General features: G+C 38.7%; 4 protein-coding genes, 3 long non-coding RNA genes and 1 pseudogene across 7 annotated transcripts in view; 4 read left to right on the top strand and 4 right to left on the bottom strand.

Moving 5' to 3' along the window:
• The window catches only part of LOC110055862 (CD151 antigen-like), a 9297-nt gene extending 2035 nt beyond the window's left edge, over positions 1 to 7262 (bottom strand). The window contains exons 1-6 of the mRNA XM_020762282.2: positions 6934 to 7262; positions 3695 to 3886; positions 3401 to 3475; positions 2688 to 2783; positions 2342 to 2497; positions 562 to 645 (exon numbers count right to left, since the gene is read on the bottom strand). Coding sequence (XP_020617941.1) covers positions 562 to 645; positions 2342 to 2497; positions 2688 to 2783; positions 3401 to 3475; positions 3695 to 3886; positions 6934 to 7053 — 723 coding nt within the window. The 5' untranslated portion in view covers positions 7054 to 7262. The remainder of the gene's footprint in view (positions 1 to 561; positions 646 to 2341; positions 2498 to 2687; positions 2784 to 3400; positions 3476 to 3694; positions 3887 to 6933) is intronic.
• A 3162-nt stretch (positions 7263 to 10424) lies between these two features.
• LOC110055861 (beta-1,4-N-acetylgalactosaminyltransferase 3-like) lies at positions 10425 to 20339 on the bottom strand. Its single transcript, XM_020762280.2, has 4 exons — positions 18951 to 20339; positions 14121 to 14640; positions 12852 to 12996; positions 10425 to 12159 (listed from the first exon to the last, which is right to left on the bottom strand). Exons 1-4 carry the CDS (start codon positions 20072 to 20074, stop codon positions 12011 to 12013), a joined length of 1938 nt encoding a protein of 645 aa, XP_020617939.1. The 5' UTR covers positions 20075 to 20339; the 3' UTR covers positions 10425 to 12010.
• A 9294-nt stretch (positions 20340 to 29633) lies between these two features.
• LOC149111949 (uncharacterized) lies at positions 29634 to 33865 on the bottom strand. The gene is made up of 3 exons (XR_016207211.1): positions 33385 to 33865; positions 30837 to 32403; positions 29634 to 30071 (listed from the first exon to the last, which is right to left on the bottom strand). It is a non-coding gene; the product is annotated as an uncharacterized LOC149111949 (long non-coding RNA).
• LOC149111950 (uncharacterized) lies at positions 31384 to 32808 on the top strand. Its single transcript, XR_016207214.1, has 2 exons — positions 31384 to 31477; positions 31680 to 32808. It is a non-coding gene; the product is annotated as an uncharacterized LOC149111950 (long non-coding RNA).
• Positions 33866 to 33880: 15 nt separating the features above from the next.
• Positions 33881 to 39589, top strand: LOC149111948 (uncharacterized). The gene is made up of 3 exons (XR_016207213.1): positions 33881 to 34473; positions 35510 to 37120; positions 39424 to 39589. It is a non-coding gene; the product is annotated as an uncharacterized LOC149111948 (long non-coding RNA).
• A 12315-nt stretch (positions 39590 to 51904) lies between these two features.
• On the bottom strand, positions 51905 to 54771 carry LOC149111947 (uncharacterized). Its single transcript, XM_089289641.1, has one exon. The coding sequence runs from the start codon at positions 53765 to 53767 to the stop codon at positions 52001 to 52003; it is 1767 nt and encodes a 588-aa protein (XP_089145767.1). The 5' UTR covers positions 53768 to 54771; the 3' UTR covers positions 51905 to 52000.
• A 1676-nt stretch (positions 54772 to 56447) lies between these two features.
• Positions 56448 to 70333, top strand: part of LOC110044350 (beta-1,4-N-acetylgalactosaminyltransferase 3-like) — a 21374-nt gene continuing 7488 nt past the window's right edge. The window contains exon 1 of the mRNA XM_089289589.1: positions 56448 to 58258. Within this exon, the coding sequence (XP_089145715.1) occupies positions 57081 to 58258 (1178 nt within the window). The 5' untranslated portion in view covers positions 56448 to 57080. The remainder of the gene's footprint in view (positions 58259 to 70333) is intronic.
• LOC149111946 (uncharacterized) lies at positions 63589 to 66119 on the top strand (annotated as a pseudogene).

Genomic DNA, 70333 nt, shown 5'->3' with positions numbered 1-70333 from the left:
GGATGCTAGTCCATCGCAGGGTTACCCCCCAGCATTATGTTCGCTGGTACCCATTTATACACCTGGGTGGAGAGGCATGGTGAGAGTAAAGTGTTCTTGCCCAAGAACACAACACAATGTCCCAGGCCAGGGCTCGACCCCGGACCGTTTGATCCGGAGACGAGCGCAACCTCGTTCCCAGGGTCTCTCATCTTACCTCCTGGGGCGAGCGAGGAGAGAGTAAATGTGAACAAACTGCCTGTCTGTGTGTACAAGATTAGGTCAAACTCCGGTTATTTAAGAGTTATTTTACGAGCGAAAATAATTTCACCGTGAGCACGTAAGGTAAGAGATGGTAGATAACTTATTAACTCGCTTATTTTGTTTTTGAAGTAATACACTCAGCTATATCATCTCCTGCTGATACAAACCTCTGGGGCTAAGATGTGCAGTGAATAATTTTAATAATAATAATAATAATAATAATAATAATAATAAATAAAAATAATTTTTGAATAATTTTACAAGCCAAGTTGTACTTCTACAAGCTTTAAGTTTCATTTATTTTGCGCAGGTTCTTACCTGGACAGCACTTAGAAGTAATGTTACCAGTCCCAGAATAAGCACATGCTCCCGAAAATACTCGCTTAACTTTGAGATACAACCCTGCAGCAAATAAGAGAACAGACTGTGAAGTGAGAAGAGATCTCTATCGGAGCTGCCGTGTTGTGACAACATAATAGGCAAGGGAAAGCTCTGGCTAAAAGATAGGACTTGATAGGAAAGTTAAGTCAAAGTGATGGTTTATTCAGCCGTGTTCCGTTGATTGCGCTGAGATCAAAATCAATTACAGTCGAAACTCTTTAGCAATACGGCCATCAAACAGCCACAACTAAGTGTCTGCATAATGAAAGTGTCTGTATTGCAGAGGAAGAGATCATATGTCCTTAAACTAGGGATGTCCGTTTTATGGCGGTGTCCGAGGTTCGACTGTTCATAATGTTGGACCAAAAGCCCACACAAGCGCGGGCAGATTACTTGTTTTTATTACACGTTGTAGTCACCATCTGTCTTCTCATTGGCTAAAAGCCTCCAGTTAATTCTGGAAAACAGCGCTACCTACAGATTGTTCACCAATCTGTATTAGTGAATAATCCGTAGGTTGCTCGCGCAATGCATGATTTCCAAGAGCAATGTCAAGCTCACGTAAGAACATGGCTTGTCGAAAATAAACTGTGTTCGGTGCGATAATGTGTTTGTCGTTATTTTCTTTAAAACAATGTATAATAAAACAATTATGAGATTCGGTTTTGTGATATCCGAAATAATCAAGGTCTCGGTTAGTGTTATCAGGCTTAGCCTTCGGCTTCGGCTGGTAACACTTACCTCGACCTTGATTACTCCGGATATCACAAAAACCTCATCCAATAAATGTTTATAATTTTGCAAACTTTCCAAGTCAGTTCTTCTGGATAGTCTGAAATGAATCATTCATGTTAACTTTCAGTAACAGATTTTAAGAGAAAAAAGAAGTCCGTGCGGTTTTCCCGATTTAGACGTTCGGTGGCCCCGAATTTTCTTTAGATAGATCACTTTGTCTCTAGTTTTCTCCCTTTTGCGAAACAAATCGTATATTAGAACTCTGACTTAATTAACCTGAACTTTTACAACAATAATTATAGAGCTTGTCGTTCTCAAAAATCCTATGTTTTCAGTTTTTGGGATTTTGGCATTTTTTTACGAGAAAATGACGTCACAAAATAAGCGCAAAATTTAGCTCTTCGTAGCAGGAGATATTTGACATTTGAGGGTCTGAAAAAACTTGCCGCAAGGATCTCAAACTGAAAAAAAAATTAAATATGTCTATGGACTAAAAAGATATCATTTTTTTGAAATTTTCTACCATTTTTTTTACTAAAAATAGTATGATATTCAAATTTTTAAAAGTTAAATGTTTCGTGTGGAGAGTGATATTTCAAAGTCTTTTTCAGTTTTATAATGTTACAAAGTTTTAGATTCAAAAACTCAAAAACTTGCTAGTGTAGTGCACCTTTTGAGTCATTTGTGCCCACCGTGGGTTTACCCAAAAATTGCGACCCTAACAAATTATAACGCTGCTAGATCCTGAAGTACACTGTAAAGAGATTCGTTACTTTCAAAACTTTGCGGCATCATGATGCTCATTGGAAATGACTGCATAAAAACTATATGGGTATCAATAAAAACTTTGAAACTGTACACTGTTAAATATAAAATTACCCGATAAGATCTCACTGATAATTAATCACCCTGCGAGCCCTCACTTAAAGCACGGTTCTTGACTGTTTAACAATAGCCTTTCAATGATATCAGTCTCTCATACCTGATGGTAGATATTTGAGGGGTGGTCCCTCTTGCCACATGCAGGGGTAATTGTCTTGCAGCACGAGTTTGGAACTGATAAGTTCTGGTTTTCAGGCATCTGTTTCCAAGCTGTGACATTCCAAGACGAATAACTTAGACTCCCACAACACTTGTGCTAGCCGAGAATAAACACACGTTCACAGATCAGTGTTGGCTCATAGCTAGTCGTCCTGCTGACACTAAAGTTAGTTAGTAACATAATTGGACAGAGTGGTGTGCAATTCAGGAAGTTATTGAATAATTAATTCAGGAGCTATTAGTTTGCGATTGGTTTTAATTTATACAAGGAAATATTTTTTCTTTACCCTTTGTTGAAGAGTGTCAAATGATTCTTTAATATCATCTGATGTTCCGTACTCATTCATTCTGGCGACACTGGCTTTATCTAAATCCTCCTCAATCTAGCAAAAAAACATAATAACAAGAAAGCAATCGAAATCACTGGCTAGGTGTTTAACCCATTAATTACACGTTAACTTTTGCTTTCGAGACGTAAAAACAAAAATATATTTATTTGTTCTTCCCTCAGTTAGATTACATTACAGTTGCTTTTATGATTCTAAACGACTAAAACTTCGAATTAAAAGATCGATAGCAAAAGTTTTCAAAACATTTTATTTCAAACTGGCATAAAAAGAAAACACGTATTACTTAATTTAAAAAAATCAGTGTAAATGCAGTTTCATTAAGAAACATATATATTGTCTTTCTTACGAAAGACTACCCTGGGAAGTAGTCACCTTTCCTTGATAAGGAAAGTTTGAAGCGATAATTAAGGATAACGTTTCTACCATTTTGAGACACACTAGTTTTGTAAGTCTCTTCCTATGTGTGTCAGGCGCCGAGATAGCAGGGAAAACGGGAGGAGAAGAGAAAACAGAAAGCGGGATCGATCGTGACGGGATTAGAGAGGAAGGTTACTCCTCTCCATGAGCCGGACCATGAAACCTATCAAAGCAGGATGTATGAGGTGCAAGTCTTTTCCGTGAAACCTGGATCAATAATGGTAACTTCTTACCTGAGCTCGATGAACGAATGCTGCAATTCCTACAGAGCATTCGATTACGAAGATCAGCGTCAACAAAATTAGAAACTGCAAAAGAGATGGAAACTTAACTAATATATACAGAAACCTAAGCATTCAGATTATACTGGGGACTGGGGACGATAGACGGGCACTTTGTTCCCAGGACTCCTCTCTTCTAATCGTAAGGATGGCCCACTCATTGTATGCTCTCGCATACTTAACTAAGCAAACCCAGAAATACTTGGCGATACTATATTAACTAAAATAACAGCAGTAGCTACTTACCGAAATAAGGAAATATCTGTGTTCTTTGACAACTCCATAACAGCCGCAGATACACACAATTATGATGAGACCTCCAGTACCAATCATTAGACCAACTATGATCAAGAACCACGAGCTTCCTAGAAGTACACTGTACTTGTTCTCAAATACTAATGTCCAGGCTCCTACTATCACTAGTGCGACGCCACTCAACTGAAAAATATTAAGGTTCTATTACAATGTGTTTGAATCCCACAACTCCCTCTTTGAAAGTTCCATAATAATAATAAACTTTTTACGTTTTCTCAACTTTTAATTTTTGCTATGTACAGGACTCTATGGATACTGCTGAAAAGACCACCTCCTGAAATTAACAAAATAGCCAAATGCGGAAAATGTTACAGACGCCAACAAGCTTAGGGGGTGGGGGTGGGGAACGTTTGTCAGTAATCAGAGAATTGAAACATCTGTGAAATGTTTTGTCATATTTTCGCTATTCTACAAGATATATCTGACTCTCAAACTTAACCATTTTAATATTGAACTTCGAGAGGATTATCCAATACAGACAAACTGATATCGATAAGGCCCGAAGAAACGTGCATCGGGGTCCGTACGCTTTGAACGAACGTAGCCTTTCCGGGTGAGGCCCGAAAATTGTTTTGGGGACGCAAAAATATACAAACGTCGTATCTGAGCGAGGAAGCACAGGGATATCCAACAAAAACGTTTGTTAACAATGTATTGTTCTACCTATTATTGACAAACATGGCATTCTTGTTTGTTTTTCTGTGTTGCTGGAAAAACTTTAATTTATTTGTTCCTTATCAGTTCGGCTAGCTTGATGCTAAGCCGGTAGATATTTTTTACAGCCAGCGGATTTTGCACCAAACCACTCTTCCTTTGTGTTAAACTGCATTTATGTGACCAGCTCTTGCCAGTAGCCCTAGTGGATCTTCATTAAACTTTTTCTAGCCAGCTCTAATAATTCCCACGAGTCAATTTCCAAGAAAAGAAAGCGTTTTCAGTGATAATATTCTGAAGAGAAAGGCAACAGCAAATAGGCTATTTTCCAAAACGAATTCCTCTGGAGAACAGCTCATTTGGCTTTGAGGGTCATACATGTACGTGGGCGGTTTATGATCCGCACGTTCTATTCAAATCAATGGTAAGACAATGCAATGAGTGTCTGAAGGTTATGGTAAGAGTCTACTGTTATGGTTAGATAGCCAAGAAACGTCAAAGGCAGGTACTGAGATTCAAAACTTTACCGTTATCGTTTGATAACAAAACAACGACAAAAATTATAGTATTTCCGGACAAGGATAACACGCGCACGCAGTATCAGTGACCAGATATTGGTCGCAATCGGAAATTGTTTACATTTCAGACTGGGGAGAATGTTTCTCCAAGTATGTTTATGTCCTTTCTTCCCAACAAGCGTCCGCGCTTAAGATGTTTTAAGGAAAAAAAAACAGAGGCTTCTTTACTATGTCCGTTGGAGTCATCACGAAATTCATTGATTATCTTCCAACTGTAAATGCAAGTCTATTGGTCTAAAAACGGAGCTGAGTAAAGTGTGGAGTTTCTGAGCATACTGCATTGTGGCCAATTTGTATGCGGGGATCGTGGAAACGCGATTCTTTCTTTTAGTGGAAGCTACTACTAAAAATTCTGGTTAAATTACATGGCCAAAGGTCACGTCTTAAACACGAGCGAACATTTCTGGCGGAAATAATCGCGTTTAATTCCCCGCAAACAAATTGGTTTTGCGATCGGATCGGATAGATGGCTTTTAATCCCGATTTGAAGACATTTCCCACTGATTTTAACAACATTCCTTCAAGGACGTCGTGCGATGCGGTTCATACCACGACGATATGTTTAATATACGCCATTTCGGAGTTGTCTCTTGCCTCTGAGCCAAAACGAGTTGAAAATGTGTTCCGCCTACAGGCTGACTTTCCATGCAGATCAAACTCATTTTCATGTGAAAGGTTTTGCATCAGGACTCGTTTCGAAACAGAGGCATAAGGTAAACTCGAAAATATCCTATTTATGTTCAGAAGGTCAGACGATAAGCAATCTTCAATTAAAACAAGGATACTAAACACTTGTTTTCAAGTCTTTTTACAAGACCTTGGTTTCCGGGTGTCACCTGTCTAGTCGAAGCGTCTAATCACAAACTTTAAATGATAAATACAATATAAATATAACATAATGGAAGTCATTCTCGTCCCGGCTGTTAACGCAAGCGTATGGCGTCTGACAGGGTCTGAGGAGACATGCAAAAAAGACGATCATGCCATCACGTGATACAGACAAAGAACAACAATACAACTGGGACGAACACATACACGGAGCACGGAGTTTTGATTTATTTCAAAACATTTCACGTTTGACTGAATCATAACAGTAAAATGAACAAGAGGCGATATATTTACGTTTAGAAACAGCACCCGAGAAATCGGCTTGACTGAAAATTGTCTTAGTAACACAGTAATCGCCGATTACTAAAATGCCTGTTATGTAAAATATCATTACCATTTTGTCGGACATTGCCACGTTGGCGCATTTTGCGGGCTAAAATGGAGAATTTGGCAAGCTAAAAGACGGTGAAATTTCATCACTTACAAATAAGCTTTATCGAGCTTTCTTTTCTTTTACAATTTAGAAACTCGAATGGCAAGATTTTGTAATTTTTGGCCAGCTTCGCCTGGTGTATTGCGTACTTTAGGGAAAATGAAAGCCATTTAACTTGAAAACGCTTGCGTGATTGTTCAGACTGTTTTGATGTTATTTTTTCAGTTTTTATTTTCTCACTGCTTTCCAAAGTGATAGTAATAGTATATACAGTCCATGTTCTCGGGCATAAATATGCCCTTCATAGAGCTCATTTTAACCCTCGCTTAGCGGCTCGGGCTAAAGTGAGTCTGAGTCGGGTCCAAAACATATTTATGCCCAAGAACATAAACTCTAAGTTCTTGTAAATCATTAAGTAAAAAACAAAAGGTGACCTTATTATAATTTTAAAAAAACGCATTATGTCTTCAATCAATTGGAATGCATGATTATAATGAGGTTAATGATCGCTATGTCACTATGTACAAGAATGGCCAAACCGCTCAGTCTTAAACTTTTCCCAACAGAAGTTCAATATAAAGATTAATATTTTTGATACATGTTATGTTTTTCACTTGACTTGATAGACTAAATACGCCACTAATTAAAGTGGAAGTCATCAGATTGTGTTTACTTACCCAATAAAAGAACGTGAACATGTGCATTGGCGCTTTCAGGCATCGAACACTGCAGCAGCGCCGCTCTTTCTTCTTCTTCAACTCAGCATTTTTCCACTCTGAATAATCTGCCGGCACCATTGTGAAAAGCAGAAAGGAGCACGGTGAATCCGGGCGAAAGGCACGGGAGGTCGCGACTTGTAAGTTCGCTAATACTAGCGTGCAAGCGAAATAAGAAACCTATACGTCCTGTACAAAACGTTTTTGGACGACGTGCGATTAGATTACAGAGCACATGCCCTTAATTAACACATTAACGAGAATTGCCAGAACAGGAATTTTTATGCAGATGAAAGTAACATTTTTTTGTTAAGTTCCTTGTCAAGTAAGTATTGATTAAAATATTTCAAAACAAGTAATGAACAAGAGGACAATTAAATGTTTTTTGAAATTTATTATTCATCACAAAAAACCAACAATATATCTTAAGATGATGGATCAAAATATAACAACTCCCAACCTTGTGACAGTGTTTGTGACATATAGCACTAAAGTCTCAATTCACACGGAGAACTCACGATACCTAATCCTTTTAGGGAAAGTCAATAAAAAGATAACAAAGATTGAAGATTATATTTGGTTTCCGGCATGTTAGTTATGTGACCTCATCAACCTCGATCATAGCAAAGAGAAACTACAAGTAATTCTGACACTGACAGGAAAGAATGAGTGAAATTAAAGAGTTCTATACACGACCAACCATTCACGATAAGTGTATGATACTCTCTCTTTTTTTATAAGGATGTTGTATTTCCGGCCCAGAATGAGCATTCTTTTTCTCTGCCGAGTTTAGGCTGAAAATATCCTTGTGAATATTCTTAGATTACAGGATATACCAAAGTGGCCGAATACCGACACACCAAGTCAAATTATCTTTTCTATCATGACTTTGATGACGTCAGAAGCAGTTTTAATTTGTAGCCACATAACTTCTTGCAGAAATGGTATATAAGCATCAAACATACGACTAGTATTGATTTTGTGGCTTTTTTTTCTTGGCCAGTTTTGGCGTTTAGAGAAAGGAAGAATTTATACACGGTATAGTTGAAAACATACCGTGTATTGTCTTTGCAAATTTTCAACACAAAATTATATTCTTTTCAAACTCGCAGCATCGGGTTTATTCTTAAAATATTCTTTAAACTTCCCAAATTTCGGTCTCGATATTCTTATGAGATATATTCTTATCTAAAAAAAAGAGTGTAGGATACTTTAAAAAAAAATGGTGAGCGTCATTTGACCCGTCCATTTTCACAGTAAGGAGCATTGTATTGTATTTGCCATGTTTGGCGATTCTCTCTTCTTTTTTCCAACCTTACTTGACAAGACTGAACAGCCGAGAGTTAAGTTTCTACAGACATGATACGTAATTCTCTGATCATAGGACACTCAAGTATACCAGAATTAAATATGCATTCAAATGAAAGTATTCAACATTCAGCCGGCTATATATACCTCTGTGGCGCTACATGAGCCCAACCAGTCTCAACCGCTAGAAAGGAGTAAACGCTGTCTCGTTGATTACAGTAAAATACTCTTGTCTCATCTTTAAGATGTTCAACAGTAGTGAATTCGTCTTACAAGCTGCAAGAGACTGAATGACTTAGTTTTCGATGTAATTTAAACTCTTTATAGGACTAGGTTTTTTAAAACTATTCAGTGAAGTTTTAAAAAACTGAAGTTTTTTTTATGTTGGTCAAACGCGGCGGCATTTGCATCAACGCATAGACGAGCACAAGAATACGTCTTCCTCCATTGGAAAACATTTTCGTGTGAAACATTTTTATGTGCCCGAAGGATCTTACCAAGAATTTTACCACCTTAAAAAAGTGCAAGAACAAGTTTGACTGTCTCATTTACGAAATGTTTTTATTAATGAACTGAGACCAAGTCTCAATGTAAAGTCACAGACTCAATTCGTGCGAAAGTTTAAATTATTTGAAGTAAAAACTAACGGTAAAAGCGCGCGACGTTTCGACCGAACTTCGGTCATTATCAAGCTTAAAAGTGAAGATAAAAATTTTTGCATAAGTATAAATATAAAACAAAGAAGTAAAAGTATGTTAAGTATGAAAATGTAAAAAAGGGTGTTACAATAAAGTGCATGGAAGAATAACAGTAATTAAAAATGATTAAACTCCCTGAGAGAAACCCAGCTCTGAGAGTTTTGGGGGTCTCATTACTGAGTTAATTTGAGCATGTTCCTTATCTCTGCGAGGCGGCTGGTCAGCTATATCACACATCTTTCTCCACGCACTCGTGAGACCTGACATTTTCATATTTATTTTTTCATATAAGACCGATGTACTCACATGTATAGCCATATATGGCCATTTTAGGCAGCAAACTAACCGACCACGGATATTGTAACTAATTTTTCGTGTGATACAAACACTTCGTTATTGTTGTTGCTGGTGTTCGTAAAAATATATAACGTGAGTTTCATGCTTTGATGCGTTTCTAACTCTACAAAGAACCATTTTAGTATCTATGATTGGGTGTTGCTCTGTTTTACTGAATTTTTTTTTTTGCGCGCAAACGGTAACATACTTAACGTCATCAGTATGGGAGGGATGCCGTTAGGGACTTATTTCAGACGTCGTCACTCTGCGGGCGCGGGGATCTCTCTCTAGACTCTCTTCTCCCCAGGCTGCTTGTGTCTGACAGCTTCGGCATGATTTTTCGGTGATGCGCTATTTGCGCATTTTTTTGTTGTCTCTCACAATTTTGTTTCTAGTAAGAGCTCATGGGCTCCTGGTGTTAGGGTATTTTATAAGTGTGACGTACAGGGTACAGTGGAACCCCGCCTTACGGCCACCCCGTTAATACGGCCACCTCGAATAAAAGCTCAGTCAGTCATTTTCTCATTCAAAGAACTCCTTCGATACGGCCACCCCGTTAATATTGCAACATTTTTGTGGCCCATTGGATTGGCGCGGATTAACCGGGTTCCACTGTATGGTGAAACCCCGCCTCTACATGGCCACCTCGTTATCACGGTCACTTCATTCTGGCCCGAGCAAAAGCTCAGTCAGTCATCAGTTTTCTGATTCAAAGAACGCCCACCCCGTTAATACGGCTAGGTTTTTGTGGTCCGTTGGTGACCGCATCAATGTACGGTGTTCCACTGTACTTGTATACCAACAGGCTCAAATTGAACAAATATTGAAATAAAGAGCTGCTATGTTTGCGAATGTCGATAAATTAACCTGTTCCAGGTTTTATCGTGGCCCACGAGAACAAACGAGCATTCTCAGACGATTATTGACCATTCGTATGTCAGCAAGAACCACTCCATCGCCGATAGGAGCGCAATTCCTGTACATTTCAGTGATCACGCGCTTAACATCTATATAGGTCGAATTCTTTAGGTCGGAATGCCAATAACACCTTCCCGCGTCACTGAAAGGATATCTTTCAAACCTCATTCTTAGAAAACTACTTCACTGTGATGGGCAAATATCGTTAATCTTTAATTTGCACTGCATGCAGCGCAGATTAATAGATGCATATCAATTCTCGAGCAGTTCAGTAAGAATTTACACTACTGTGGTATTTGCAAATTCTTTTAAATAGCACTAGCCTGCTGCCTAGCACAATTTTGAAAGAATTTTTAAATGTCACTCGTAATATAAATCTTTAATTCCGATTACCTATACTTAATCAAAAGATGCTTTTCTAACCGATGTCACAAACATTACCGGATTGAAAGTTGAATCAATAAATTCTCAGGTATACGGGTTGTGTTGAGTCATAATGCAGGACAGAGACTTGCACTACCACAAAGAAATAAAATCCAGCTCTTCCTATCTCTAGAGATAATTAGAAAATTGAAAATCATAGCCAACAAGATGGTTTTGAAGAAGTGTATTAAAAGAGGATAAATTGCTATTGGCCAAGTTCTTTTTTTGCGTGTTTATGGACCAAGATGGCGTCGAGGTCCATAAACAGCACCCCACCCCCCACCCCCCTCCAAAAAAAAAAGAACGAGGTCAATATCCAGCCATCTTGACCGAACAAGCTTGATCAATAACGGATTTATTAAATGGCTTTCGGGGAGATCTTTCTTGCGGGACACGTCGGGTAGTCCCGAACGGGCAGGATAAGTAATTAATTAAATAAGTAATTAATTAAACACACAAAAAAACTATTGATTCTGAAAAGTTTGTTGTACTGAAAGAACAAACATCTGAGTCGAGTGTTCGTTAATCTGTGGTAGGAATTTTCAGACAAACAGCAGACGTGCACTTCAGATAAGTCGTTAAAACGTATCTTAGAACTTTTTTGCCGCTGGCTTTTGATAATTCACAATTTATGCTCCCAGCCAAACTTACTGCAAAGAAAGTGTTACGAAAACATCCCAGTTTTTCTTACATTTCTAACATTATCTTCCCTCTTTTAACATTCAGTAAATTCAAATAGTTCTTTGATAAACCTTTTGACTGATTAGAATAATGTTTTTGCGGATAAACTATTTAAAACATGCAAGTTTACTATCCCCAGTGTCTTTGTGCTGCTCATGTTGCCATTGTTCTATGTGATTAAAATTGTTTTACCGCTTTCTGTGAAAGCAAAGCATTATGATTAGATAAGGGTTTTTAATTAGATGTAAAAACAGTTACATATAAAAACTTCAAGACAAAATACTTAAACAAACGTTGAATTAGTTTAGTATCTAAATGTGTCATTTAGAATCGAAATTTTAAAGGCATTTCGACTAGAAGGCATTCTCGACCCAATTCCATTCCCCAATGCTCCGTTGGACCATGCCTGTTTCCCGTTTTTCAATGTTCGTTGGCTGAATGTAGTAGTAATCACGATTGAAGGCAGTGTGACACACAGTGGCTAGCTATAGTTTCCTTGGCTTTTGAACTGTAAAGTTCTCGTGTTATTGAGTGCACGTTACATGCCAAACTGGGCCAAAATTAGAATCTGCAAAGACTCTGCAATCTAGGGTGTGTGGCTCCAAATCCGCGCAGTAAAATCGAACTTACAGAAACGCTGTCAACTTTACTACAGAATCCAGGATTATCACACTCTAATTCCACTTTCTTTGTTTGGCATGATAATGATGATAAAGACCCGGATGTTTGATTCGTTCCACTTCCATCGGTAACATCATCACACGGTCTAGTAGATCCCAGTCCTCCCCGCCCCAATTGTATTGGAAGTCCTTCGTATTCATTCCTAGCAATGTAAAGAGAGAAACATTTGAGAGAAATTGTCACAGTTCAGAAGCGGGAAACAGCATAACTCTTCCTCGAGCGTGGAGATCAGCAGATGTGTACTGCGCATTTTTCACATGATATTGTATTGTAAACTCACAACGTGACCAGCTCCCAGTTGGCTTGATGGTTCACTTAGTAGAGCACTGCACTGGCATCGGCAGAGGTCATGGGTTCGAATCCTGTTTAAGCCTGAATTTTTTTCACGTGTTGTTTCCACAAATACCTTAAATACGTTCATAACTACGGTGATTTTTCATGTTGTATATAAACTTACGCCTGATTAAATAAAAATGGTCGAGAAAAATGTATAAACGTTGAACGACAAGTCCCAGTGGTTTTCTGAGAAACGTGAGAACGATGTCGGACTTGCATCATAGAGCATGTACATGCACTACAGCGTTTACGATATCTGACACGGAGATCATGTAATGCTTCTAGGAAAAAGACATTTGCTAATAATATTAGCCTGGCTCGTTTGATCTCGCCATAAGTATTTTGGTTTGACTGCGTCTCATCAAAAAAGGAACCATGACTCTTTATCATCTACTGTTTTTCGTTACAGTGTAGGAAACAGTCATGCCCATTTCACAAATGACGATGTGTATTATGCAGGATGAAATGATTTAATACAATAAATATGATTGCACTTACCACCAAATCTGTCCCAGTCTGATTTATAAACAGCCATAATTCCATAGCCATTCACTTGCCAAAAACCCCGATGCAGGGTGGAAGAACTTTCACAGTCCAGACGACCAACTACAGGAAAATACGCCATTCGACCTACAATGGTGTTCTATGAAAAAAAAAAACGATTTTGTTCAGAATGAAAGCAGATGTTTCAAGATACCAACGACTACAAACAGTTAATTTCTAAGACGGGTTGAAAGGCATTGCACACACACACGAGGCGACTACTCCCTGCGACTACTCCCTGCGACAAGTCGCGGGGACAAGTCCCATCGTGTGAACTGGCCATTCCCTTGGTGTAAACTCTTAAACTAGTCGCGGGGACAAGTCCCATCGTGTGAACTGGCCATTCCCTTGGTGTAAACTCTTAAACTAGTCGCGGGGACAAGTCCCATCGTGTGAACTGGCCATTCCCTTGGTGTAAACTCTTAAACTAGTCGCGGGGACAAGTCCCATCGTGTGAACTGGCCATTCCCTTGGTGTAAACTCTTAAACTAGTCGCGGGGACAAGTCCCATCGTGTGAACTGGCCATTCCCTTGGTGTAAACTCTTAAACTAGTCGCGGGGACAAGTCCCATCGTGTGAACTGGCCATTCCCTTGGTGTAAACTCTTAAACTAGTCGCGGGGACAAGTCCCATCGTGTGAACTGGCCATTCCCTTGGTGTAAACTCTTCAACTAGTCGCAGGACTAGCCCCCTCGTGTGTGCCGACCTTTAATATTAAATATCTCTTGTCCTAACTAGTCAATACTTGATCCCATCCGTATAGAGGTAAGACCATGTCGACAGATATTCATAAATTTCACTGCTGAGTCACTGTCGGGCCTACGAAGAGTCTAGATTCATTCCTGACAGGGACTTTGGGAAGAGTGTTGTAAGGAGGGGGGAAAATAGAATCATAACGATAATTCTCTTTTGAACAGCGGACCTAAACCCCGGACAAAAGTAGTTGGGACAGTTGAGCTAGATCACGTATCCCCCATCCCCCCTAATCAATGTTGAAAAACGTCGCGGTTTGTTTGTTTGTTTGTTTATTTTTTCCCAACAAAAAGGGAAAAGATCTCCTGATTATCAACAATGTAAGTGGGGGAGGGGAGAACTTGCTTCGCGTCCCAACTGTTTTGTCCGGGATTGTAGAATGGTTCCACACTTGGGTAACAACACCATCCTTGGTATCAATGTCAAAGTTATCCGAAGTTCTATATTGATACAAATACATAAGGTACATACCATTCGCACACTGTCCATTATCTCCGGGGGTACATCAATATGCAGATCAAACAGGAAAACTATGTCATGCGCATTGGGAACTTGTTCAACGGCCTTGTTTAGAGCGAGAGTCTTGAAGAATCTACCCGTTAATGAAACAATAGTATGTCTACTGCTGAGAAGAGATGTGTTAAACGCCTTGCCCATATCAATATCTTTACTTTCAAAATCAACAACTATGACGTGAAAGTTCGTATCACCGGTTAATAAGCTGGCATCAGTCAGCTGATTAATAAAATGATGCACCCAGTTTCCTTGCTCCTTAACAGGGAGAATGAAGTACACTGTAGCGTTGTTATTCCAGTTGATTCCTTCAGGAAGGCACAAGGTGTCATTTCCTTTCTTCTGATACACATGCTCTGACAGTCGAAATGATTGATCGGTGTTGTCTAAGCCAAGTTCGAGGTTCAACAAGAAACGGTCGCCATTCTTGGGGTCTGGCTTGTGAATCACTTTGTGAATTTTTTTCAAAGAATATTTCCTGAAATGAACCAAAAAGAAGAGAAAAAGGAATGCATGACAGATACGTTTCATTCAAATGAGCTCAAAGTGAACCAGGAGGGAAAACTCTTTAGGGTTTTGGGCGGGTGTGTGCCTCCCATACCCATGACATGACTTATACCTGTCCTATACGAATCTTCAGACCTGGCCACTGTTAAATTAATGGCCGTTTGAGTATCACAAGTAGTACTGGTCATGACAAGTGATTTTATTTTTAGTCATTTCATTTAGCGTTCGAACACTGGACGAGCGCAAAAAGCGTCTGGTTACAGGACGCTCACTACGCGTCAGACGTTCTTATAGCACTACTGGAAATTTGCATAGTTAATTTTACAAATCGCCCGCAGCCGTACACGGAATCTATCGGAGAACAGGGCGCTTATGCGTGGTTAGAACGGCAAGAGCTTAAGGACGTTCGCGCTAACTGTTTCTGCGCATCATTCATTCACACGCCACGTCGTGCATGAGAGCGCGCGCGTTAAGTACTAAAATGAACAATGATAGGGCAGATGGCCATTGCTATAGCTTAGCTTGGATTAACGATCTTGGAAGTTCGGTGGCCCCTTCTTTTCTTTCCAGAAACATATTTTATTTACAATTATCTCCATATTGTCCAAAAATGAACAAAAACTCAATGTGGGAAGTTAAAAAAAATTCAAGATTTCTGTCCACGGGACATCGAATCCTGCCATCTTGCGGCTGCAAGGCGCGCGAGACTATGGTCGCTAAATGCGAACTTGTTCTTTAAGGAACCTCACCAGTTGACTAAATTCCCTTAATAGGTCCACTTAAACAATATTTGACAGAGGACATTTCACTTCAAAGATCTAATTGCAATATTTTTGGCCTGTGGCCTTATTCGCTAACAAAGCCCGATTTTTCAGATTTAGGGTGTTCTTCCGGGCATGTTCTCTCCAAAACGAAGTCGGTGACCCTCCATTTTTTTACATTTCTGACATAACTAACTCATCATCTTACAGTGGTAAAAGTCTCAGAATTTTCGCGCGACCGTCCTTAAACCCGAAGTAGCGAAAACCCGGGCGGAACAAGCGAAACCATCGAAACAAAATCACGCAAAAGAACTAGCGAATCGAGAGAAACAAAAGTGGCACCGCCCGCCGTGTGAGATTTTCAACCTTGCGATCAGTTGGTTTCTCTTAAACCGAACGCTCGACGTAACAGAAACCAACTGCTCATAGGGTAGAGATTTCCAAAACGGTCTAGTACAAAACTCGGACCAGATAAAATCGTGCGAAATGAACGTAATAATGCAAAAAATAAAACCAAGCGTAAAAAATAGCGGGGTGAAAACAAAACAGAGAAAACAAAGAAACATTGACGTAATGCGAAAACATCAAGCGTATAAGATTAACAACATAAATGATTTAAAAGTTTGGCCATACATTTATTTCTTAATTTTGGACGTTGACAGTTTGGTTTCTTTTCATATGATCGTTTTCACGCTTTTTACGTTTTTAGCATAAGCCGACATGCGCAAATGTAGTAACATGTTGCTAAGTAACGCCTTTTGTTGTACATATATTAATACAGATAGTACTCAGGTTACGCAACAGTCGAAATATAAAGATGACAAAGATTTGTATGGGAAAAACGGTTATATTCTTGAGCCTAAAAAATGCGATGGAGTATGAATAAAAATAAACCTCGCTTCAAATGTGTGTCACCTTGGTTCCCGTGAGGTTTCTTGGCCGGTTTATGGCCATTTGGGTGATTTTTAGCTTACTGCTTTAATTGTCGGTATCTTAAATCTAGAGCCCGATCTAGAGAACAAAGCAGTGAAGCTAAATTAAATGATCATAAATCGGCCTAAAAACCTCACGAGAAACAAGGAAACACACACTTGAAGCGAGGTAGGTTTATTTTTATTCATACTCCTTCGTATTAGAATATAACCGTTTTTCGCATGCAGATCTTTATATTTCGATTGTTGCGTGCGTAACCTGAAAACTAATGTATGTACAAGAAAAGTGCATCAGCGAGCGTGGACCACCTGCGATGCTTATATGCTTATATGCGCTGGCGAAAACCAGCCTTGTAGCGGTTGAAAACTGCCACGTTTAGCACGTTTAGTTAGGAAATTCAGGTTTCGATGGTCCAAAACAATACAACCTAGCTATTGTTATACTGAAGCTGGATGAATGGTCTAAACGGAAAGCCAGTCCCTATTACAATATGCATTTAGCACAAGCTATGAACATAAAATCTTTAGCCAAGCATGGAAAGTAAAGGATTGGTTATGGCTTAACCACAGAACCCTTAACACACTTGCATCCTTTGTAACACGTTCTAAAGTTTGAGGTTTATTCTTAATTCTCGACGACTGTTTCCCGCGCAGAACCAGACAATGAGCTACAAAGCCATCTGCGCGCTGCCAACCATGTTTGCCATCACAGGTCACAAGTTGACCAGGGCTGACAGGATCTACATGTTGTAATAAATTACGATGCAACAAAAGAATCAACAAGAAAACTTGGTTAAGCTCTCCAGCTCAAATATTAATTTCAACAGTAGATATTTTAAGTGGCATTTAATTTCTGACCGACTTGTGTTTCTCAGAAAGTTCCGACTTTTTCGTCGAGAAACTTCATTTGTCATCGATATCATCATAATTGAGGCGTCTTTTCGCCGCCTTTGATGTAATATATCAAACACAAGAGGTGCGTGTTTCATCGGGATATCCAAACACCGAAAGGAGAGTTGAAAATACGACGCGAAGCAGAGTATTTTTGACGAAATTCGAGGTGTTTGGATAGCCGATGAAACACTGTCTCAAGTGTAAAACAAAAACAAAAACTAAGGAGTAAACGATGAAATAAAACCGTCAAAATCTATGCTGATTAAGACTTGATGCTGGTTTTGACTTGATGAATTATTAATGAGTTTGAGAATGATGTTTCTAATTCCGGAGAAGACGGCATAATAGGGAGTTTAAGACAACCACGACGGCAACAGAAACGGGAACGTCACTGAACAAAAGGTTTAATGAGCAGAAGAATGGCTGTGAACGTTATAATTCTTGGTGCATTTCTTTTGCTGTGTTTAGACTTGAACGGTTTACCGAGGTACCAGAGTTTACTTACCTAAGTAAACATTTTCCGTGTGTAAACGCCAACTGATACTTTGGTAAATGCCGCAAAAGACAAAAGAAATTTAACCGAGGTAAAAGTTGTAATTACCCTGTGATCAGGCATGGTTACAGTTGGTAACCAAGGTCAAGATGACAGATATATCCGCTTGTGGCGATGTAATATTTCACTTCCCGTGGTGAGCAGATTGCGCTATTATCGACAAAGCGTTTCTATTCCAGTTTTCACCAGGCGATCATGGCAGATAACGTGGAAAGATTGGATCGATCTTCTTACAGCGAACAATCCGTCACGTAAAAGAGAGCACTGTATTTTTCATTCTCAGTATTATTAACAACTTTCTCTAGACAAACTTCGATCCTATGTTGTGTAATTATTGTAGATATATTTTGCCACCAGGGAGGATGCTGCATATACAACGTATCCGTGCATACTCTGGGTATGATCAAGCAGCTGAATTTTCGCCGTAATATTATGGAATGAGGTCCTCGCCTATGAATATGATGCCACCTCAATTTGCTCCTGTTCCACTGCGGTGGGATCCTTGTCTAAGTTCGATTTCATGACGTTGATAATACAGCGCGCGCGAATGTTGAAAGATCAACTTGAGTTATTTGAGCCGGTATAAACACTGGACGAATGTACCAAGGTTAAGTAACTTGACCTTAGTAACTGTTTACCTTGGTAAAAGCTCAAATGTAAACACAGCATTTGCCGTCCTCTGCAAAACAACAACGTGAAATGACCAAATTCTGCGTTGCCTGGAGAACGTGAACCATGACGGCTAATTTTTAACTTTTTATTTCAAATTTATCGCTGTATCCCACATTCAGTTTTGTGATAGGTAGTTTTGACAGAGAGAAAAACAGAGAGAAAAGAACTCTACGACTTTAGAGTAACTAACGCGAGATTCGTGGGTAAAATATAAAATCCACGACGCCGTCGTGGTAGCTCAGACTCCCAAATACTTTGACCTTGTAAACATAACCTTACTGCGGTCTCCAAGAAGGGAATTAATATATTTACAAAATTTTTTAAAAAGTTTATACTGTACTTTATACCTCTCCAAGAACCAACATCAGTGCGTCACCAAGCAGAATAACGAACGCTCACCTTTACCTTCTAAGCCTTTAACCCAACTATTAAATCATGCCAATAAAAAATAGTGTGTTTAAAAACTTACCTAGACCGCAGGGAGATAACAAATTTGTCTACAACGGACTTAATTCTGTTGTTATCAGCAAGTGCATTTGGTTTCGTCCAGTACGGTCTAAAGTCGCTTTTCATCATGTCCGTGTCGTCTTGTGGAAATACATGCGACTCGTTTGCCATCCAGTTCCAGGCAGCTTCATACTTACTGAGTTTCCTTCGCACCAGAAAGCTAGGGCTGTACGTACAACTCGGAATAGAGTTAATGTAGTCTTTCTTGTTAAAGAGTGGAAGCCGATAAAAATAGTATAAAGTGCTCTTGCTCTGAAATGAAGTAATGTTTTGTCTGCCTGCGTGTGGGGGAATTGTTTCGTGATTGCTATTGGCAGAAAAATTTGACAAGTACCTCGAAGAAATAATTTCAAACGATGTATTTCTGTAAGACCAATATACAGCAACATGAGCGGCGCCAGCACCTTGCTTACTCAATGACTCGATGTAATATTTCTTGCCGGCGTGAAGAAGGATTTCTTTAGAAATTTGCTCAGGATATTTCTTGTAGTCTCCTTCTGCAGTCCAAGCCGATCCATCAGGCGAATAAACCCGCGCGATCATCTCGCTTGAAGCGGGATCTTCATTTCTACTCAGCCACAACTCTGATGTATCATCTGATGTGATGGCAAACTTATACATGCCGCTTACCTGCGGATGAACAAATCCAAAAATCCTTTCTCCACTATCTACACTGGGAAGCTGAGTTCTTCGAAATTTCGAAACAAAAGAACGTTGGCTTGGAAAGTAAGGGAAATGAGGCCAGTTTCTTAAAGTATCGACGCTCATTCCGCATATTTCAGACCACATGTGAACGTTCAAACTTCCGAAAGACGTCGAAATATCGCGCTCAAGTTTTCGCTCGGGCGTTGACGCTTCTGTTTCTTTGGCGATATTATCCTCAGTGGTTCGTGTTGATGCACAAATACAGTCGTGTGAAACATTTGCAGAGCTTGGTTTCTCGACCACTGGTATAGAAAATCTTACATCAGGAGCGACGAAAAATATGAAACATCCTATGAAAGGTAGTACCACCAAAACTAAAAAGAGAAGACGTCGCTTAAGGAATAATCTTCGCAAGCGAAAATTAACCGACCATACCGCCATTGCTGAAGTTTCCGCGTTTCTGTGCAAAGCACGTTTCGGCAAAGCCACGCATTTCCGGTCAGTGGTCTTCCGTGGCAACTGTGGAACGAGCGCGTGAATGTATGCGTGTGGAATGTGTGAGTAATGCAAATCAGTTTCATAACTTGGGTGTGTAACATTTTCAGTATCGGTTAGTCGAATAAATGGACTCGTCGAGTAAAAGTCGTCTCTTGAAAACTATATGGTGTCAGGAGTAAAGAAAATCCGCATCGCCTGGTCTCTCTGACAATCTAACAGTCAATTATGCGTCAGTCAATTCCAGCAGTGCCCATCCCCCCGGGCTAACTACCCAAGCATTAGCATTTTTTTTTTTAATAAATGGGCAAATTCCCCAGGGTGGGGACGAAGAAAGAGGGCAAATGCGCCGCCCCCGGGATCGTCGCCTTCCAACACCTCTGCAGTTTTTTTATTAATCAGTGAATAAAACGTTCAACTGTTCAGTATTTTAATGCAACGGTAAGACTTCAAGGACAACAGTACGTGTTAATTGATTCTGATTATATTTATTTCTTTATATTTTAACAGTTTGCTAGAGGATAGCTGGGATCACGGCGGACGTGCCTCCAGCCGCGAGCGATGATAGTTGCCTGTTTTTGCAGGCTACTTTTTCTGAGAAGAATCAAGACATTTCAAATGATGATGCATTGCATTTTAAGCTCGCAAGATCTGTCTTGAAGATCGCATCATTTGAATTCGCAAACCTTAAGTATTTTAACTCCACTTTCATGAATTTAAAAAATGCTAGACTAGTTTTGAATTCGAAATGCAAAATAGTCGTGTTCACATCAGTGACTGTTTTGTGATAAACAAAATATAGTTCACCTTGTCGCTTATATTTATACGCTTTGTAATGAAAAGAAATATCTAAAATTGAGAAAACACACCTTTAAAACATCTACAAGTTTCTCTAGTCCCTGACGGACAAGTCATTGTTCGACAAATGCCTCGTCTTTCCCGATAAACTCAACCATGGCACTTTCGAAAACACGTGTGTCAAATGCCCGGGGGTCGCCCCAGGGTACGCAAATGCCCAGCCCCCGGGCCGCGATAAAATTGCAGATGCACCACCCCCGGTACTGACAACGTGAGCAAATGCCCCGCGGTTACCCGGGTGGGGGGGAGGGGGGATGGGCACTGCTGGAATTGACTGATGCATTATCGCAGATGGTCTACGAAAACCCGAACCATTGAGCTTCCAGGGTAATGTCGCGCTAAACTGGAAACATTTCGCCCAAGAGGTGGAAATATTCATCGCCGCCGCTCACGAAGAAAAGGACGACAGAACCAAAGTGTACATCTTCTTGAATTTGGCAGGAAGAGAAGCGATTGAAAAGGATAAATCTTTTGCTTACGTTCCCGCTATGCTGAACGAAGATGGAACCGTTCGAGTCGAAGCAGAATCTCGCTAGAGTATCGAAGTGCTGAAAAGAAAATTTGCTGAAATCTCGACCCTCGTGGAAATGTCATCATGGAAAGGCACAAATTCAACACCCGATTCCAGAAAGGTGAATCGTTTCAGTCATTTGTAGCTGATCTCAGAATCCTAGCAGATACATGTGAATACGGTGTTTTGAAGGATGAGCTTATTCGTGATAAAATTGTATGTGGTGTCAGCTCTCGGCACGTGCGAAAGTAACTCTTAAAAGAACGGGATCTCACACTCGATCGCGCTATCGATATTGGCATTGCCAACGAATTATCAGACAGAAACAACACCGAGCTCTCGTCGAACCAAGTCAGCGATCCAAAGGAAGAGGTCCATGGTCTCGACAAAGGAGGTTTATCGAAGAAAGATTCCAAACCTAGCAGGGGCAGGGCCAGGGGCGGGGGAGAACACTCTGCGACGCCTGGCACTTTTTGTGTATCTGAATCATCCAACAAAAAATGACGTCACATCCGGTAAAAAGAGACGCTGAGCAGCAAAATCAAATTTGAACATGGCATAATCGTTCTCTCAGTAAGTAAAATGGCAATATTTTGCAATCGGCCAGATATTTTTAACGTTTTATTTGGCCACGATAAACAAAATTTTGTCTTCTTCCTCGTCATATCAGTTTGTTTGAAGGACAGGGTAATTATTCAAAAACTCGCTGTTTTGAAGGCGTGTTTTTTACGAAATGTCGCTATTTCTTCCTCGCTGAATCGCACAGGAGTCATCGTTTGTGTGGAAATAATGAATTCTAGGTAAGTTGCATTCAATTCATATATCCTATTCTCTTAGGTAGGCATCACACTAAGAAAAATGCACAATGACAGGTTTCTAGACATGGGGGATCCTTATTAACAGAGGCGCATTTTTTAAAATTTACTGTTACCAAACACTCGAGAGTACTTGAGTGCTGTTAATCGTATCATTGCAAGAATTGACCCACACACATAACGCGCTTTGCAGAACTTTCTTGCCGATCGACACTAACACAAACTCATGTGTTTGCTCATGACTCAAACTGATGCCATAAAATATGTTACGATTGATTAAGAACCTTAAACAAGATATGTTTTCCCTAAGCAATCCCTTAATTGATAAACGCTTTGTTACAGGCAGGCCGTGAACCCGTTAAAAAAAAAGCAAGAGGATTAGGTTTAACGGCGATTAAGTAATTTGGACATGTCGTGGTTTTTTCTCATTTGTAATCAAATTTATTTTTCTGTTTCAACAGTGTTAAACGTCAGCAACGCTAAGTTCCAATACCCCCCCCCCCCCACCACCACCACCAGTGAGGTCAAGCATGCACCTTTTAGTTCTTCAAACCCTCTCATTTGCCCTGTTTGCAGACCAAGTTCCCTATCTATTAATCCCTGTCATATTGGCAACCCATTTTGAAAGGTTACTAAAAAATTGGGCATTATATTTCAGTGTGCTTTGTCTATGTAACCTTACATCAAGATATTTCAATCCCTATAGGAATGAGAGAACACTAGCAATACTGACAATTTTCAGTAATTCATCACTCTTTCGATATGCCATCTAAACAAATTGTTCGTAAACAGTGGTGAAATTTCATGCCCCTGCATCTAGCCATAAAAGGAAGTCTGGGAACAGGCAATAGCAACAGTGACACCGCCAGGCTAGTGAATTTTACAAGCTAATGAACTCATGTCTGACAATGATGAGTGATGGTGAAGCATGGTGCAGTGAAACTGAAGAATCAGACTGTGAGTGACATTGATAAAGTCAGTGTCATGAGAGTGATGCTAGTGTCTGTGAACTTGGACCAGATCAGCAAAGAAAACGTTTCGTACTAGAAATTGACAGAGAACAACAAGTTTGTGCTAAAAAACTGAAGAAGCTGGCTCAGACCAGCCTTCCAGTCTTAAGGCCAGCTTCATCACTACTTACAGTACTTGTCAAGAGTTCCCGACTTGTGTATGTGGGAATGCTCTCTGTAATGACCTATATGGGGAGGCTCAGCTCAAGATGAGTACCTTTTTCAGGCTTCAGGTATAAAATGATAGGGATTTCACAAGTTGAGGTGTATGAAAGGGTAGGAAAATCTGTCATTTAGGGATTCCATTCTTCTGGTTCTAAAATGTTGAAAAGCTCTCATTTACTCTCCTCAGCCAGAATAAAGAGATTCTATAATATTGTTTATTAACTTCTTTCAAAGGGAATAGAAAAGGGATGCAGTATTCTTAAATAGGTTTGTTAAAGGGATACATTTACCCTTTTGCAATGTAAGGTCGACAAAAGAGGTGCCATTTCTATCAAAATGGTACAAATGTACAGTATATAAAAGGGTAAGGGGTAATGGACCTTGAGATAAGGCCTTTCCATTTAAAACTTTGTAGAATACCCCTTTCTGCTCCCCCCTCCCCCCACCTTGTGTAACAAAGATGTTCAAATTATTGTTTTGTGAAAAACGCCATTATTAAAAAACAAAACAGTGCCAAGAGATTAAGTAATTGTCAATGCAAGTGTCCATTTGGATTTTGAATTAAAATGGGACCGGTACAACATTATCCTTAGGTATACTTTGCAGCTTCATAAAGAGGCCCAAACTGATAAAGAAAACATGTTTTAACATTTACAATTCTATTTTTGCCCCTTCCCTTGTACTTTGTGATCTTTGTAGGGAAATTCTGAAAAGGTCCCCACCCCCCCAAAATTCAAATTTTATATACAAATCACTTTTTATCTTGAAAATGGTTTCAGAGACAACAAAACATTTTTATGGCTAGCTAAACTACTTATTAGGAAAAAATGTTCAAGGAAAAAATGAACAGGAAGAAACAACAAATTAACTATTTTTTTCAGAAGAGCTACTACTTGTATATTTTTTTTAACTTACATGTAGGTCAACATAATTTGTTTTCACAATTTACCACAAAAGAAAACACCACAGAAAGGAGAATTATAGTGATGGCATCTGAGCTACATTTTTAAATGGAAACATTTCCCATAAAAAATTTCCAATTATATTCTTACCAGTACAACAACATACCAAATATATTTTGCAGAGAAGTTTACTTAATTAATAAAATTAATGTAGTGAAATTTTCTATTTAATTTTTGTACACCTGATCTTACAGAGTGCAACCTTTGGTTTAACTGGTTCACTTTACTGTTAAGGAATAATTAAATAAATCACACCAGTTGGCTTTGTATCTTCATTTTTATTCTCATTATCAGTAGAGAAATCACCCTAGGCTTGTACACTGGTCCACTGATTCTCTTACATGTATGTTAAACATGGGAAAGCAGGTTGCATCATCTAAATCATAGCATTGTATGCCTGTGTGGGGTGTATATGCCAGGTAACCACCTAACAAAAGACAAACATAAATTATGTCATTGTTTCAATGACTCACCGTAAGTGGGTATTTGCTCATTTACTACCTTAGTAAACAAGATATATTTAAGTATAATTTTTACCTCCACTTTAAACTTTTCAAACCTACAGTTTGTTTTCACTTTCACAGAGGTTCTTAAATTCACAAGCACACCACCCACCCCCCTCAGCCCCAATTCCTACTCTCCCATAGCCAGGATCCCATTTCAACCCTCCAACATTTCCATAATCACATTAAATCAGTAATTTTTTTTTTTTTACTTTGGTCTGACTTAGATTCATCTCCACTCAGCCATGAAAGCAATGGTGGCAGATTTCCGTATATTTGTTGGTCTAGTTTACTATTGCTCTCAGATTCCCACTTCCCTTTTGACAGAATTAAATTCGGTTAAAAAATAAACTACAGTAGTTTAATCAAATTAATGCAGAGGCAAACATTGAACCAGAAAATTACTATAATTTTGGAATGAGCGATACCAAAGTATAACTTACATAATTAATATCACATCTTTTCTATTGTAATTTAAGACAGTGCAGCTACTAATAGATTGACCACAAAAACCTAAAAACATGACTTTAGAAACACAGATAAGTGAGAATATTGCCAGTTTTGCTTTTGCTACCAACCACTCTGCTTTAAAAAAAATACATCGAAGATAATGACAAAGCAATAACAAAACCAACCAACCTCTGGCAATTCAATAAACACACCAAATTCCCCTCCAAAACTCTCTTCAACACCTTACAGTACATGTAAATGTCAGCAGCATAAATTCAACTCAATGATTTGGCATGCTACTATCATCAAATTTTTACCCCTTGATTCAGAATTTTTAGGAGTATCAAATAGAATTCCACTATAGATTACAAAAAGCGCTGTTTACCTTTGGAAATATCTGCATTAGTTCTGGAGATATTTAAGTTTAAAATGTGCAAAATATATGCAAATGAGAGGACTGATGATGTCATACACCAAACCCAATATTACATCAAGTGCAGACCATATATACAGAAGAGATCATTGAAACTTGGTAGCCTTATAGTTCTACAGGCAACACACTAATATGGCTATAAAAAAATATGTTCCCAATTGGCAACTCAATCTTTTCCAGTCCCCTCTAACCCAATTTCACTAATGCAGTGATTTTCAGCTTGAAAAACATTAATCAAGGCCATGACTTCGACCTTACTATTTAATAGGCTTGCTGGATCATGCAGATGAAGCATCATTGGCAAATATCAAAATGGAACTCTTAATTAAAGGTGGCCAGAAAAGCCTAGAATATCAGGGAAGGTCTGAAATGCAGTCTGTTGCCATGGTAACAAAACTGTTAAGCTCATATTATGTAGCACATCTGCAAATTGCATCGTAATAGCACTGTCCCTACTGGAGCCCATGGTTCGATCAGTAGTTTACTTGGACTATAAATTTCATAACTTTCCTGGGGGACTGAATGATCTAAATGGTATGTGGGAGACTCCCAGAATATTTGCAAGAATGTATGACTATCTCTTTACAGGTATTCATAAATAAATAACTAAATAAATAAATAAATAAATAAATAAATAAATAGACACTAACACTACTAACATGATTGAGTTTGGAAAATATATATATATATTTTTAGTTTATGATATTTTGAAAAAATCCCCTCTCCCAGCTAACTTGCTGATCTTCTTTAATTTGGTACTTGAAATTGATAACAAGGATGCTGCACCTTGGCAACTCGTTGGCCAGAATATGTTGCACAGTCTTCACATCAGATAATGGGTCTGTACATATTATTTATGTATTTATTAAACAGAGATCTCCCCATCCCATCCCTATGGAAAAAATTCCAATTTTGATTAATACTTTTCTTTTAAAAAGTTTGGCTTTTGAGACCCTCCCCATCCTTGGAATTTCGAATAATTTCCTTAGGGTGGGTATGGACATTTTCTAGAACCACGCAATGTGCAGTATCAGAAAATATCCATACTCCCCCCAGAGAAGGGATTGGAATTTCCTGGGGGGTGGGGGTTCTATAAGACTAACAAATTTAAAGGAATGTATGGAGTTTAATTGGAATTTCCAGAGGGGTGGGGGCATCTTGGAGAAAATCCCTTCCATGGGGGAGGTATGGGTATTTTCTGGAACTACACAATAAAACAAATAAACAAACTTAAAGATAAAATGTTAAAGTATAAGTCAGTGGGACATATATACATTGATTGAAACTAACCCCAAAGACATGATTGATCATTGCAACTATACACAACTTAAGCAAAGGTGAAATTATAGCCTGAAGAAAAAATTAGGTGTGAACTGGATTCCAACCCATGACCTCTGTGATATCGCTGCAATAATTTAATTAATCAAAGTTCTATGCTACAACATACCAAACTGCTAATTTATTATGAAGTGACACAGCTAAAGGAGAGTTGTCACGATATCAACTTTTTTGTGAATTCTAAAAGATCAATATGAGTCTTCTAAATTTAAGATTATTATACCTAACAAAAGACATACAGTAGGGAACTGCACTGTGTGCTCTCTCTACACGCTCTTCCAGGCAGGATAGTAATATATATACATGTATTTTCTTTTTTTTTTTTTGGAATATACTGTTACTGCATGGTCATACAAGAGGTACTAGTTGCTGCTGAGTAGTCCTAAAATAAGTGAACTAAGTGTGACAAAATATAATGTATATTAAATCTGCACCAATTCAGTACAATTTAATACTAGATTCTAATCAGCCGCAAAAAAAATTATTGTTAGCACCTGATATTACATGTACTTTGTGAAGGCTTCTGAAGGGGTTATACTTTTATAAAGTACCTGGCAGCAAGTACTATTTTGATTTACTAAAGCAAGACTGTAGTAACTGCTAAGAAAATGTGTTTGGTACATCCCAGAAAAATTGGTTGGGGGTCAGTGCGACCCTCTTCACAAAGGTTAAACCCTTAACCTATTTATGACCATAATTTGCGATTTTCCCTACCCCATTTATGACTGTTGCAACTGCTACAGTTGCCCTAAACATAAGTTTTGAAGGACTTTTGTTGATGGTCTTATCGATAATGATGAAAACTGAGGTAGCTTATTCTAAAAAACATACCAAATTAAAGACTAGAGGGCAAAAGCCTTACCCTAGAGTATTTATGACCAAAACGGCTGAATAACCATACCCTTTGGGGCTGCACATAGCTATATACAGCACATAGAGGAGAGTTCCCCCCCCCCCCCCCCTCCTGCTGGAGCAGGAATCAAAATATTATTGCCTTGATGACATAATAAAGATAAAATCTCAAAATAATCAAGAGTTACATGTATGCATGGGACTTCACTATCAAAATGATGCCTGTTGCTTACTGTAAATTGCATAAATTACTCCTACAATGTGCCAGACTTCTGTTAATCTGGTCACCAACAGGCCAAAAAAATCTGACTGTATAATTAATAAATAAGAAAATGACCAAATGAGCTTTTGTTTGACCCAGAATAAGGTGGCCATAATAATGAGGTGGCTGTGTTAACGCGGGTGGCTGTAAGGTGAGGTACATTCCACAGTAGTGATAAAGATGACACTCTCAAACACCAGTACCCATAAAGATTTTGGACAGTACATTTTGCATAATCAGTTGGAAGAGGAAGAGGGATATTGGAAATAAAATAGAATGGCTCTTGTGTGCCAGAGACAACCCTTTCCCCGAGTTACCCTGGCAGAGCTAACTTTTCACTTATTTCTTTGCAAAATTCAACCAACCGTTTACACGAGACCAACATGCTGATCTTTACACCAACCAGACTTGGGTGTGAGACAATTCAGGTGGGCAAGTTGACTTGCCTTGGCAGGTAAAGTAACCAACAACTTTTCTTTGAGTATACATAAACACTTTGGCTTGCCTAACTGAAACAACTCTCGGCATGGCGAGTGTTACGTAATGCCTAGATCGCTAGATTTAAGATTTAAAGCAGCAATTTGTATCAAAGAAGAGAAAATTAACTCAGCAAAACCCACTGTGATCAAATGACTGAGGGAAACTTAAACAAAGAGGGATAGTTGCACATTTGATTATTCAGTAAGAGTTACGAATAATCATGCAGGGTCAACTTTTACTCGGTCTACAGGGGCTCCATTTTCACATACAAACACTTGATAAAGTTGCCTCAAGGGGAGGGTTATCTCAGGTACCCGAGACCATGTAAATGGGACCAGTGTGTTGCCTCAAAGAACACCCCTATGATTTTCAAAGGGGAAGGTCCTTAAACAGGACCTTAACTTAGGGCGGCTTCAATGGCAGATTCCCTCTGATGGCTTGGATTTGAATAATTGATTTAACTACTTTTAAAGAGGACTAGAACTTAAAAATCTTGCTCGAATTTCGATCCAGTCAGACATAAGCTTCCATGCCGTGAATCAAGTTTTCACTGGGCGTTTTACCCTTGTGAGATAACTTTAAGAATTCCTAGGAATTCCTACGAATTTCCTAAGAATTCCTAGGAAAAAATTCCTAGGAATTCCTAAGAATTCCAACTGAAATATACTCACCTTGAAAATTCCTTAAAATTCCTAGGAATTTCTGAGAATATCTTGGAATTTGTAGGATTTTTTGAGAATAGGTTGGAATTTTTTGGAAAATCTGAGAAAAACTGGGAATTTTGTATCATTTGTAGGCCAGAGAAAATTTTGATGATTAATGCCCAGCATTAAAATAACAAATAAAGTCACTGATATCACATCAAACAGGTTTTAAATCAATGGTTTATTACATTGGCTTTCATGAATTTAAACATAAGAAAAATTATCCTGTTTCTTTTTCATTACATCAAGAATCAAGAGTAAAACTGAAAACAGATATGAAGGTCAAACTTTTACATGTTTGATAAAAAGAGAACTTTTTCAGATAATTTACTTACTTTTTTGGTTTACAAATCCAACAATTTTCCATACACAAGATTTTAGCTTAAATTATTGTTATGTGGAACAAATCTGGATTTTCATGAATGTAAGGAATCAATGATAAGAACAAAACTGAGACAATTCATAAAATTAAAAAAGGCTGAGTTTGGGCAAACTTAGCTGCTGTTCAGTTATTTCTGTTGATTCTGCAGCTTCTTTTGTTGCCCTCTAATTAGGCTGTCAGCAGCTAGCCTCTTCATCTTCATCTTTGTTGTATGACACCTAAAACAAAATTAAAAAATACATTACATTGCTATGTATATGAGGTACTGTAAGACTGGGATCCAAATATTTGTGTGCTCACAGTTTAATACATGCAGCTAATTAAGACCTGACTGTAAGCTGGTTGAAATGTTAAAGGAGAAGACTTGATAACTGTGAAGGTGCTTCTCTACTATTGATAAATATGTTACATATATCTTGAGCTTACATTAGATTAAATCAAGGTTTTCCTTCTTCTATAAGTGTATCGACAACTCTCGAATTGGAGGATATATATCACGGTTTTTAGCCAAATTTAGACTTTAGAAATATTAAAAAAGACACTTAAGATATTAAAGGAACATTTAAATAATAGAGTAAACACAAAAGAATATACGGATGGACAAAAATTGATGATCAACACGGATTGCCATACAGTCAGGCTGAAACACACAGGAGATATATCAAACTATGCACACTGTGGCTGCCTCGTTGGAGTTTTTGTCAAGAACTAATTGACTGGGATCAGAGAGAACTCCTATATTTATTTCGTTTGAACAAGTGAGGCGAGAGAAACGACTTGTTATTCGCAAATCAAATTGTTTAGGCACGCACTCTGGGCAACCTAAATTGTTTCAACTTTGCTTTAGCCAGAATTCATTTCATGCCATGACTGAGTGGCCCACTCTTGTATGATTCGTGATGATAAAGTTCATTCAAAAGCTTTAGTCCAAATACAAGAATTTACTTTGCATACTATAAGGTTACTTGAATTCGATTACTCACCAAATAATTTTGTATACGGCTAATCTGCCCTTTGAATTTTTCCCCGTTGAAACATCCACAGTAAGACTTTCTTTTAGCTCCAAATCTTCGCCAAGAATAACTTGTTTCTCGATAATGACACTCACGCTGTTTTCTTCTGGTCACAAGACCGCAGCAAAAACCATTCTGATATAATTTTGGAAGTGAAATCTACTAAAACGCACGAGCGATCAACCGTTAACGCTGAATTCAAAGATGGGCGCCAAAAGAGAATGAATAAAGTGATCTTTGTCACGTTCAGTCACGACGATAGTCACATGAAAATTCGCGTGCTGTGATTGGTGCAGTTGATCAGTTGAGGAGAGAATGGAAACTGGAGAAGAAGGAGAGAGAGACTGGCAACGAGGTTGCCGGACCAGTCGCTTTCGACGGCAATTTTATAGGGATTTTCTGTTATGATAAGCTATAATTGTAAATAAATCAAACTAAGCAATGCATTGTGTGCTCTTTAAAAACCCCAAAAGCCGAAATTCACCTAAAAGGTTTAAGATCGACCTGAGGAAACGAGATAAATTCTGCGAAATAAGCTTAAGCTTGTTGTATTAGTCCACCAAGTCTATTTTGAGAGCCCACGTGTTTCAACACCCAGTCAGCACAATGCAGTAAGTATAAATTTGCAATGCTTGTCATTTTTTCTTTTCAATTATTTATAAGTATTAACATGATATGAGATCTATAGTCTTTTCAATACATCAAGATGTAGGTTTTTTTTATTTGTCATTTATTTATGAGAGTTATTTATTTGTTTCCCACTGACTCATAATCTTTTTGATTCTTTTGATTTTGTTGTGTCATGAATTAAAGTGACTGCAAGGACAAGGAAATGCAAGAAACATATTGATGATCCCACTATACCCATGCCAAAATCTACAAGATTCGACCACATAAATCGCTTAAAGCAGTCTTCACAGGCCAGTTGACGTCATCTCCCTCTCTTGCATCCCTTTTTCCTGGAGATCATTTCCAGCACCATGAACAGGACACCACAGAGTTTTCCGCTCACCTGAGTGAGATGGCTGTTGGCAAAAATGTTGTGGATGACTTTGATGGATTATGGAGTGAACCTTTATGCAAGAATTGAAGCTTCACAGAAGCATTTGATGAAATTGAGTTGCCTATACCTGAAGAGACTACAGAAATACCAATTGATGTAATACACAACAACTCAGATTTGTCCACAGACAGTGATTCAGATAATGATGTTGAAGTTTCAGTTCCGACTCCTCTGAAGAAATTGAGAACTCTGACACTGATGGCCATTCACTGGACTCCCCTGACGAAAGTGAAACTAATGGTTCCCAAGAAAAAAACATTTTCTGCCAAAGAATATGCCTCTATGGCCATTCTGGCCTTAATTTCAAGACATTGTATGACAATGAGAGGCTGCTAAAGATATCCTTGTTTTAATGAAACTACTGGTAATTTGTCCAGAGAATGTCACAGTACAGTTTTACAAATGTACAGCAAGTGTGTGGAAACTGTGAGCTTTTCACTTATGACATCTGTGAGAAATGTCTTCCTCTTTTTCCTAAAGTCAGAAAGGATCAAGTCAAAAATTGTTCAACAGTGGGCTATGATGGGTATGTGTGTGAATCTACAATTATATTAAATATATACATGCACATATATACTTTTGGTTTTATTGAAATTGTAAATAATATATATTCATTTATGCTGACAGAATTTTTTGCTTAATCTATTTATCAAATCTAAGAGCATCCATTTTTCTATCAGTTAAACTCTGGGTGTTTGATTTAAGGGTCCATACGGGCACATATACACTAACAAATCATGTTGGATCTAAAAAGCAATGTTATCAGTGCTATAGCTTTATGTTGAGTTGTCAGATTTAAACTGGAATTAATGTACATTTGTTTGGAAATAATTACCTTGGAGCTTGAAAACAATAAAAAGGTATGGAACTCCAGAGAAATGATCCTGTTGATTTTTACTTAATTCACAGAAACTGATTCATGCACTGAGTTCATCTTTAATTTTGACATTTTGGGAAATTTACAGAAATTTCCAACAATGTTTCATGTGTTTTAGCTATTCCCAAAAATTCCTAGATATTCCAAACACATTTTTTAAAACAGTCTGGGAAATAATAGGAGTTCCTAGGAATTCCCAATAATTCCCAGTCATACTTTTCACTATTCCCAAATATTCCCAGAAATTCCAAGGTCTTGGATTAAGCATAATTTGCATGACTTGGAATAACTTGGAATTCCTAGGAATCCCTAGGAATTCCCAATAATTCCCAGTCATACTTCCACTATTCCCAAATATTCCCAGAAATTCCAAGGTCTTGGATAAAGCATAATTTGCATGTCTTGGAATAACTTGGAATTCCTAGGAATTCCCAGACTACTGGGAATTTATTTCGCAGGGGTAAAAGCACTCACCAAAGAGAAAGAGACTGATGACCCCAAAGTGCCAATATATATGTACTGTATCTTACTGAAAACAACAATCTTCGTTGAGAGATGTGGGAATGTGGGATACTGACCTTCAGCATGCGATCCAGCTTGTCTCTTCAGACTACCAATACACGTGAGCCATGAGCAACAAAATCTCTGGTGACAGCGACTTTCGGAGCTAAACGGCTTCTGTTAATTATGTTCCTGTAGTACACAGTGCAAACCATGGCCAGCAATACTTCATCCAGGTTGTTGTTAACATTATAGGCTATTGCACTTGTTGTTATCACTAAATCACGAACAACAAGAACCAAAAGTCGGAACAACACCAGTTTTGCAAATGTGTAAAATTCGCCCGACGATGACGGAAGGCTTTCCGTTATTTTGCTTCAAAACAATAATAAACTTTTCTCTTCTCCCGAAAGTTTTGCTTAAAAAGTCGAAGTAATGTGTCTGCAACATCTTTCCATCCTCAATATAAAATGAAACGAAACTGATGATTTACAAATAGAGGGAAATCGTGAGTAATCGAAACGCCATTTTCTCGCTTTGTGAAACGAGTCGCGAAGCGTAGTTCTGAAATTTTCGCATTGGCATCATTCAACAAAAAATGACGTCACATCCGGTTTGAACTACGCTTCGCGGCTCGTTTCACAAAGCGAGAAAATGGCGTTTCGATTACTCACGATTTCCCTTTATTTGTAAATCATCAGTTTCGTTTCATTTTATATTGAGGATGGAAAGATGTTGCAGACACATTACTTCGACTTTTTAAGCAAAACTTTCGGGAGAAGAGAAAAGTTTATTATTGTTTTGAAGCAAAATAACGGAGAGCCTTCCGTCATCGTCGGGCGAATTTTACACATTTGCAAAACTGGTGTTGTTCCGACTTTTGGTTCTTGTTGTTCGTGATTTAGTGATAACAACAAGTGCAATAGCCTTTAATGTTGGCTAAACTTCAGAATACCCGGCCACTTATTAGCATCTCATTGAATAAGAATAGCAACTATTGTTATATGCCTCGTTCCTCAAAGCCCACCGACACATGTAAATAAAGTGGCCGGATATTCTGAAGTTGCTCCAAGCCGTTTAGCTCCGAAAGTCGCTGTCACCAGAGATTTTGTTGCTCTTGCCTCACGTGTATTGTTAGAAGAGACAAGCTGGATCGCATGCTGAAGGTCAGTATCCCACATTCCCACATCTCTCGTTGAAGATTGTTGTTTTCAGTGAGATACAGTACATATATATTGGTACTTTGGGGTCATCAGTCTCTTTCTCTTTGGTGAGTGCTTTTCAAACGCCCAGTAAAAACTTGATTCACGGCATGGAAGCTTATGTCTCGCTGGATCGAAATTCGAGCAAGCTACCATGGCTTTTAAATGCATTTCCAGACACGCCCCCAAATATCTGACGTCACAATTCATTACCCGCGAGCAAGTTACCAAGCGTACAACTAGGAGTGGCCAAAAGCTTGATATACCTTTTTTTTAAAACAGCCTCAGGACAAAGAACATTTTATTACAGAACTATTGGACTTTGGAACAATTTAGACCCCTTTTTAAAATCAAGCTGTTCAGTTCAAGTTTTTAAACGTATCTTAAAGAATAAGCTTTTAGACAATTTTGTAAATACTCCCTAAACTTCATTTATTTTTAGTATTTTTCGCGACTACAAAGTTTAGATAATGTTGTAAATGTTTTTTTTAAATTTGATGAATTTTGATTGTGTAGTTATTAGTAACTTAGTAATTTAAGTAATTGTTCCTGAAAAGCCCCATTGGGGAGGTAACAATAAAGTATGTATGTATTTTTAAGTTCTAGTTCTCTTTTAAAAGTAATTAAATCAATTATTCAAATCCAAGCCATCAGGGGGAATCTGCCATTGAAGCTGCCCTAAGTTAAGGTCCTGTTTAAGGACCTTCCCCTTTGAAAATCGTGGGGGTGTTCTTTGAGGCAACACAGGTCCCATTTATATGGTCTCGGGTACCCGAGGTAACCCTCGCCCTGAGGCAACTTTATCAAGTGTTTGTATGTGAAAATGTAGCCCCTGTAGGCCAAGTAAAAGTTGACCCTGCATGATTATTCGTAACTCTTATTAAATAATCAAATGTGCAACTATCCCTCTTTGTTTAAGTTTCCCTCAGTCATTTGATCACAGTGGTGAGTTAATTTTCTCTTCTTTGATACAAATTGCTGATTTAAATCTTAAATCTAGGCATTACGTGACACTCGCCATGCCGAGAGTTGTTCCAGTTAGGCGAGCCAAAGTGTTTACGTATACTCAAAGAGAAGTTGTTGGTTACTTTACCTGCCAAGGCAAGTCAACTTGCTCACCTGAATTGTCTCGCCCCCAAGTCTGGTTTGTGATCCTCATATAAACAGTTGGTTGAATTTTGCACAGAAATAAGTGAAAAGTTAGCTCCGCCAGGGTAACTCGGGGAAAGGGTTGTCTCTGGCACACAAGAGCCATTCTATTTTATTTCCATTTTCCCTCTTCCTCTTCCAACTGATTATGTGAAATGTACTGTCCAAAATCTTTATGGGTACTGGTGTTTGAGAGTGTCATCTTTATCACTATTGTGGAATGTACCTCACCTTACAGCTACCCCCGTTAACACAGCTACCTCGTTATTATGGCCACTCTATTCTGGCTCAAACAAAAGCTCAGTCGGTCATTTTCTTATTTATTAATTATACAGTCAGATTTTTTTGGCCTGCTGGTGACCAGATTAACAGAAGTCTGGCACATTGTAGGAGTAATTTATGCAATGTGTAGTTCCAGAAAATATCCATACCTCCCCCACAGAAGATAATTTTTCTGAGACCCTCCTCTCCCCCCCCCCCCCCACCCCTCTGGAAATTCCAATTGAGCTTCATACATTTCTTTAAATTTTTTGGTCTTACAGAACCCCCCACCCCCCTGGAAATTCCAATCCCTTCTGTGGGGGGAGTATGGATATCTTCTGGAACCGAACAATTTACATGTACAGTAAGCAACAGGCATCATTTTGATAGTGAAGTCCCATGCATACATGTAACTCTTGATTATTTTGAGATTTTATCTGTATTATGTCATCAAGGCAATAATATTTTGATTCCTGCTCCAGCGGGAGTGGAGGGGGAGCTCTCCTCTATATGCTATATATAGCTATGTGCAGCCCCAAAGGGTATGGTTATTCAGCCGTTTTGGTCATAAATACTCTAGGGTAAGGCTTGTGCCCTCTAGTCTTTAATATGGTATGTTTTTTAGAATAAGCTACCTCAATTTTCATCATTATTGATAAGACCATCAACAAAAGTCCTTCAAAACTTATGTTTAAGGCAACTGTAGCAGTCGCAACAGTCATAAATGGGGTAGGGAAAATCGCAGATTATGGTCATAAATAGGTTAAGGGTTTAACTTTTGTGAAGAGGGCAGCACTGACCCCCACCCAATTTTTCTGGGATGTACCAACCCATTTTCTTAGCAGTTACTACAGTCTTGCTTTATTAAATCAAAATAGTACTTGCAGCCGGGTACTTTATAAAAGTATAACCCCTCCAGAAGCCTTCACAAAGTACATATCATATCAGGTGCTAACAATAATTTTTTTTTTGCAGCTGATTAAAATTTAGTATTAAATTGTACTGAATTGGTGCAGATTTAATATACATTATATTTTGTCACACTTAGTTCACACTCATTTTAAGACTACTCAGCAGCAACAAGTACCTCTTGTATGGCCATGCAGTAACAGTATATTCCAAAAAAAAAAAGTACATGTATATGTATTACTATCCTGCCTGGAAGAGTGTGTAGAGAGAGCACACAGTGCAGTGCCCTACGGTATGTCTTTTGTGAGGTATAATAATCTTAAATTTAGAAGACTTGTATTGATCTTTTAGAATTCACAAAAAAGTTGATATCTTAACAACTCTCCTTTAGCTGTGTCACTTCATAATAAATTAGCAGTTTGGTATGTTGTAGCATAGAACTTTAATTAAGTTATCGCACCGGTGTCACAGAGGTCATGGGTTGGAATCCAGTTCACACCTAATTTTTTCTTCAGGCTATAATTTCACCTTTGCTTAAGTTGTGTATAGCTGCAATGATCAATCATGTCTTTATAAGTTAATCAATGTATATATGTCACACTGACTTATACTTTAACATTTTATCTTAAAGTTTGTTTATTTTTTTTATTGTGTGGTTCTAGAAAATGTCCATACCCACCCCAAGGAGATTATTGGAAATTCCAAGGATGGGGAGGGTCTCAAAAGCCAAATTTTTTAAAGAAAAGTATTAATCAAAATTGGAATTTCCATAGAGATGGGATGGGGAGATCTCTGTTTAATAAATACATAAATAATATGTACAGACCCATTATCTGATGTGAAGACTGTGCAACATATCCTTGCCAATGAGTTGCGAAGGTGTAGCATCCTTGATATCAATTTCAAGTACCAAATTAAAGAAGATCAGCATGTTAGATAGGAGAGGGGAATTTTTCAAAATATCATAAACTAAAATTTTTTTTTTTTCCAAACTCAATCATGTTAGTAGTGTTAGTGTCTATTTATTTATTTATTTATTTATTTATTTATTTATTTATTTATTTATTAATGAATACCTGTAAAGAGATAGTCATACATTCTTGCAAATATTCTGGGAGTCTCCCACATACCATTTAGATCATCCAGTGCCCCTGGAAAGTTATGAAATTTATTGTCCAAGTAAACTACTGAACCATGGCTCCAGTGGGGACAGTGCTATTACGATGCAATTTGCAGATGTGCTACATAATATGAGCTTAGCAGTTTCGTTAGCATGGCAACAGACTGCATTTCAGACCTTCCCTGATATTCTAGGTTTTTCTGGCCACCTTTGGAGTTCCATTTTGATATTTGCCAATGGTGCTTCATCTGCATGATCCAGCAAGCCTATTAAATAGTAAGGTCAAAGTCATGGCCTTGATTAATGTTTTTCAAGCTGAAAATCACTGCATTAGTGAAATTGGGTTAGAGGGGATTGGAAAAGATTGAGTTGCCAATTGGGAACATATTTTTTATAGCCATATTAATGTGTTGCCTGTAGAACTATAAGGCTACCAAGGTTCAATGATCTCTGCTGTATATATGGTCTGCACTTGATGTAATATTGGGTTTGGTGTATGACATCATCAGTCCTCTCATTTGTATATATTTTACACATTTTAAACTTAAATATCTCCAGAACTAATGCAGATATTTCCAAAGGTAAACAGCGCTTTTTGTAATCTATAGTGGAATTCTATTTGATACTCCTAAAAATTCTGAATCAAGGGGTAAAAATTTGATGATAGTAGCATGCCAAATGATTGAGTTGAATTTATGCTGCTGACATTTACATGTACTGTAAGGTGTTGAAGAGAATTTTGGAGGGGAATTTGGTGTGTTTATTGAATTGCCAGAGGTTGGTTGGTTGGTTTTGTTATTGCTTTGTCATTATCTTCCAAGTATTTTTTTTAAAAGCAGAGTGGTTGGTAGCAAAAGCAAAACTTGCAATATTCTCACTTACCTGTGTTTCTAAAGTCATGTTTTTAGGTTTTTGTGGTCAATCTATTAGTAGCTGCACTGTCTTAAATTACAATAGAAAAGATGTGATATTAATTATGTAATTTATACTTTGGTATCGTTCATACCAAAATTATAGTAATTTTCTGGTTCAATGTTTGCCCCTTAAACTACTGTAGTTTATTTTTTAATCGAATTTAATTCTGTCAAAAGGGAGGTGGGAATCTAAGAGCAATAGTAAACTAGACGAACAAATATACAGAAATCTGCCACCATTGCTTTTGTGGCTGGGTGGAGATGAATCTAAGTCAGACCAAAATTAGAAAAAAATTACTGATTTAATGTGATTATGGAAATGTTGGAGGGTTGAAATGGGATCCTGGCTATGGTAGAGTAGGAATCGGGACTGAGGGGGTAGGTGCTTGTGAATTTAAGAACCTCTCTGAAAGTGAAAACAAACTGTAGGTTTGAAAAGTTTAAAGCGGAAGTAAAAATTATACTTTAATATATCTTGTTTATTAAGGTGGTAAATGAGCAAATACCCACTTACAGTGAGTCATTGAAACAATGACATAATTTATGTTTGTCTTTTCTTAGGTGGTTACTTCCTGGCATATACACCCCACACAGGCATACAATGCTATGATTTAGATGATGCAACCTGCTTTCTCATGTTTAACATACATGTAAGAGTATCAGTGGACCAGTGTACAAGTGTGATTTCTCTACTGAAAATGAGAATTATAATAAAGATACAAAGCCACTCTGTTGTGATTTATTTAATTATTCCTTAACAGTAAAATGAGCCAGTTAAACCAAAGGTTGCACTCTGTAAGATCAGGTGTACAAAAATTAAATAGAAAATTTCACTACATTAATTTTATTAATTAAGTAAACTTCTCTGCAAAATATATTTGGTATGTTGTTGTACTGGTAAGAATATATTTTGGATTTTTTTTATGGGAAATGTTTCCATTTAAAAATGTAGCTCAGATGCCACAACTATAATTCTCCTTTCTGTGGTGTTTGCTTTTGTGGTAAATTGTGAAAACAAATTATGTTGACCTACATGTAAGTTAAAAAAATATACAAGTAGTAGCTCTGCTGAAAAAAAAAATAGTTAATTTGTTGTTGTTTCTTCCTGTTCATTTTTTCTTTGAACATTTTTATTTTCCTAATAAGTAGTTTAGCTAGCCATAAAAGTGTTTTGTTGTCTCTGAGACCATTTTCAAGATAAAAAAGTGATTTGTATATAAAAGTTGAATTTTGGGGGGGTGGGGACCTTTTCAGAATTTCCCTACAAAGATCGCATGGTACAAGGGAAGGGGCAAAAATAGAATTTTAAGTTTTAAAACATATGTTTTCATTATCAGTTTGGGCCTCTCTTTGAAGCTGCAAAGTATACTTGAGGATGTTATGCCCATTTTAATTCAAAATACAAATGGAAACTTGCATTGACAATCACTTAATCTCTTGGCACTGTTTTGTTTTTTAATAATTGCCTTTTTTCACAAAACAATAATTTGAACATCTTTGTTACACAAGCTGGGGGGGGGGGGTATTCTACAAAGTTTTAAATGGAAAGGCCTTATCTCAAGGTCCATTACCCCTTACCCTTTTGTATACATTTGTATCATTTTGATAGAAATGGCACCTCTTTTGTCGACCTTACATTGCAAAAGGGTAAATGTACCCCTTTAACAAACCTATTTAAGAATACTGCATCCCTTTTCTATTCCCTTGGAAAGAGGTTAATAAGCAATATTATAGAATCTCTTCATTCTGGCTGAGGAGAGTAAATGAGAGCTTTTCAACAACATTTTAGAACCAGAAGAATGGAATCCCTAAAAAACAGATTTTCCTACCCTTTCATACACCTCAACTTGTGAAATCCCTATCATTTTATACCTGAAGCCTGAAAAAGGTACCCATCTTGAGCTGAGCCTCCTCATATTGCTCATTACAGAGAGCCTTCCCACATACACAAGTCAGGAACTCTTGACAAGTACTGTAAGTAGTGATGAAGCTGGCCTCAAGACTGGTCTGAGCCAGCTTCAGTTTTTTAGCACGAACTTGTTGCTCTCTGTCAATTTCTAATACGAAACCTTTTCTTTGCTGATCTGGTCCAAGTTCACAGACACTAGCATCACTCTCACGACACTGACTCTATCAATGTCACTCACAGTCTGGTTCTTCAGTTTCACTGCACCATGCTTCATCATCACTCATCATTGTTAGACATCAGTTCATTAGCTTGTAAAATTTACCAGCCTGTGTTGCTATTGCCTGTTCCCAGACTTCCTTTTATGGCTAGATGTAGGGGCATGAAATTTCACTACTGTTTACGAACAATAATTATTTGTTTAGATGGCATATTGAAAAAGTGATGAATTACTGAAAATTGTCAGTATTGTTAGTGTTCTCTCATTCCCATAGGGATTGAAATATCTTGATGTAAGATTTCTTAGAGAAAGCACACTGAAATATAATGCACAATTTTTTAGTAACCTTTCAAAATGGGTTGCCAATATGACAGGGATTAATAAATAAGGAACTTGGTCTGCAAACAGGGCAAATAAGAGGGTTTGAAGAACTAAAAGGTGCATGCTTGACCTCAGTGGTGGGGGGGGGGGGGGGGTTATTGGAACTTAGCGTTGCTGACGTTTAACACTGTTGAAACGGAAAAATAAATTTGATTATAAATGAGAAAAAACCACGACATGCCCAAATTACTTAATTGTCGTTAAAACTAATCCTCTTGCTTTTTTGAGTTATTTTTTTGTAAAAAAAAATACCTCTTAGTCGGCGCGTCGGGTATGTTATGGACGGGTCAATGGGTGAGTGAGTGAGTGAGTGAGTGAGTGAGTGAGTGAGAGATGTATGTATGTCACACCAATCAGATTGGATCTACTATAAACAGCCAATCAAATTTCTTGTTGTAAAGGTAAATGGTATGCGTGAAGATTTGATCCCGATAGAGTTCAGAACGGCCATATTTATTCTTCCATAAAAGAGGAGGAAGTATTCATATACTGGGTTTACTTCGACATTTTCTGTTGGTTAGGCCGAGGATTTTAGTTAAATGAACGAGATGAGCCTTGAGGTTTGGAACAGTTCGTGAGTTAGTAGTATGCAAATGCAACGAGATATTTTTATTTTTAGTTACAAAGGTAATTTGATACTTTTGTTTTTCACAAGGAATAAATTCAATTAGAGGTCACGAATCGTCGCGTCTAGTTCTTAGGACATGTTTTAGAGGGGACGAGACTTTAGATTTGAAACAGTTCTCACGTTTACAATATTAAGTGCGGGTAGCAATTGCTTTGTTCTTGTTGCATGCAAATATAACGAAACATTTTTGTTTTTTAGTTACAAAGTGTAATTTGACACTCTTGTTTTTCACAAGGGAGTAAATTCAATTAGAGCTGACGAATCGTCACCACTCTTTCCCACGAGATGTTTGCTATCTTTAGTAACAAATGGTAACTTAACACTTTTGTTTTTTATATGGGAGTAAATTCAATTAGAGCTGACAAGTTATCGGCTATTGTTTCCAGGATATTAAACAAAAAAGAAGGTTTCGTTTCTGGACGGTTTTTACGTCTCTGCAGTAGCAGTTTAATAGTTTTATTTGATGACATTCATTTCAGTCCGATATTTTTAAAGGTAAAAAGTATGAAAACTGTTCAAATGTTCTTTGAAGACTGCGTGGCACCAAGTTAAAGTGCATTTAATTAAATCAGACTTTCAACGTGTCAGAGGTTTTTTTTCTCTTTCTTTCTAGTTTCGGTGAAGTTGTGTTGTGTTGTGCTGTGTAAAAAGGTAAACTTACGACTTGTATAAAATGCGAAAAAGTCTCTAAATTAACTTGAGTATTTTTGAGCAAAAATTTCTCTTGGGGTTTGGAAGGGTTATGTGATCGGTGAGCGAGGGAGTTATGCATGTGCGCGTGTCACACCAATCACAGTGCGGGTTGTATCAAAGAGCGAATCAAATTGCCTGTTAGAAAATAAGATGGTATCTACATTAATCTGGAAACGTGTCAGATTACTGTAGTTTGTTCAGTCAAACATTTTATGGCTTACTATTTAGCTATCTTACCATGACCGATGTAACATCGCAACCAAAAAAACTTGTCAAATTAACCAAATCATTACTGTACCATAAATGTTTCTATCTCCAAAACTTCACAGAAAAAAATAACTCTTGCACGCCTTGCGTGCCTATGTTTTTAAAGGTTCACGGCCTGCCTGTAACGAAGCGTTTATCAATTAAGGGATTGCTTAGGGAAAACATATCTTGTTTAACGTTCTTAACCAATCGTAACATATTTTATGGCATCAGTTTGAGTCATGAGCAAACACATCAGTTTGTGTTAGTGTTGATCGGCAAGAAATTTCTGCAAAGCGCGTTATGTGTGTGGGTCTATTCTTGCAGTGATACGATTAACAGCACTCAAGTACTCTCGAGTGTTGGCAACAGTAAATTTTAAAAAATGCGCTTCTGTTAATAAGGTTCCCCCATGTCTAGAAACATGTCATTGTGCATTTTTCTTAGTGTGATGCCTACCTAAGAGAATAGGATATTTGAATTGAATGCAACTTACCTAGAATTCATTATTTCCACACAAACGATGACTCCTGTGGAATTCAGCGAGGAAGAAATAGCGACATTTCGTAAAAAACAGGCCTTCAAAACAGCGTGTTTTTGAATAAATAATTACCCTGTCCTTCAAACAAACTGATATGACGAGGAAGAAGACAAAATTTTGTTTATCGTAGCCAAATAAAACGTTAAAAATATCCGGCCGATTGCAAAATATTGCCATTTTACTTACTGAGAGAACGATTATGCCATATTCAAATTTGATTTTGCCGCTAAGCGCTCTTTTTTACTGGATGTGACGTCATTTTTTGTTGGATGATTCAGATACACAAAAAGTGCCAGGCGTCGCAGAGTGTTCTCCCCCCGCCCCTGATGTCAAGCTAACAGCCCTTAATTAAACTCAGTTCAATTAATTCTTTAGTGGAAATAGCACTGTCCAAACAATGTCTTGATGAAAGTTCTGTTTTGTATGCCCTTTTATGCGACACAGTAACTTCGCTCATGAAGTCAGAAACAGAGAAGAAGAATTCTGAAGCTGGCAAAAAAAAGTCACCCTAAAGGAATGCGTTTCTACCCTGTTGTTTTGAAGTGGTGTGTCGAACTTGCTAACAGATGTGGTAAGGGTGGCTCTGAATTGATACGAGATGTGTTACCCACTCCTTACATTTCAACTGTAAATGCATATCGCCAGTCTCACAAGTCATATGAAACAATTTCCCGTGTGGGGTCGTGTTTATTTCGCTAATCTGTATGTATGACAAGCATAAAATAAAGATAACAAAAAATGTAACATTACTCAAATACTTAAGGGCATGTTTTGAATAAAATTAACAATGGTTTTCTTATTGCATGACACACATCTCGGTTTGTAATAATCAGCAGTTCTTATTTACATTTATAACTGTTCCAAAATAACTTAATTCCACACCATCAAAGTCATCAGGTGATACAAAGTCTGAAGTGTTAAGATGCAGTTGACCTTTGCTTAGCTACGGAGCAATAGGCGAAGTAGTCCCAACCGTTCTTTACCGCAACCGCATTATTATTATTTTAAGTTCACATTGAGTGTTGTTATGAAAATATTGTAAATTGCTTGCTTCCGAGCCTATAAAATGTATTTTGGTTTAGCAATAGGGAACTTGTTGATCTTAGTTTTGTTCACCAATTTATTCGCTTCAGTGGCATTTAGCATGCATATATCGCTTTCAAGAAATATTATAACCAACAAGAAAATATGGAGAAGCCCACAGTAGCCTCTTTAACAACTAGGAATCTTTAGTTATTCTGATTCTACTTAGTACATTGCCGATTCTTTGTACACCTGAACATGTGCAACACCGTTTCAGTAACTTTCATTTAGAAGACAAATAGTTTGATGTCTGGTCATTGAGTTACCTTTAATTATTAATATCTACCTTCCGTTCCCTCGGAAGCTAGCCAGCTAAACTATTTTTCAGTAATGAAGTTTTATTACTTTCTATTCATGGGATAATTTCACTTGCTATCGGTAACACCAATTTAGAATTTCAAATTAAAAGTCTCACTTTTAATTTCCTAAGTTTGTTCTACCGCAGAATTCCGATAGTAACGGCTCCCCGAAAGTAACGTTAATTTTCTACTTTCTTATTGAATCCCGAAACTAGCGGCCCTGTGAAGATTACCGCTCGAATACAATAAAAAGCCGTATTTTTACGTTTCACACTTAAGAAATACAAAACATGTACCGTGTTTCTATCGGGTTATAGAAATACGAGTGGGAGTTTGGGAGAACGAGAAATGCTGTGGGAACACGAACCGCAGGCGAGTGTTTCCACAGTTTTTTCAAGTTCTCCCAAACTTTCACGAGAAACACGGAGAACATGTTTTCTATTTCTTTTAGAAAACGTAGGGAGGAAAAAAAGGAAAACAACTTGCAAAAAGGAGAATGTGAATTTTAAACTTCTTTCGCTTAACGTACGTGGAATCCGTTCGCTTGAAAAAAGGAAAGCTTTGTTTATCTGGTTGAATAAGCAAAAAGCAGACATTATTTTCCGCCAAGAAACGTACAGTTCAGTAGAAATCGAGAATATATGGAGAACCCAATGGAATGGGAAAATGTTTTTCGCGCATGGATCAAATCACAGTTGCGGCGTTATAACACTCGTTAGAAATGATTTAGATTTTGAAGAAGAATCCTGCAAGTGCGACCAAAATGGTAGATTTATAATTTTGAATGCGTCTGTGCAAGGAGTTAAATATGTATTTACCAACATCTATGCACCAAATAAGGTACGTCATCAACTCAATGTACTTACTTTAAAGATTTATATGAAAAATTGGACGACATCATAACAAGCGCTGAACAAAACGTTATCATTGGAGGTGACTTCAACGTCACTTTTGATTCAAGTCTGGACTGTTTGGGTGGTTCACCAGCAAAAAAAGAATCGGTTAAGATTCTTGAAGAAATCTGTTTGGATCTGGATTTGATCGATATCTGGAGAGTAAGAAATCCGAAAGAGAGGCTGTTTACTTGGAAGCAAACCAAACCTTTGATCCAAAGAAGACTAGATTTTTGGCTGATTAGTGACACCTGCCAAGACGAAGTCGAAGAAGTTAAAATTATACCTTCTATAAAGTCAGATCATTTAGCAATCACATTTATTTTTAATGGCATAGAAGAACAAAAGCATGGTCCATCTCATTGGAAATTCAACTCTAGTTTGACTAAGGATGACGAGTATGTAAAACGTATTAGTGAAAGCGTACCCGTTTGGATTGAGGAATTTAAAGAGGTCAATGACAAAAGAGTGCTCTGGGATCTTATAAAATATAGAATCCGACAAGTTTCTATAAAATATAGTAAAGGGAAAGCACGGCTAAGAAAAGACAAATTGCTAGAAATAGAAACACTTCTTAAAGTGTGCCAGGAAAAGTGCTCTACTGATCCGTCAGCAGAAAATATTGAACAGCTTGAAATTCTTCAAAGTAAGTACGATGCACATTTTGATTACCTTTCGAAAGGAGCTATTATTCGTTCGAGAGCGTCCTGGTACGAGAAGGGTGATAAATAATAAGTGCTTTCTAAGCTTAGAATCTCATAAAAAAGGCCAAAAGCTGTGTCCGTAAAGTTTTTACCAAAAAAGGAACTTTAAGCTCAGACCCAAAGACAATTATAAATGAGATTGAAGATTTTTACACAGATTCATACGGTCTCGAGAGTAACCTACCAGAATTTGCAGATTCCTTTTTTCAACATTCTGGAATTCCTAAACTCTCACCAGATAGAGCAGCAACTTGTGAAGGAAAGCTAACGGTGGAAGAATGTTTTAAAAGCCTACAATCCTTTAAAGAAAACAAATCACCAGGAAATGATGGACTTACTGTAGAATTTTATAAAACATTCTGGGGTGTTCTGGGTAATCTTCTAGTAGAAAGTCTAAATTGTGCTTTTGACTACGGTGAGTTATCAAATTCACAAAAGCAAGCGATTATAACTTTGATAGAAAAGAAAGGAAAAGACAGAAGACATATTTCCAATTGGAGACCAATCTCGTCAATAAATGTGGATGCAAAGATTGGATCAAAAGCAACTGCAAGAAGACTTCAGGAGGTTTTACCTGATATAATACATCATAATCAAAATGCTTATGTTAAAGGAAAGTCTATCTTCGACGCAGTTAGAAGTATTGACGATATTTTAGAATTTACTGAACGGAAAAAGATCAAAGGCTTTATGCTAGCAATTGTTTTTAAAAAAGCGTTTGATTCGCTTAACAGAGGTTTTATGGTTGAAACGCTGTTAACCTTTAACTTTGGCCCTTCCTTCGTGCGTTGGATTAGGACTTTTTATCAAAATATAACAAGTTCAGTTATGAATAATGGTTTCTCGACGGGCCCATTCAACGTACGGAGAGGTGTTAGACAAGGTGACCCCCTATCAGCGTATTTGTTTATTATCTGTCTTGAAATTCTTGCTATCTCCGTGTGTGGAAATAACAATATCTAAGGGATTCAAGTCGATAAGGAAGAAATTAAACTTGAAATGTTTGCCGACGATGTTACAGCCTTTGTAAGAAACAGGAGATCCCTCGAAGCCCTTCTCTGCACTACTGACTTGTTTAGTAAGTGCTCTGGACTTGAAATCAACTCCGAAAAAACTGAATGTATGCTTTTAGGTAATCAAGTCTCCTTGGCAGCAATGGATGTCATTTCCTCCAAAAACATACGAATTAAAGACACGGTTAAAATTTTAGGTGTTTACTTTACTTACAATGAAAGTCAAAGAAAAAAGTTAAATTTTGATGAAATTCTTAAATCCATTAAAGAAAAGTTGCAAAGGTGGAAGTGGAGGGACCTTACCATTCTAGGAAGAATTCAGATTGTAAAGACGTTTGTGACACCATTGTTCATGTACCGAGCGAGTTTAATTTGTGTGCAAAAAGATACCGTAATGGAAGTCAACAGTTTACTCTTCCAGTTCATCTGGAAAGGAAAAGATAAAGTCAAACGTTTATCACTTGTAAGTGATATCGATAAAGGTGGACTAGAAGCGCCTCATGTAGAATCGATTATTAAAAGCCAAAGGATCATGTGTTGCAAGAAATTTGCCGATGATCAACAAAGTAATTGGAAGATTATTCTTTCCCATTACCTAAAAAATGTAGGGTCGAAACTACTTCTGCGCTGTGCTTTTGACTTAAAGAAATTGCCTATTAATTTACCCATTCATTATGAAGAATGTCTGCGTTGTTTTGCGGAATATTCATGCGCGAGTAAGATAACTGAGCAAGCACTTTGTCAAGAAATACACAATACAGTGATTTGGAACAACAAGTTCATTTGTATACAAGGTAGGTCCTTTTTCTACGAAGAGTTATTTAGAAAAGGAATTATTACACTTGGGAATCTTACGACTAAAGAAAATGCGGTATTCACAGGGTTTCATATTATTACAAGCTCTTCGCTTACATCCAAAGAAAAGTTTCAGCTAATGGCGATCATAGACGCATTACCTGCGCAGTGGCGACAACATTTAAAAACCTGCAATAATTTTTCAAAAAACTCTACGTTTTCCAGTAACGCCCAGTTACACCTAAATGGCCACAATGTAAACTTGGATAAGGTCATATCCAAGAGCATTTATAACGAAGTTCGCTCAAAGAACGAGAGTGTACCAACTGCACAGCTAAGGTATACAGAGACATACAGCGAGACACTGGAATGGGGAGAGAGATATCGAATTCCCTTCAAAGTAGCTATTGATTCTAGATCCCGTGAATTCCAATACAAGATATTACATAGATATTTAGGGACAAACAAGTTTCTCCACAAAATTGGCCTAGTACCTTCGTCTCTGTGCACTTTCTGCAAAAAAGAAAGTGAGTCTATCGAACATCTACTAATAAAATGTGAATATTCCGACAGTTTCTGGAGAGAACTAATTAACTGGCTAAACACGATAGAAATAAAAATCGAAGCACTATCAGATGTTGACAAAATGTTTGGACTTTGGAACAGACAAGTAGACTTTTATCTTCTCAACCATCTGTTGATCTTAGCAAAACAACACATTTACTCCTGTCGAAATAAAGGATTTCCTCCGTCATTAAAGATCTTCCTCGCAAGCGAACATTTCATGACGCCAAGTGGAAGAAATTTATTACAAATAATTGTATCAAACAAGCATTTATATAAGCACTTTTCCCAATGCTCTAACTATTAAAAAGGCTCAAAATCATGGGATAAGCATATATTTTTCGACAAACTCGATCATAGCCTTGTGTCACGCACCTCCATAACCCTGAAATTCAAAATGCTCTGGATTCCAAAGGAAGCACGCTATTGAGCTCTAAAATTGTAAACAGATATAAATATACCGCCTCTTATGCCTGATGAGGATAAAAACTTTGGTGGCACTTTAGTTTTGGATTTTAGAAAGTGATGACGTCACGTGAAAACTATCTATCGACCGGTTTTGATTTTTATTTTGATCTATTTTGAATTGCGTGACACTGAAAACCAGCAATATGTCAACAGTAACATAATGTGAGTCACTTAATTTTGCGTCACCGCGTTATGTTTGCCACACTTATTGTTCGAGTCACTTTAATTTCGCGATTATTTTTAAATCGCGAAATTCGCGAAATTAACGTGTCGCAAGAATTTCATGTAATAAGGTAATAATAATAATAATAATAATAATAATAATAACAATAGTAACAACAACAACAACAATAATAATAATAATAATAATAATAATAATAATTAACAATGGTAATAGGACTGATCGTTTCCCAAAACTGTTGTTCCCTTACAAAGTTTGATCTTCATCTTGGCAATTAGCCATTTGATTCTGGCTTCAACCCTGTTGTCTATCTAAGGAGAAGGTAAACATGAGATTTTAACAGTTTCTGAAATAAATTTAACTTGCAACCCATTTTTAAGAGCATTACTTTGTGCTTCGCCATCTGTGTTAAGGGAACGCAAAAAAGAAGCCCGAATGTTCCTCTTAATGTAAACTTGAAAGGTTCACTTTGATTTCCGTCATTCCGAGAAATCCATCTTTTCCGCCATCAATCAAAAAAGATTACTATTAGAAGTTATCTTGCAAGTTCCCAAGCATCAATCAACTCTTTTATTTTTTGAAGTCGGAAAAGACGGATTTCCCGGATTTCCCGGAGAACTGACTTACAGTAATTAAGGGAAGTAATATAATACTACTCTTTATATCTGTAAGTATACTTACAGTAAAAAGGGAAGTATTACTGTAAGTCAGTTTCCCGGGATATCCGGAAAATCCGTGGTTTCCACTGTCAAATGTAAGTGTCTTGCATTAATGATTTCATGAACAGTCAATTCATACTGTAAGTTGCCAAGCATTAATCTACTCTGCTTTCTGAAGTTGGAAAACACGGATTTTCCGGATTTCCCGGAGAACTGACTTACAGTAATTAAGGGAAGTAATATAATACTTCTCTTTTTTACTGTAAGTATACTTACAGTAAAAAAAGGAAGTATTATATTACTTCCCTTAATTACTGTAAGTCAGTTCTCCGGGAAATCCGGAAAATCCGTGTTTTCCAACTTCAGAAAGCAGAGTAGATTAATGCTTGGCAACTTACAGTATGAATTGACTGTTCATGAAATCATTAATGCAAGACACTTACATTTGACAGTGGAAACCACGGATTTTCCGGATATCCCGGGAAACTGACTTACAGTAATACTTCCCTTTTTACTGTAAGTATACTTACAGATATAAAGAGTAGTATTATATTACTTCCCCTTATTACTGTAAGTCAGTTCTCCGGGAAATCCGGAAAATCCGTCCTTTCCACCATCAAATCTAAATGTCTTGCATACTGATTTTATGAGCAGTCACTCCATACTGCAAGTTCCCAAGCATCAATCTATTCTCTTTTTGGAGATGGAAAAGACGGATTTTCCGGTTTACATAGAGAATTGACATATTTATCGAATTTAAGATGTGGAAATGCTTTAAAACATCCTTTAGATTTCTACACTAGTTGCATTCGAAAAATCGGAAACCCTGTGGTGCAGAAACGCTTTGAATGAAGATAAAAAGGACAAAGTAATATATATCTGGAGTATTTTTGCCGTAAAGAAAGCCGTTGATTTAATACGTTAAAAATGCTATCTGGTTGCTTGATTACGCGGTACGGACTAATGTGTTCGCCAAAAGGTCAAGGTTTAGCCTCCGCAGGGAATCAGTGAAAAGCTTTGTCGTGGAAAAGACTGATCTATTGTTGGCGTATGAAATGCTTCTGATTGCACTAAAACCGAGTGTTAAGTTTCTTTCTTTGCGGATTCAATAAAAATACACCTTTGAACACTTTTTATGCATAATTTTATCAGCTAAAACGTCCATTTTTAGTCACGAAAATAGAGAAAACAAATCCATCGAAAACTTGTAAAGGTGTGGCTTTATTCTGTCAGATGTATTCATGATAAGTTCGCACAATTAATCTTATATATAAGAAACAGGATCACTGCAGTCATTTCAGGAACAACTGTTGATGGACAGAGAAGAATGCTTCGAGCAAAAAAACCTTGCAGACAGCTCAACAGCGAGGCTATCAAGAGCGCTGCACTCTGCCCAACCTCCCAGAAGAAGAGGAAACACAAGGGAAGAAAGGGAAATCCAAGCAAAAAACTTTCCCAGCCGTCAATTGCAAGCTTTTTTCCCAGTCAGAAGTAGTTCCATTTTGTAATAATGTATCAGAACTGGAATGAAGCCAAGAACTTGCGTGAATCAATTTCAAGCGATTTTCTCAGTGAGAAGAGTTTGATTTTCCTCGTGATCAGAACTTCAATAAAGACAAATACCTGTGTGAATGTTCGAGAGTAGTCCAACAGTACCACTAATTAAACTATCTACAATCTCCCATAAATTAGTTGCGACACTCACAATATCGTAATAACTGGAATCTATCCGTTGTTAATTCGGTGAAAAGTACGCCGTTATAAAACATTTCTTGTTTCTATTTCAAGAGGATAATATCAGTTTGAGTTGGTTTTGTTCCAATGATAACTAGAGCACACCACGATTTTTTTTTTCAAAGTCCTTTTATCGGTCGTATAATTTAGAAGGTGAACCGAATTTTCTTGCCGCCCGGCTCAGCAGAGAGTTGGCTGTCCTAACCTTTTGAAAACGAAATTCGGGGTCTCTTAGGATCGCTTGCCATTGACCGAAGCCGTGTTTTTTAAGTCCAGCTTTTAGGTATTTGTCTTCTTCAGGAGAGAACATCACATTTTTTCTTCTCGCGCCAATTTCGTTCGGCCTGAAAGCATCTTCGCGTGTTAGTCTCGGCACGCCTGCTAGACGCTCGGGTTGTTTTTTCGTGATCACTTCGACCTCGTCGGTAGAAGGAGTGTCACTATTGTCAGCATTTTGATCTTGCGAAGAGCTTGACAGGTCTGAAAGCCTCGAGCGCACTTCCATTTCTAATTCTGTTCCCCTGTCACCGTGCAATTCTTTCAAACATTTGTGTGCCTTACTAGCGACGTCACGCGATCGTTGCTTTTGATAGTGAACCCTTGCCACGACAGAGCTGTGTTTCTGATCCTCGGATATTGTGCTTTGCGCGTTGCTACTAAGTTGCCTGCAGCTTGCGGTCTCGACTATTTGTCGATAGCGAGTCGGATGAACGTACTTGCCTGTTGCATCGAAGACAAGTTTACTCATTAGTTCTCCTAGCTTGTTGTGTTGTCCTCCATTTCTCGTCACTAAAACATAATCACAGTTCGGCTTGAGCAGAGGGCGTATATGATTGATGTAGCCATCTAACACTTGCATGCTAGTCTCAGTCAGGTAAAGAGAATCGAAGCCAAACTTTCCTGCTGTTTTGAACATTTTCTGGTCGATAAATCCGCCGTTGGTTTTAGCGTTGTTCACCATCTCAACAGTTAAATATTGATATGTCATCGGGCGCGATCCTTTGACCTTGATAAACAAATATACGGCGAGAAATTTGGTAGCAAACGATAAGTCTAGTGGGGATATTGTACCTGGATCATCCTTGCATGATTTTAGCACGCTTTCGTAGCGCGGCAAATAACGCCCTACGACTTCCAAGAACTCTTCTAGCGTAGCCCAGTGTCCCTTGGCTTCTAAGGCTTCGATATCGAGTTCGCTCGTCCATTGTAATCGCATCATCTTGGAGACGGTCTTGCGGACTCGTTTTAAGTACAGCTCTGTGGAAGATAATCCTCTTAATACCGATTCCGAAGCTCCATTGACTTTTCTGAAATCCCCTAATTCTGCAATGGCGTCCAAATAGCCTATGCGCCCTGCGTGCCCGAGATTCCACTCGTCTTGCATCATGTCAACAAATTTGAAAAGTAGATTGGGCGAACATAGACTAAAGTCAACGATTTCAAATGTAAGATCCTCCTCTTCTTCGCAACAGAATTTAAGAAACTTCAAACACTTGCTGACAATTTGGTGCGCTTGCCGATCACTTTTACAACCTCCGCCACTGCCGGTGAGCCAGGACAAGAAATCTTGTGCGATTTCACTTGACATGGCAAAAGAGACAACTCTTCTAGATTTAGGTGGAATCTTGTGATCACTGACCTCCATTTTGTTGCTTTTTTGTTGGCCTGATTCAATCTGAGTGATGTCTGGCTTTTCGTCGAAATAAAAGTACCAACGATGTTTGTTCTTTGCGTGTTTTCTGCATCCTCTTGCCGTTGTAAACCCATCATGATTGCAATCTTGCACTGGACAGTGAAAAAGGCCATCAGAATCGTCTTCTTCTAAGTGAAGTCGTTTGGGTTTAGGAGATGCGTTTTCTAACTTTGACCAGTCGATTTCCACTCCTCTTTTGTTCATCTTTTAATATCTGATATGTGAAGTTTCTCGCGAGACTACTGTATTTATAATAAATAGCTGACTTGTTATCCATCTGGCCCGCTTCTCACACAATAAAACCAAACAAAGGAACAAAGGGGCAGGTCTCATCTTGTCCCAACCTGCCCTTACCTGATTAAGCATGCAGCAGGCAAGCCAGGCTAGAAATTGAATTTGCCCTCGATCGCGCATGTTAGAATGGTAAAGTAACCTCGGAACTTGTGTTCGTGTTCACCAACGCTAAATAGGAACCCTCGTTCCCATTAAGTGACTCAAATAAAACAACGGAATGCTAGTTCCTCTTTAACTTAAAGCGGAACTAATTCCAGTTTGGAAACAAAACTATTGTTTCCATGCTTTCAGCAGAAAAAAGGACCAAAATTGCTTTTGAAAGGGACCAATTAAAACATTTGGGAACGACAAGCAGCGATTAGGAACAGCACGTTCCTAATTGCAAATAAGATAAGACTAAAGTGGAACAATCGTTCCTTAATATTGAACTCCGGAACTTACTATGCTGGTCAATGGGAACGAATTGTGTAAAAGAGAACACTCGACAAAATCGGAACCATTCGAAAAGGAACATTTGTTCCTGAAAAGATAAAAACGGAACAAAGAGTTCCCTTTACTCGCAATAAAAAAGGAACTTCGTGTTCTTGTTTAAGACAAAAGGAACCCGTTGTTCCGATTTCAGACATCGTTGTTCCTAGGACTGATTTCGGACTAAAAACAAGTTCCTATTGGTGTCTTCTAAGTTTGTTCCTTAAACAATTAGAGGAACAAAGCAGTAAAACTCGCGGAACGGTAGCTTTTCAAGAAAGCCATTATTTTTTGCGTCGCATCAATTACAATCATGATTTGAAAACTTGCTAAATTAAGGAATACGCCAACAAGGCGGGCAAAAAAATATCGACGAAAAAGATGGTGTTAAAAGCCAAAATCTCTGCTGTCATCAATTTTGGGGAATGTCAATGAGTGGAGTCCAATTCGGTCTGTAACCCTGCAAGTGATTAACAAAATCGGACGGCCGCGAAGCGGGAGTCCGATTTGTTAATTACGAGTATGATTACAGCAGCTTGTACACCAATCACCAGACTGTTCACATTTGAGGAAATTGTGATTGTTATGATTATAACAATAATAACATTTCTGTAGCGCTAAAATTAGAAAAATATTCTAAATCGCTTTACGAAATAGAAAAAATTGATAATATATTAAAATGACTAACTATTAAACGATAAAATATTAAAACAAATTAAAACAAATTGTAATCTAGCTTGAAGAGGTGTGTCTTCAACTTTGATTTAAAAACAGTGACACTTGAACTGGATCGTATTTCAAGTGAAAGTTTGGTTCAGAGAAATGGCCCAGAGTGGACAAAGACGCGATCACCAAAGATCTTGTACTTAGTTCTTGGGACCGTAAAAGTAGGCCATGGTCGCGGGAACGTAGGCGATGATCTGTTATGGAGTGGGCTTTTAGAAAGTCTTTAATGTATTGTGGGCCTTGATTGTTAAGAGCTTTGTATGCTAAAAGCAGCAACTTAAAGTGGACACGATAAGCCACAGAAAGCCAGTGTAGATGAAAAAATGCGGACGAAATGTGATCAAACTTGGGGATCCTAAAGAGTTAATCGAGCAGCGACGTTGACCACCTTTTGAAGACGATCTGGCTGGTACTTGGGAACGCCCAAGGAGAAGAAAGTTGCAGTAGTCCAAATGTGAAGTCACAAATGCGTGTAGCAGAGTCAGGAACTGAGGAATTTCCTAAGTTGGCGAATTTTACGAACAACATGCGATTAGAAATCAGGGGTGAACAAAAAAGTCATTTTGGAAGGCTGTGTTGCAGGGCCAACATCGATCTCACCTTTTTTATTTAACTTCTTGGTTCTTTTTTAACGGTTCCAAGTGAGGTTCTGGAATTTTCATTCTCCCGGTTTCGTCAAGCTGATAAGTTGGTGTGATGTCTCACTACTTTTTTTAAACCAATTTTTTTAAATCAAGAGTAAATGTAGGTAAATTTGAATAAAGAAGAATTGCTTTGATTGCCTTTGAAATTGCACACTTTCCTGACACCTACTAGGATTGGAACAAAGGTATGTTTATGATCAAATAGATGGGGTTGCCATGGGTTCTCCCCCTCCCCCACTTCTTTGCTCCGGTCTTTGCAAACCTCTTAATGGGACATCACAAAAAGATCTGGCTAGATAGATACTTTTCTTCTCAAGTGCTATTTTATAGAGGTTATGTTGATGACACCCTTTGTTTGTTTCACACTGAAAATGACGCGCTCTTGTTTTTTGACTATATTAACACCAGTCATTCACGATGGAAAGGCCAGAAAGAAATTACCGTTCTTAGACACAATGTTAGATAACGGTCATTCATCCCTTATTACTACTGTATTTCGCAAAAGGACCTTCACTGGTCCTCTTACTAATTATTTCAGCTTTGCCCCTTTGGCTTACAAATTGGGATTAGTTAGGACATTAGTAGACAGGGGGCGCTTTCCATTCGACCAAAAATTCCGGTGTGAATTTCCGGAAATTTCCAAGGGCGAATGGTACAGACTTTTCCAGTGTGGAAAACGACAACCCGCACAGTTTTGTTCGCTTGGAATTTTTCAATGACTTCGAGGTTTGAATCGCAAATATAGAAGCGACCAGAACACTGATTTACATGTGCTGGCTGTAATGCCTGCTACCGGTTGGTGCCGGACCACTCGCCACATTTGTACACGTGTCCGCGAGCACCTTGTGTCGGACAAGGCTTCGCATGTTTACAAGCACTTGTAGTCATCAGGGACTTGTCTTGACTCACGCTGTACTGAAGAGGCGCTGTGCTGAGGCACTTAGATTTGTCTCTTTCCTTTTAATTCTTTTTCATTTTTTTTTTAATTTTATTTTACTTATTTATATATGTATATATTTTTTTTTCTGTTGATGTTTTTTGCACTTGTTGTTTTTCGGTATTGTTGTTGTTTTTTCTTTTGCTGTTTCTGTTTTTGATTCAGTTTCAGCTACTGTTGGCGCGCGCGCGGAGTCCTTTGTTCTCATCAGTGCATTCCAATATTCAAATTGTTAACGTAAATCTTAGGCCGTCATTCTATAACGTAATCATGTGTGCAGTGAAAAATCGAATGTACAACCGTCGAACATTCGCAACTGAAGATGACATAAGAATGTCGAAACATGGTTTTAATTTCCTCTTTGAAAATTGGAACAAGAATAGCTAGCTAATTTGTATGGACGACAGGTACCAACAAATTATTCCTAAGCAGCCATCACGCATGCTTAATGAGACTGGTGCACTATTCCGCAATGGCGTTTTGGCAGATTCTACGTACACATTACCGAAGAAAATTATTTCTCAAGCGACGTTTGACCTTTTTTATAGCGGTGGCAGTTTTACCTTTCATGAGATATTTCATATTTTTCGGTGCTCCCTCCGAAACTTTTCCTTTACCAGTGGTCGAGAAATCGAAGTCTGCGAGTAATCTAGATGACTGTCCTTGTGCAGCAAGAAAAGCAATTGAGAGCAATATCCCAAAACAAATAGAAGGGGTCATCACATCTACAGCAAGAACGTTAACAAGTGAGCGAAACGTCGAACAAGATTCCTCGACAATCAAGGGAAGTTTGAACGTTCACATGTGGTATGGAATATGCGGAATGAGCGTCGATGTCTTAAGAAGCTGGCCTCATTTTCCTTACTTTCCAAACCAACGTTCTTTTGTTTCGGAATTTCGTAAAACTCAAGTTTTGAATATGAAAGACAACGGAGAAAGGATTTTTGGATTTGTCCATCCGCAGGTAAGCGGCATGTATAAGTTTGCCATCACATCAGATGATTCATCAGAGTTGTGGCTGAGTAGAAATGAACATCCCGCTTCAACCAAGATGATCGCGCGGGTTTATTCTCCTCATAGATCGGCCTGGACTGTAGAAGGAGACTACAAAAAATATCCTGAGCAAATTTCTAGAGAAATCCTTCTTCACGCCGGCAAGAAATATTATATCGAGTCATTGAGTAAGCAAGGTGCTGGCGCCGCTCACGTTGCTGTGTATTGGAGTTACGGGAATTCAACATTTAAAATTATTTCCTCCGAGTACCTGTCGAGTTTTTATGAGAATGACAATCAAGAATCAATTCCCCTTCACGCGGGCAAACGAAGCAAAATTTCACTTGAGAGCAAGAGCAAATTATATTATTTTAATCGACTTCCTGTCATAAACAAGGAAGACTACATTAACTTTATTCCGACTTGTCCTTACAGCCCGAGCTTTTTAGTACGACAAAAACTCCAACGGTATCAGGGCGTTTGGCGGACAATTGAATCACAAGTATTTCCACAAGACGACACTGACATGATCAAAAGCAACTTAAGACCACACTGGCCTAAACCTAATCAACTTATTAACGACAGTAGAGTTCGATCAGTCGTGGACAAATTCGTCGACTCCTTGCGGTTTAGGTAAGTTTAGCACCGTATTATTGTTTTGCTTTGTCTATTTTTTGTATTAACTAACTGAGCAGGTGGGCGAAACGTCTCAAATACCGGCTAAAGTTCCGGTGATGTATGTTTACTTAGTAAGGATCTTCATGACAAGCCTAGCGTTTAAACATCAAATGTGTGCATGGTTCAGTAGTTTGGGCTGTACGGGTCCGCAAATGATCCCAGGACCGCAAATGATCCCCAAATTGAACCGCAAATGATCCCGGACCGGAAATGATCCCCATATTGGACCGCAAATGATCCCGATCCAAAAATAAGGAATGGCATGGATGGTGGGATGGTGTGGATAGGGAATTGGCGTACGTGAATACCGATGTTTTTATTAAAGCCATCTTATGATATCATGACCACCAGGCTTACAACTTGATTTTTTTTTTTTTTTTTGCATACTTTCGACTAAACTTTGTTGCTAACTACGATGTTATGAATATCACCACTCAATCATCAAAACACGACTTGGCTTACATTTCTTTACAATTCTCGGTAAAACTATGATCAGTGCAACATACGCTACATATCCTCCTTTGTTAAACATTGATATTTCGGTGTTATAGTTAAATCACATTTTATCAGCCATTAACGCCACTCGTCTATAGTTTTAAACTAAAATCTAACCATGAAGCAACCATTATGGAAGACGCTGTCACCTGAGTAGACCCACAAGCCTACAACGCTTCATCACTCTGTAAAACACCTAGTGTGTAGCACTGGAAATTTGAACAAATTTATTTTGTAGTTTTTGCTTGGTCGTATTTTGGCTTTAATTCCTCGGAAATGACTACTTGAGTAGTTTAAGAAGCCAAAATTCCAAGCTATAGTTAAGAAGTTCAGCTTCATGACCACGCAAGGCCAAGGCTTGCTCTTCGTTTTGACAACTAGCTGTTTGATAGATGTTTGATACTATCGCCACCGGGATTTCGAGAATGTTTACAAGTATGTGTTTTCTAACACTTCTAATTCAATAGATCGTCTTCATGTGACATGTTTTTATCCTCATCAGGCATAAGAGGCGGTATATTTATATCTGTTTACAATTAGCGTGCTTCGTTTGCAAACTAGAGCATTTTCAATTTCAGGGTTATGGAGGTTGCGTGACACAAGGCTACGATCGAGTTTGTTGAAAAATATATACTTATCTCATGATTCTGAGCCTTTTTAGAAGTTAGAGCATTAGGAAAAGTGCTTATGTAAATGCTTGTTTGTTTAGTACTGATAATCAGTTGTCTAGGAAGCCAAAGTAAGTTCGAGATGTTTACACTATATTCCGGTCGCCATATTGGTGTTCCACGGATGTACTCCAACATGGCGTTTTCTTACTGGACTCTGTAAATTTCTGGGAAACATTTACGACGAATATCTGAAGTCTGGGGAAACGCACAGGCCTAAAACTTGGGGAAGTGTCTTATTGCGTTCGACGAAGTGGAACGCAAACGTAATTTTGACCTGTGGCTATCCAGAATTGGTTTTCCTGTGCACAGTTATAAGCCGAAAACACCACATTCCTGTAAAGACACCAATATGGCTCGCTTGATTTTTGCAGGGGCATGTCACGGCCAGTAAACTGGTACCGTTTAATGCTTAAGACATGTGATAAGACATGTGGCGAACATGTGAGTATGTGAGCAGGCCATGTGAGCTCGTCTTTCCGATGGATCTTTCTTTGACTTCTTTCCATTCAGTCGCCGTACGCTTCGCTATCATGTGCTCTCATCGTTAGATTTTGGCGAATTTTTAACGCTTCGACGGTAGCATTTATCGAAATCTGAGGGAATTGTCCTTGTTTATTAACACGACTTAGCTTTGGGATGATAACCGTGGGAACAGCTACATTTTGATTGCATTTGTTGATTAGTTCCAGTCGCGACAGATAGCTCAGTCTTTATCCGGTCGAAATTTTATTGTTTGGAATCGGTGGAAAAGTACTCTGAAGGCAAGATCCATAAGACTACTTTATTCATCAGGGGAAATACTCGAATCAGTCGCACGGAGTTTGTTTACGATAAACGACCACGCGAAACGTGCACGCGATTGCAAATCCTAGCTTAGAATAATGTACGTAATTTAAATATTCTATAAAACTTGAGAGTCTACAGAAACTGGCGGCGTCACACAACGTATCAACAAATCGTGACCTCTTAACTAGCATGGACTTTGACACTATGCATACATCTATCTGACTGTAAGACCTCGGTTGCTGCTAAAAAAATTTTATTTTACCAATAGACAAAGGTTAAAAGTCAGCTAGTGAAATCATTTATTTACGGTACATATATATATTAAACTGAGAGCGTCGAACGCACTCATAATCTCTGATTACTACTAGTTTAGTTATCTTCTACAGCGTACATCACAATTTATTAGCTTTTTCCATTGGTTGGTTTTGGATTTTTTTTTTTTTTATTGCGTGACAGTGAAAACGATCTGTACCCTTCGAAGAACAAAACAGCAACTGTGGAATATCTTTTTTGCAAAATGATAAAATATGTTGCTTAGTTCATTATTTTTGTACATGTTCTCACCTTCCTCTGATATAAATCCACTCCAGTCCTTATTTGTTGATCGGGATCATTTGCGGTCCAATATGAGGATCATTTCCGGTCCGGGATCATTTGCGGTTCAATTTGGGGATCATTTGCGGTCCTGGGACCTGTTTCTCGAAAGACCCGGTAAATTATCGGGCCCGGTAAGTCACCCGGTAAGTCCCCGTAAACTTTTCGGGTGTTTCTCGAAGTTCCCGTTATTTTCGATCGCGTTAAATTTCCCGGTAACTTGCCCGGTAATTTACGGGAGGTCGTGACCTCCCGTAAAGTTACCGGAAAGTCACAAATGTTGCAAAACGAAACAAATGGCGGCCGGAGGCGCACTTTTTTGTTTCAAGGTCTTATCAAAGACGCCCCTTTCTAGCCGATATGGCTGACTGCGAAGTCATTGAACGATTTCGGCTCTCACGAGCAAGAATGGAGTGGCTCGTTGAGGAGCTTAAGGAGGAATTGGAGAGAAACACGGCGAGTAGCTGCACGCTGGCTCCGGAAACCTACGTAAATATAATTGTTGTTGTTTAATTGTTACAGTTTGAAGGCGTTTGCATACAAGCACTATATAACTGTAAAGTTCTATTTGATTGTTTTTCAAAACCAACAAACGGCGGGAAAAAAAATAAACACTGTCATGTAAACGCCGATCACTCGCCGCGCGTTTCCGAAATGGCTTCTTTGTATGAACATAAAAATTGGTTCCTGTCACGCAAACCTGATCTTACTGCAAGCCAAACCTGTTTCTTGTGTTTTAATTGCAGATATTTTTTACTTTTTTGGGAGGGAGGAGGAAATTAGAAAACAGACATTCTACAAAAAATAAACATAATAGATCTAGAGCGATCGCGAAGAGTCGCATTAGGCGCGGTGCACAAATGCTGACAAATGCTGGTAATAGCATTTCTAGCTAGATGAAACACGAAGAAGCGTTCGGTACGCACGATAGATAAACGAGAATGAAGAACATTAAAATTATTCTCCCCAATCTCATAATTGTTTCAGTCGCATTTCTATTGATCTTAGCGTGCTTTATGCTAGAACAGTCGATTTGGGATCAGTGAAAATTACGCTTGATGTTTGCCGGAGAAAACGATTAAATCACGCCTAAAAATTTTAGTAAGATCCTTCCTTATTCCAAATATTCTCTACACTTACTTAAGCGAAATTCTTATCATTATAAATTGCTGAAATAAGTGTTTGTAGCTAAATTTCAAGTTCTCAACTTCACACTGTTTCCTCGGCGGTCCGCAGATCTTGTTTGATTGCTCAGCGGAACATTTTGAATTAGAATGAATCACGGAAAAAGACAACACTCCTAGAAAAGAGCGAGATTGTCGATCGAAGTCTTCGAATCGAGCTACAAAAGGCAATTGATCATCACTTTCAAATAATATGACCATGCAAAATGACGATCTCTCTTAGTTACTCTCCTTTGACACAACGATAACTTCGAAGTTAAACTTCGCAGCGTTCTCCAAAAAGCACCACAGTCGCAACGACAACAGAATCGATCAGAATCGAATGTGCACGTATAGTCCCAAGTGTTTCTCCTTCTCTCGCGAACGAGCGTGAAGTGCGCGCTAGAGATTGGTAAAAACCCGCTATTTTATCGGGCCCGGTAAGTACCGGGAAAATTTTACGGGCGCTTCGAGAAACGCTGTTTCGGGCGCGGTAAAGTTTCCCGTTAACCGGCCCGGTAAGTTATCGGGCCCGGTATTTACGGGAGCTTTCGAGAAACAGGCCCCTGGGATCATTTGCGGACCCGTACAGGGCGAGCTGAGCAGCAAAATAAATAAATAACAATGGCTCAGTTGGGTATACGTGAATGCAGATTAAGCTTTTACAGAACTGCTGTTTTAATTGACAGCTCCAATCTGGTTCCCAAAGGGAATGGTTGCGCAATATAACGTAACAATGATTTAAGGCTCTTTTTGGCTAATTAGCTAGCAAAAAATCAGCACTTTCCTGCTCAACGTGGGCAAAATAAATTCAAAGAGTAAAACGATGACGAAAAGCGTATGGCATTAAGTTAAGTTCAGAAAATGTTAACTAAGATTGAAACTATTAAGGCTTGTGAAGTGCTTTGAAAACACAATTTACTATTCACATTTTCAGGATTAGACTTTCAGAAAAGTCCCTCGTCTTGTTTATTCACTAGGGACTTTACGCAAAACGCGACGGCAACAGCAACGAGAACGTCACCAAACAAACGGTTTAATGAGCAAAACAATGGCTGTACACGTGCGTTATAATTCTCGGTACATTTGAATTTTCTTTGCCGTCCAGTCTGCAAAACAACAACGTGAAATGACCATGGCTGTCCCTTATTCTTAGATTTCGTTGTTCATAGAAAACCAAGGTGGTGGCGTTCGAACTCTTTAATCAGACCGAAAAATATGGGTACACAAGTGCGATTTCTTTATTCAATTCATTACGTCAATACAAAGATGTGCGTATACACGATTTCTCATGAAGAAATAGTTTCTCCATGAGATAGAAATAGAAACTCTTCGGCATTGAGTTTCTTGTGCAAACTAGTTCGGACTGCTCAAGCTGTGATGACAGTGTAAACAAATACAAACACAAATTTTAAAAACATTTGGCGACGCGCTGTCTTACAGGGTCGCTGGTCAAAACTTTATTGTCTCAAGAAATACTTGTTACAAGTGTTGGCGATCTGAAATTGAATTCAAAGTGTCGTCAACAGTTCAAATGCCTTTCCTGGAAAACGTTTTCTCCAGTACAAGTTAATTCTTAATTCCACCTTGTCACCCACAGAGGGATCACATGAGATAGCATTGCGCCTGCGTCAACTCAGTGCGTTGTTGCCTTCGTTGTGAACGGATTGTCTTTTCTGTCCTGCGAAAACTTGGTTTTTCCCACACACAATGCCGCCTGATTTGCCTACTAAAACACCGAAAGAAATTCATGTAGAGATGCACCCGGTACCAGGAGAGAGACCCTCCAAGTCTTCGAGACGCGGCAATGAAAAAGACGGGGAAAAGGTCATCATTGACTCCCGTCAACACGATGAAGACATGGCAAGCGCTCAGATCACTGCTTTGCAAAAATCTATGGAACAAGGCTTTTCCCGGATGGCCGAGTCGTTGACCACGGCCCTAACACAAACCCTTGAAAGGTATGCGTGTGAGGAGGTCACCGAGGGTGACAAACGACAATAACTTGCCAAACCCCTCACAAGACAAACCCAGCCAGAAGGCGGGAAAATCGTCTTCACCGAACAAGCAGATGGATGTTAATGCCTCGGTCAATGACCTTTTGTCTGATGCCAAAGAACATGGCAATGGAAAGCAACATGAAGTCGACGAATCAGTTGGAGACTTCCTCAAAACTGTTCAAAATGACCTGAAGTCGGAGGAGACGGGACCTCCCGTTCATGAAGAGCTCGCTAAAATTGTGACGCGTCTCGTGCGAGACGGCATGTTAGAAGAACGGCTGCAAGACAAGATAAACAAATATCCGCAGCCGAACACTGTGAAGGTTTAACGAAAGTTCGAGTTAACCAACTGAATTGGGATAACCTCAGCTCGACAATCAGCTCGCAAGACTTGAAATTCCAAAAAGTGCAAACGTCTATCGTTAAGGGCATGACAGCTCTTGCTCGCGTCACTGACGCCATCTTGAAACGAGTTAATGAGAGAAATTAGAAGTTTAAGCATTTAAACTGTGGTTAATGAGCTCTGTAGTCTACATCATAGCTGTCATCTAAGGTTGTCACCAGTTCTGTTATCTTCCCCCTATTAGCCATTGTGCAATAACCTTAGGTCAATGTCCAATGCAACCCAATAGTTTTACCATATGGGAAATCATACGACAAAGCTCCCAGTGATTTTCCACCATGCTCTCATGTGATTTCAGCGTGTTCTTCCCCTCCCAACTCCCGCAATCCCCAGTCAGTAAAATCCCATTGTTTTCTGACCCTGTCCCAGTTGTCAGCTAGTATTCGAGCTAGGCCGTTCTCCGCTTTTCCCTCCCTCCCTCCCTGTATTGGTAGCTTTGTCCTTTCCCATCTTTTTCCTTCATGTGGTTGTAATTACCTTTCGTGAGAAGGTGGCTTTCGCCTGCTGAACCTTCTCGGTTTCTTCACTGCCACGTTCTATTTGTTATATTGTGTGTAAACCATAGCTGCTTAGTCAATGCTTTTGGTGGCAGAGAAGTGCAACCTAGGCTGCACTTTGCCCCATGGTAAGTGCTATGGCCACCCTTGGAAATAGGTCCGGATCTCTCCAGGATGGTGTCATCGTACCATCTGACCTATTGTCCTCCCAGAGGGGCACCCCCTCTTCTGGTCAATCCTATGTTACTTCCAAGGAAATAGGTCCGGATCTCTCCAGGATGGTGCCATCGTACCATCTGACCTATTGTTCTCCCAAAAGGGCACCCCTCTTCTGGTCCCCTTAGTAACATAGGTTCCCCTAGAGACGCCGCTACTCTAGGGGAGATAGGCTCTGCAGTCTTCCCTGCCACCCATGTTTTGCCGCCATAATCAGTGTTTTGTTTCTGTTTCCTGTATCTACCCAGCAAAAGGGGAGGGTAGGTTGCAATGTTGTTACCCATATAAATATCCTCGCTGGTACTGTTAGATCTGCCCCTCCCCCTGTGTGAGTGTGGCTTTAATAATTTATACTAAATTGCACACCAGCAGGGTCTCATTAATGGCGGGAAAGTGCTCGCCCAAGAGGCAATAGACAGCCTTTCTCTTTTGGCACATCAAATACCGAGCTTAATAATAGAAGGAAAGAGCTCATAAAACCGGACCTACACACGGATTACAAACACCTTTGCTCAGCGTCTACAACAGTGACAGCTGAACTCTTCGGAGACGACTTGTCGAAGCAAGTCAAGGATATCTCCGAAGTAAACCGTGCTGGCTGGAAAGTAACTACTTCCACCGTCACTCGTCATAAAGACCCGACCCACTCTAACTTTGGATACAAAAGCCAATCGTCTGGCGGCAGAGGGAAATTTTTTCGAGCAAGAGGAAGTCAGAAGCATTTTTTAGGATGGCGACAGACCGCAAGTCGCGGTTCTGCCACACAGAATTCAGACAAGTTTCCCAAGTCGAAGGGTCAAAGCAAGTAAACAAAGCTTCTGAGGACTTACCTGAGGTAAGTCAAAAATTGTGTCTTGTAGAACCAGGACAAAGGGCAGGTAGACTGAAATTATATTTCCCTGAATGGAGAGAATTGACTTCCGATCCGCAGATTCTCAAAACCCTCAAGGGTTTTAATGTTGATTTTGTTGACTGCCCTCCTGTACAAATGCTTCCCCCAAAGGAGATCGCTTTTAATTCGGAGGAATCACAGATTATCAGTTCAGAATTAGACAAACTTCTGACAAAGGGGGTCATTGCGAAATCAGAGCACTGTCATGGAGAATTTCTCTCTACTATATTTCTTCATAAAAAGACTGGAGGGTATAGGCGCATTCTCAATTTGAAGAACTTAAATCAATATATTAACAACCATCATTTTAAAATGGAAAGCTTAACTTCAGCAATCTTGCTTGTGACATCTGGATGTTATATGGCATCTGTAGACTTGCAAGATGCATATTCGGTTCCAATCAATGAGAAATGCCAAAAATAGTTGAAGTTCTCCTGGCGGGGGAAATTATTTCAGTTTACTTGCCTCCCTAATGGTCTTGCTTCTGCTCCCCGACTTTTTACGAAATTGCTTAAACCTGTCTACTCCACCTTAAGGCAAAATGGGACACACAAATGTGGGCTACATTGATGATTCATACTTACAAGGGCCCTCATTTGATGACTGCAGTAATAATGTTCAGGACACTGTCCACCTTTTTACCAAAGTGGGTTTTCTTCTAAATCAAGAAAAATCAATTTTCGTACCCGGCCATGAGTTAACATTTTTGGGCTTTATCTTAAAGTCACTCACGATGACAGTGAGACCAACACCAGAGAAAGCTGAAAAGCTGAAGCAGAAATGTTTAGCTGTATCGACAAAAACTCATGTTTCAATTCATGATGTCTCAGAAGTGATAGGTTTAATGGTTTCTATGTTCCCTGGTGTTGAACATGCACAGCTTTTCTACAGAGGTCTAGAGATAGACAAAATCAAAGCTCTGAAAGAAAGTAGGGGAAACTACAATTCAGTAATGATATTGTCAGTTACATCAGTCATAGACCTCAAATGGTGGATCAAAAATGTTGAGAGCTCGTTTAAGTGGATATCCCATGGGGATCCATTACTCTCCCTGTATTCTGATGCCTCAAAAGAAGGGTGGGGGGCAGTGTGCAAGGGAGATAAAGCAGGAGGTCGATGGACTGTAACTGAGTCTAACTGTCACATCAATGAGTTAGAAACACTTGCTGCTTTTTTTGCTTTGAAATCATTCTGCCACTCCATGACAAATTGTCATATTAACATCTACATAGATAATACCACTGCTGTCTCTTACATAAATGCCATGGGTGGGACTCATTCTTTGGAATGTAATACGATTGCACGTGAAATTTGGACCTGGTGTATCCAGAGAAATAACTGGGTGACAGCAATCTCATTACCAGGTAAAGAAAATGTTGATGCTGATAGGGAATCTAGAACATTTAATGATAACACAGAATGGTCTCTCAATGAAAATATTTTCCACAGCATTGTTGAGACCTATGGCATGCCATCCATCGATCTTTTTGCATCTAGAATTAACAGAAAAGTTTCACGTCATGTGTCATGGAGGCCAGACCCTGTGGCACAATTTGTGGATGCTTTCTCTCTCTCTTCTCAAGAACAATTTTATGCTTTCCCTTCTTTTAGCCTGATACTTCGTTGTTTAAAGAAAATCGAAATGGAGGAAGGGGAAGGGATCATAATTGTTCCAGTCTGGCCCACCCAACCTTGGTATCCAAAGCTGATGAGTCTTTTGGTCGACAAGCCCAGACTGTTACCAGTGACAAGAGGGATATTGTATCTTCCAAGCAAGCCCAGTCAAGCACATCACATGGAGGGCAAACTGAAACTAATTGCATGCAAGTTGTCGGGGAATCCCTTACGAAGCAAGGCATTTCTGCAGAAGCTACCAAGGTTATCCTCAAGTCGTGGAGGAAAGGCACATCTAAACAGTACCAATCCTACTGCAAAAAATGGCTTGACTTCTGTCATAGAGAACAGATTAGTACAGTTCGTCCCTCTTTAGCCCAAGTCATAGAAATTCTACAGACTTTATTTAACAATGGTCTTAGTTGTAGTAGCCTTAATACTGCTCGCTCAGCACTTTCTTCAATACTCCCTTCAATATATGGTATCCCAGTTGGGCAACATCCTTTAGTTATCAGGTTTCTAAAGGGAGTATTTGAATCTCTCCCAGCGATGCCTTGTTATACAGCAGTTTGGGATGTAAACCAAGTTCTTGATTACTTCACGACTTTGTCCCCTGTTAATGAGATTTCTCTCAAGAGTTTAACTCTGAAGCTCATTAGCTCTAGTCACTGCTCAAAGTGGGCAATCCCTTCTTTTTCTCAATGTGGACAGCATGATAGATTCTGGCTCCTCTATAGTGTTCAGACTTCAAGAGCATGTTAACCAGTCCAAATCAGGGTCCAAGGGTATGGTGATTGAACTTAAATCATTCACAGATCCAAGACTTTGTGTTGTGACCACTCTTATTAATAAGGAGTATTTGACAAGAACAAAGTTTGCAAGGGAGACTCGTTCGCGTAGTCAACTGTGACTAAGTTATGTTAAACCGTACGGTCAAGTGTCTAGAGACACGATCAGTCGTTGGGCTAAGTTTGGATTACAAAGTTCAGGCATTGATGTAAACATTTTCAAGCCTCATAGCACAAGGTCAGCTTCAACTTCTAAGGCAAAGCTGAATGATTTTCCATCAGCAGACATTCTTGACAAGGCTGTATGGAAGTCAGAATCCACCTTTGCTAAATTCTATGACAAAAAGATTGTGGAAGACACGTTTGCCAATAAAGTTTTGCAGTAATATATTCACTTGTGTGAAATTATTTAATACTAGCCTGTGCATCTGTCTTTGAAGTCTCATGTGATCCCTCTGAGGGTGACAAGGTGGAATACAGAAGTACTGAACGAGAAGTTGAAGTTCGACTGGGATTCCACCTTTGTCACCATGCACAGAGGGATTACATACCCTCTCTTAAAGCCACCCTGTTACTTACTTCCTACGATGCACATGGCTAGTGCTTTAAAGACTGAGTTCATGCAGGCGCAATGCTATCTCATGTAATCCTTCTGTGTATGGTGACAAAGGTGGAATCCCAGTCGAACTTCAACTTCCGGTAAGTCTCGTTCAACTTCTGTATTAATTAAAAAAAACACTTTTACTGTAGGCTATAATCTATTCATCGCTAGTTCAACTTCACGTGCAGATCGTTATCTGACATTCGATCAAACTTGGTTTTCTATGGCCGTCGATAAAACCTGGAACATGGAACATCCCGAAGCATTCCGGAACATCCCGGAACATCGAATAATTATGATAATTATGAGAAAAATATGTAAAATTAAATTTTCGAAAATAAAATAAACAAAAATAAACTGGTATCAGCTCGACATATGAAAAGATATTTTGGGGGTAGGGAGCGTTGGGTATTCCTTCAACTGACCACAATAAGTGCAGGCTGCTCTTCTTTTCGGCCAATTGCGTCACGGGGCTTTACAGCACAAACCTGGACGATTCGGACGATGAATGCCAGGTTATTCATTGCGTTTCCTTTGTTGATCCCCGATTTCTTCAACATCTGAGGTGTTCGTAGGAGCATCATACAGTTGCTTGTTAAGTCAGTAACCATAGTTTTGTCACTACTGTTCCGTCTTCGTGCTGCAATTATCATCCCCAGTTTCGCGCTCTCCGCTAGGAACGCCTGGCACTATGACCCACCAAGTGCAGACTCAGACTTTCCGGTCAAAGATTAGACCAGTGCGTTCACGCGCGTACTTCGCATGTTTGGTCTACTTTGGTGGCATTCGAATGGCTCGATAGAAAACTAAGTTTGATCGAATGTCATATAACGATCTGCACGTGAAGTTAAACTAGGGATGAATAGATTATAGCCTACGGTAAAAGTGTTTTTTTTAATTAATTAAGAATTAACTTGTACTGGAGAAAACGTTTTCCAGGAAAGGCATTTGAACTGTTGACGACACTTTGAATTCAATTTCAGATCGCCAACACTTGTAACAAGTATTTATAATACTTGTAACAAGTATTATTAATAAAGTTTTGACCAGCGACCCTGTAAGACAGCACGTCGCCAAATGTTTTTAAATTTTGTGTTTGTATTTGTTTACACTGTCATCACAGCTTGAGCAGTCCGAACTAGTTTGCACAAGAAACTCAATGCCGAAGAGTTTCTATTTCTATCTCATGGAGAAACTATTTCTTCATAATAATAATAAAATTACTTTTGCATATTTTTCTCATAATTATTACAATTATTCAATGTTCCGGGATATTCCGGAATATTCCGGGTTTTATCGACGGCGTAAGG

Source organism: Orbicella faveolata, unplaced genomic scaffold (assembly GCF_042242905.1).
Source record: "Orbicella faveolata isolate gen_17 unplaced genomic scaffold, um_ofav_v1 contig_2, whole genome shotgun sequence".
NCBI classification, from domain to species: Eukaryota; Metazoa; Cnidaria; class Anthozoa; order Scleractinia; family Merulinidae; genus Orbicella; species Orbicella faveolata.
Note: the sequence above shows the minus strand (reverse complement) of the source record. Positions and strands in the feature narration are given on the sequence as shown.

Coding starts and splice junctions, on each gene's coding strand:
- LOC110055861 (XM_020762280.2), bottom strand. CDS start 20,074: ATGGCGGTATGGTCGGTTAATTTTCGCTTGCGAAGATTATTCCTTAAG. Junction 14,641..18,950: donor GTTATCTCCCTGCGGTCTAG/GTAAGTTTTTAA, acceptor GGTTCATTTCAG/GAAATATTCTTTGAAAAAAA. Junction 12,160..12,851: donor AGACTGGGACAGATTTGGTG/GTAAGTGCAATC, acceptor TTACATTGCTAG/GAATGAATACGAAGGACTTC.
- LOC149111947 (XM_089289641.1), bottom strand. CDS start 53,767: ATGAACAAAAGAGGAGTGGAAATCGACTGGTCAAAGTTAGAAAACGCA.